The following is a 72,089-nucleotide window of genomic DNA, read 5'->3' on the forward strand; positions in this document are numbered from 1 at the left end:
CGGAGCGCGTACGGCGTCTCTCTCTCCGCAGCGCCCCGGTCGGTCCCGCTGACCGGGAGCGCTGCACTGTCATGGCCGTCGGGGATGCGATTCGCACAGCGGGACGCGCCCGCTCGCGAATCGCATCCCAGGTCACTTACCCGTTCCCGTCCCCTGCTGTCATGTGCTGGCGCGCGCGGCTCCGCTCTCTAGGGCGCGCGCGCGCCAGCTCCCTGAGACTTAAAGGGCCAGTGCACCAATGATTGGTGCCTGGCCCAATTAGCTTAATTGGCTTCCACCTGGTCCCTGACTATATCTGACCTCCTCCCATGCACTCCCTTGCCGGATCTTGTTGCCTTGTGCCAGTGAAAGCGTTTTGTGTGTCCAAAGCCTGTGTACCAGAACTTCTGCTATCCACCCTGACTACGAACCTTGCCGCCTGCCCCCGACCTTCTGCTACGTCCGACCTTGCTTCTGTCTACTCCCTTGTACCGCGCCTATCTTCAGCAGCCAGAGAGGTTGAGCCGTTGCTAGTGGATACGACCTGGTCACTACCGCCGCAGCAAGACCATCCCGCTTTGCGGCGGGCTCTGGTGAAAACCAGTAGTGACTTAGAACCGGTCCACTAGCACGGTCCACGCCAATCCCTCTCTGGCACAGAGGATCCACCTCCTGCCAGCCGGCATCGTGACAGTAGATCCGGCCATGGATCCCGCTGACGTCCCTCTGCCTTATATCTCTGATATCACCACGGTGGTCGCCCAGCAATCCCGACAGATCGCCCATCTAACCCACCAGCTGTCGGAAGTATTCACCATTTTGCAGCAACTTCAGTCGCAACTTCAGCAGCAATCATCTCCTCCGCCAGCTCCTGCACCCCTTCCGCAGCGAGTGGCCACTCCTAGCCTCCGCCTGTCTTTGCCGGACAAATTTAATGGGGACTCTAAGTTTTGCCGTGGCTTTCTTTCGCAATGTTCCCTGCACTTGGAGATGATGTCGGACCAGTTTCCTACTGAAAGGTCTAAGGTGGCTTTCGTAGTCAGCCTTCTGTCTGGAAAAGCCCTGTCATGGGCCACACCGCTCTGGGACCGCAATGACCCCGTCACTGCCTCTGTACACTCCTTCTTCTCGGAAATTCGAAGTGTCTTTGAGGAACCTGCCCGAGCCTCTTCTGCTGAGACTGCCCTGCTGAACCTGGTCCAGGGTAATTCTTCCGTTGGCGAGTACGCCATACAATTCCGTACTCTTGCTTCTGAACTTTCCTGGAATAATGAGGCCCTCTGCGCGACCTTTAAAAAAGGCCTATCCAGCAACATTAAAGATGTTCTGGCCGCACGAGATACTCCTGCTAATCTGCATGAACTCATTCATCTAGCCACTCGCATTGACATGCGTTTTTCTGAGAGGCATCAAGAGCTCCGCCAGGAAAAAGACTTAGATCTCTGGACACCTCTCCCACAGTCTCCATTGCAATCTGCGCCTAGGCCTCCCGCCGAGGAGGCCATGCAAGTGGATCGGTCTCGCCTGACCCTGGAAGAGAGGAATCGCCGTAAGGAAGAGAATCTTTGTCTGTACTGTGCCAGTACCGAACATTTTTTGGTGGATTGCCCTATCCGTCCTCCACGTCTGGGAAACGCACGCTCGCACCCAGCTCTCGTGGGTGTGGCGTCTCTTGATGCTAAGTCGGCTTCTCCACGTCTCACGGTGCCTGTACGGATTTCTTCTTCAGCCAGCTCTTCCCTCTCAGCCGTGGCCTGCCTGGACTCTGGTGCCTCTGGGAATTTTATTCGGGAGTCCTTGGTGAATAAATTCCGCATCCCGGTGACCCGTCTTGTCAAGCCACTCCACATTTCCGCGGTCAACGGAGCCAGGTTGGATTGCACCGTGCGTTTCCGCACGAAGCCCCTCCTAATGTGCATCGGACCTCATCATGAGAAAATTGAGTTTTTGGTCCTCTCCAATTGCACTTCTGAAATTCTCCTTGGACTACCCTGGCTTCAACACCATTCCCCAACCCTGGATTGGTCCTCAGGGGAGATCAAGAGCTGGGGTACCTCTTGCTTCAAGGACTGCCTTAAACCGGTTCCCAGTACTCCCTGCCGTGACCCTGTGGTTCCTCCTGTATCCGGTCTCCCTAAGGTCGTTATGGACTCTGCCCGCCTTAAGAAGTGCCTCTCCCCCCCTCCCAGTCCAGTCAGTCAAGCCTCGGTGCCTCCTCGTGGCCCTCGTCCTGGTGTCACACTGCCCCGTGCCAGGCCTCGCCCTCTGCCCTCCCTCCCCATTCCCACTCCTGCTGTACTGCCTGCCGTTGAGGAATCCCTCCATCCTTTCCCGGTGTCCTCATCCCGGGGGGGGCAGTTACCGGACAAAGAGAAGGGGAGACCTAAGGGGGGGGGTACTGTTACGCCTAGCGCTCCGGGTCCCAGCTCCTCCCCGGAGCGCGTACGGCGTCTCTCTCTCCGCAGCGCCCCGGTCGGTCCCGCTGACCGGGAGCGCTGCACTGTCATGGCCGTCGGGGATGCGATTCGCACAGCGGGACGCGCCCGCTCGCGAATCGCATCCCAGGTCACTTACCCGTTCCCGTCCCCTGCTGTCATGTGCTGGCGCGCGCGGCTCCGCTCTCTAGGGCGCGCGCGCGCCAGCTCCCTGAGACCTGGCCCAATTAGCTTAATTGGCTTCCACCTGGTCCCTGACTATATCTGACCTCCTCCCATGCACTCCCTTGCCGGATCTTGTTGCCTTGTGCCAGTGAAAGCGTTTTGTGTGTCCAAAGCCTGTGTACCAGAACTTCTGCTATCCACCCTGACTACGAACCTTGCCGCCTGCCCCCGACCTTCTGCTACGTCCGACCTTGCTTCTGTCTACTCCCTTGTACCGCGCCTATCTTCAGCAGCCAGAGAGGTTGAGCCGTTGCTAGTGGATACGACCTGGTCACTACCGCCGCAGCAAGACCATCCCGCTTTGCGGCGGGCTCTGGTGAAAACCAGTAGTGACTTAGAACCGGTCCACTAGCACGGTCCACGCCAATCCCTCTCTGGCACAGAGGATCCACCTCCTGCCAGCCGGCATCGTGACAACTATGGTCATTTTTCAACATTATGAAGTTTATTCCTGGTTTTAAATTTGATTTGTGCTCTTTTGTACATTCAGCAGGAGGTGCTGGAACGCTATAACTTTTCAGGATGTTAGCAGATAAAGGACTGACTGCTCTCTATAGCACCATCATGGGTGTTACAGGGTAAAATAATGTCATTCTGTAAGTGTTCAAGTGTTCTCAAACCTGTGGCTCTCCAGCTGTGGTAGAAATACAACTGATGAGGTTCAGGAGTTTTGTAAACTGTAGTTGGTATAAAGTTTTAATTTTTTTTTATAGAGCATTTCATCCACATTAACTGCATTTCATCCACATTTTCCTTACTCGAGAGAAATGGGGTTTAAAATTTTGGGGGACATTTTCACCTATTACCCCTTGAAAAAATGAAACATTTGGGGTAACATCAGCATTTTATAAAAAATAAAAGTCAAGTTTTTCATTTTCACATCCAACTTGAACGCAAAGTCGTCAAACATCTGTGGGGTGTTAAGGCTCACTGTTCCCTTGTTACGTTCCTTGAGGGGTGTAGTTTCCCAAATAGTGTCCCATGTGGGTTGTTTTTTGCTGTTATTGCACCATGTGGGCTTCCTAAATGAGACATGTCCCCCAAAAACCATTTCAGAAATATTCGCTTTCCAAAAGCCCTCTATCACGCCTTCCCTTCTGAGCCCTCTAGTGCACCCGCAGATCACTTTACATCCACATATGAGGTATTTCCTTACTCAAGAGAAATGGGGTTAAAAATTTTAGGGTACATTTTCACATATTACCTCTTGTGAACATGAAAAATTTGGGGTAACATCAGCATTTTAGTGAAAACAATAACATTTTTCATTTTCACGTCCAACTTTTTTGAAAAGTCGTCAAACACCTGTGGGGTGTTAAGGCTAACTATACCCCTTGTTACGTTCCTTCAGGGGTGTAGTTTCCCAAATAGTATGCCATGTGTGGTGTTTTTTGCTGTTCTGGCACCATGGGGGCATCATAAATGCGACATACCCCCCAAAAACCATTTCAGCAAAATTCGCTCTACAAAATCCCATTGTCGTTCCTTCCCTTCTGAGCCCTCTAGTGCACCCGCAGAACACTTGACATCCACATATAAGGTATTTCCTTACTCGAGAGAAATTGGGTTACAAATTTTGGGGGGCTTTTTCTCCTTTTACCCCTTGTACAAGAACATGTTAGTGTAAAAAATGAAGATTTAGAATTTTCACCTCCACTTTGCTGCTGTGAATCACCTAAAGGGTTAACAAACTTTCTGAATGTCATTTTGAATACGTTGAGGGGTGTCGTTTTCATAATGGGGTCCATTATGGGGTATTTCTAACATCAAGATCCTCAAATTCACTTCAAAACTGAACTAATTGAAAATTGCTACTATACTTTGAAGGCCTCTGATGTCTTCAAAAAGTAAAAATATGGGAATGTGGTGGTGCTGGACAGACAGGATTACATTAAGATGTGTGAAACCCTCCTCCTGGATAGGGACACCTATGAAGTCCTACCTCATAACCCGACAGAAGAAAATAAAACAGAACTTCTACATATTCTGATGGAAGCGAAAGAGGATGGTTTGTTGAGTGCGGAGGATTTTGAATTCCTCTTACCCAAAGTACCAATAATATTGAGCTTTTATGCACTGCCAAAAGTGCATAAAGGCACTAAGCCCTTCAAGGGTAGGCCGATTGTCTCTGGTATATGAAACTTCTTTCATCATTTGGGTACATATATCGACAAAGTACTGAGAGACTTTGTAGTATCCCTTCCCACCTATTCCAGAGACACGACTGACCTCCTCTGCAAACTGGAGGGGGTAACGGTAAAACCACATACTATCCTGGGGAGTATAGATGTGGAGGCCCTATGCTCCTCCATACCTCATTAGTTGGGCCTCTTTGCAGTGTGTTACTATCTCTCCTTCCGTGGCCATCACTTTCATAAACATAATGAATTTATCCTCAAATGTCTGGAATACGTTTTTACAAAAAATTACTTTATGTTCAATGGCAGATTCTTCCACCAGCTCAGGGGAACCCAGCACAGCAATGGGGAACCCTTGTGCTCCAACATATGCTAATTTTCTCCTGGGCTAGTGGGAGGCAACCATCACCTTTGTTGGGGAACGTGAACGTTTTGAGGCCCAGATCTTACTCTGGTCACACTATATCGACGACGTGTTAGTCATATGGTCAGGCACCAATGCAGAATTTGCAGAACTCGTCACTCTATTAAACTGCAACACCATTGGCCTACATTTTATGTTCGAAATTAATGATACCACCCTCCCTTTTTTGGATGTCCTCATTACTAAGGACAGCGCGAGCACTCTACAAACAGTGTATAGGAAAAAAACAGCCACCAATAGTTTCTTGAGGTGGGAGAGCTGCCACCTGTACCTCTCAAGAGGGGGATCCCGATATAAAAGGGATTGGCCCCTAGCCAGACACGTGAACACTTCTCACTTTGTGGACACCAGTGGTCTTACTTTTTGTGGACTAGAGAGGGTGATTCTCTCCCCGAGAAGGGGTGATCTAGACAGGACCCTCCTCCAAAAAGGAGTGCCGCTGGATCTTCAACTTGGATGGCTGCGCCCCTAGGGGCCTAAATGAACAATTTAATTTTACTTGTTTTTTGGACTAGACTAATGTCATTAGGACAGAGAGTCTGTCCCAGGGGTGCACCAAGGGTCTGCATGACGGGTGGATAGCCAGTCCAGGGAGGATCATGGGATCCATGGGAGCTAGTCGGTACCCGTCCGATAGGATAAGGCGCGATAGTTGAATGATAGGTTAGGTTCCAGTGTGGGACCGCACTTTTTAGTGCGGTCATCCCACCTAGGTCTAGGGCCTAACGGAAGGCATACTAGGACTCTTAACAGGCCAGACCGACGGCCAGTCTACCCTGTATCCCTCCCTACCTCCCGCATTTGGCAGGTTAGGGAACGGTTCCCCTGAGAGGGGCTGAGTGCACCACTTCTATCAATACTTTGCGATCGCTCATCGCTATCTTCACTGCAGCCTTCTCAGCCACACTTTCCGGCCGCCGCTCCTCCTTCTCGCGCCGCTGCCGCCGATGCCGCCTCCGAAGGTACGGGTAAGCCGGGCCATGCTCCCCCTTCTCCGCCCGTGTTCCCCCGCTCTGTACCGACTTCCGATCGGTGGCCAGAGCGGGGGAAATTAACTCAAACCCCCCCGCCCCCCTCCTGCCATTGGTGGTCAGCCTGACCGACCAATGGCAGGGGATAGATGGGGGTAGCAACACTGCCACCTCGCTCCTAGTCTTTAGGCTGGTCGGAGCTGTCTCAGTGACCCGATTTGCCCGGATCACAGCAAATCGCAGGTCTGAATTGACCTGCGATTTGCTGCGATCGCCGATATGGGAGGGTCTCATGACCCCTCTAGGCATTGCCACGGGATGCCTGCTGATAGATATCAGCAGTCATCCCGGTCCGATCACCGCCCGGCGAGCGCCGTTGTTACGCCGAGCGCTCCGGGTCCCTGCTCCTCCCCGGAGCGCTCACGGCGTCTCTCTTCCTGCAGCGCCCCGGTCAGACCCGCTGACCGGGAGCGCTGCTCTGACATTGCCGGCGGGGATGCGATTCGCATAGCGGGACGCGCCCGCTCGCGAATCGCATCCCAAGTCACTTACTCGTCCCGGTCCCCGGCTGTCATGTGCTGGCGCGCGCAGCTCCGCTCTCTAGGGCGCGCGCGCGCCAGCTCTCTGAGACTTAAAGGGCCAGTGCACCAATGATTGGTGCCTGGCCCAATTAGCCTGATGTGCTTCCACCTGCTCCCTGGCTATATCACCTCACTTCCCCTGCACTTCCTGGCCGGATCTTGTTGCCTTGTGCCAGTGAAAGAGTTTAGTGTTGTCCAAGCCTGTGTTACCTGATCTCCTGCTATCCATATTGACTACGAACCTTGCCGCCTGCCCCGACCTTCTGCTACGTCTGACCTTGCCTCTGCCTAGTCCTTCTTTCCCACGCCTTCTCAGCAGTCAGCGAGGTAGAGCCGTTGCTAGTGGATACGACCTGGTTGCTACCGCCGCAGCAAGACCATCCCGCTTTGCGGCGGGCTCTGGTGAACAGCAGTAGCCACTTAGAACCGGTCCACTGGCACGGTCCACGCCAATCCCTCGCTGACACAGTGGATCCACAACCTGTAAGCCGAATCGTGACAGTAGATCCGGCCATGGATCCCGCTGAGGTGCCGCTGCCAAGTCTCGCTGACCTTACCACGGTGGTCGCTCAGCAATCGCAGCAAATTGCCCAACAAGGACAGCAGCTGTCGCAGTTGACCGCCACGTTACAGCAACTTCTGCCACTGCTACAGCAGCAACCATCTCCTCCGCCAGCTCCTGCACCTCCTCCGCAGCGAGTGCCCGCTCCTAGCCTCCGCTTGTCCCTGCCGGACAAATTTGATAGGGACTCTAGACTCTGCCGTGGATTTTTGTCTCAATGTTCCCTGCATATGGAGATGTTGTCGGACCTATTTCCTACAGAACGGTCTAAGGTGGCGTTCGTAGTGAGCCTTCTTTCTGGAAAGGCCTTGTCTTGGGCCACACCGCTCTGGGACCGCAATGATCCTGCCACAGCCACAGTCCAGTCCTTCTTCGTTGAAGTCCGTAGTGTCTTCGAGGAACCAGCCCGAGCTTCTTCTGCCGAGACTGCCCTGCTGAACCTGGTCCAGGGTAATTCTTCAGTAGGCGAGTACGCCATCCAATTTCGTACTCTCGCTTCCGAATTATCTTGGAATAACGAGGCTCTCTGCGCGACCTTTAAAAAAGGCCTATCCAGTAACATCAAGGATGTGCTGGCCGCACAAGAGATTCCTGCCAACCTGCAAGAACTTATCCATTTGGCCACCCGCATTGACATGCGTTTTTCTGAGAGACACCAGGAGCTCCGCCAGGAAAAAGACCTAGATCTCTCGGCACCTCTCCCACAGTATCCTTTGCAATCTACTCGTGGGCCTCCCGCCGAGGAGGCCATGCAAGTGGATCGGTCTCGCCTGACCCAGGAAGAGAGGAATCGCTGTAGGGAAGAAAATCTTTGTCTGTACTGTGCCAGTACCGAACATTTCTTGGTGGATTGCCCTATTCGTCCTCCACGTCTAGGAAACGCACGCACCCAGCTCACGGGGGTGTGGCGTCTCTTGGTTCGAAGTCTGCTTCTCCACGTCTCACGGTGCCCGTGCGGATTTCTCCTTCTGCCAACTCCTCCCTCTCAGCCGTGGCCTGCTTGGACTCTGGTGCCTCTGGGAATTTTATTCTGGATTCTTTGGTGAATAAGTTCTGCATACCGGTGACCCGTCTCATCAAGCCGCTCTACATTTCCGCGGTCAACGAAGTTAGATTGGATTGCACCGTGCGTTACCGCACAAAACCCCTCTTAATGTGCATTGGACCCCATCACGAAATGATAGAATTTTTCGTCCTTCCCAACTGCACCTCTGAGGTCCTCCTCGGTCTGCCATGGCTCCAGCTTCATTCTCCCACCCTTGACTGGACCACCGGAGAGATTAAGAACTGGGACTCTGCTTGCCACAAGAAATGCCTCTCCCCCCCCTCCCAGTCCCGTCAGGCAAGCCTCAGTGCCTCCTCATGGCCCCCGTCCTGGTGACACCCTGCCCCGTGCCAAGCTTCACCCTCTGCCCTCCCTCCCCATTCCCACTCCTGCTGTACTGCCTGCCTTTGAGGAAACCCTACAATCACTCCCGGTGTCCTCGTCCCATGTGAAGCAGTTGCCGGACAAAGAAAGGGGGAGACCTAAGGGGGGGGTACTGTTACGCCGAGCGCTCCGGGTCCCTGCTCCTCCCCGGAGTGCTCACGGCGTCTCTCTCCCTGCAGCGCCCCGGTCAGACCCGCTGACCGGGAGCGCTGCTCTGACATTGCCGGAGGGGATGCGATTCGCATAGCGGGACGCGCCCGCTCGCGAATCGCATCCCAAGTCACTTACCCGTCCCGGTCCCCGGCTGTCATGTGCTGGCGCGCGCGGCTCCGCTCTCTAGGGCGCGAGCGCGCCAGCTCTCTGAGACTTAATGGGCCAGTGCACCAATGATTGGTGCCTGGCCCAATTAGCCTGATTTGCTTCCACCTGCTCCCTGGCTATATCACCTCACTTCCCCTGCACTTCCTGGGCGGATCTTGTTGCCTTGTGCCAGTTAAAGCGTTTAGTGTTGTCCAAAGCCTGTGTTACCTGATCTCCTGCTATCCATATTGACTACGAACCTTGCCGCCTGCCCCGACCTTCTGCTACGTCTGACCTTGCCTCTGCCTAGTCCTTCTGTCCCACGCCTTCTCAGCAGTCAGCGAGGTAGAGCCGTTGCTAGTGGATACGACCTGGTTGCTACCGCCGCAGCAAGACCATCCCGCTTTGCGGCGGGCTCTGGTGAACACCAGTAGCCACTTAGAACCGGTCCACCGGCACGGTCCACGCCAATCCCTCGCTGACACAGTGGATCCACAACCTGTAAGCCGAATCGTGACAGCCGTGATCGGAAATGCCGAGGGCGTATGGATACGCCCTCCGTCCTTAAGTGACGGGACACGAGGGTGTATGCATATGCCCTTTGTCCCCAAGGAGTTAAGTATTAGCTAGTTTTTTGCTGTGGTAGCACTATGATAAAGTAGAAAAAAACATTCTCAGAATCAGATTCATAAGTAAAAGCATCTCAGAGTTATTAATCCTCTGGTCCTTAGGGTCAAAATGGGCTTGGTCCTTAAAGGGTTACTCTGCTCCCCAGTGTCTGGAACATTGAGTTCCTGGACGCTGTATGCGGGCTTCCATGTTCACGCCCGCCCCCTCGTTACGTCCCGCCCCATCATGTGATGTCACGTCCCACCCCCTCAATGCTAGTCTATGGGAGGGGGTGTGGCGCCCCCTTCCCATGAACTTTCATTGATGGGGCAGGCCGTGACATCACAAGGGGGCGGGCCTGAACACGGAAGCCCGCACACCGTCCAGGAACTCAATGTTCCGGTGTGAGGTGGAATTTTACGGACGCTGGGGAGCGGAGTAACCCTTTAAGGGATAGGAGATACACATTGGGGGACATGTATCAGAGATTTTACCCCTGTTTTGTGTTTAAATTTTTGCGTACATTCTGGTGGAGCATTTCCTCCAGATGTGTATGTTTCGGTGTACCTCGGAGTGACATATTTAGTACACACAAATTTATTACATTTAGCACATTTCATTTACCCGCAGAAATCTTGCGCAATGACCATATTTTTTTACGCAAATATAAGCCATCTTGGACTGCACGTAGCAAGATGCTCTAAATCATCGATTCCATTTTTCAGAGTGGAGGTATGAGGAGATTACTATATTTACCCGCAATTTATGAAACTCATTGCGCTTAAATTTAGCTCTTCTGCGCATAATTTAGAATTCGGCAAAAGGGGTAAACTGCTTCTACCGCACACAAATAATGATACATGTCCCCATTCAGCTTCACTTTTCTTTTTCAACATAATTTATTCGTGCATGCTTTTGCTTGTATAATGGGGGGGGGGAAGGCCAGTGAACCCCCAAACTGTGACAACATGTCTAGTAATAACAAGAAGGAACTATGCCACCGAATATTTCATGGCTCATATCTCCAAATACAATAAAACACAGGGTGTGAACCTAGCCCAAATGTAAGACTTCTAGTATGGCTGCAGAAGGTATACAATCAAGACCACGCAAATTCTTAGCAAGTGGGTCTTCAAAGGGGGTGGTCCTCTCAAAGATAATGGTCACAATGCAAAATGTATGGTGAACTAAAGAATATTATCACACAAAAACTGGCCGGGATAAGAGTTTTCACTGTATCTCCTTCAGCCGCCATAGAAGACGTGCACTCTGTGTCCTGCAGAGGTCGCTGCTGTCACGCCTGATATTCCCGCAATGTCAGGCAGCGCATAGGGAAGCATAGGGCCGGTGTATCTCCTCACACCGCCAGTGTATGGCGGGTAGTGTGCGCGGCACCGTGTTCTTCAGTCATAGACACGGCGGTGGCGGCTCCAGCTCACAACCGTCACCAGTCTCCTCCCCGGTGCTTCCGCTTCCTGCAATCACACATGGCTGAAGGCTCCGGGGACGTGGAGGTGCCGGTCGGCTGTGAGCACTACATAAGAGGCTGCGAGCTGAGGGTGAGGGGCATATGGGGTGAATGGAGGGAAAGGGGCAGGACCCGGACCCTGTGTAGTACACACTGCATGTGTCATGTCACTGTGGTAGCCTTCACTTCTATCTTATCTTGACTCTACATTACAAAGTGGGTCAGTGCTGTTGTTACACATAGGTGAGATCCGGGGTCCACACCCATCATGAGAGAATAGGTGACCCGTCCCCACCCATCATGAGAGAATAGGTGACCCCAAAGGTGCAAGCACTTGTCCAGTGGGCAGCTGTTCCTCAAAGCCTTCATTGGACCTGTATTAGAGATGAGCGAACTTACAGTAAATTCGATTCGTCACGAACTTCTCGGCTCGGCAGTTGATGTCTTATCCTGCATAAATTAGTTCAGCTTTCAGGTGCTCCGGTGGGCTGGAAAAGGTGGATACAGTCCTAGGAAAGAGTCTCCTAGGACTGTATCCACCTTTTCCAGCCCACCGGAGCACCTGAAAGCTGAACTCATTTATTCAGGAGAAGTCATCAACTGCCGAGCCGAGAAGTTCGTGACGAATCGAATTTACTGTAAGTTCGCTCATCTCTAACCTGTATATTAGGATCTGCTGAATACATGGGCTCTGTTCACATCCAAATAATTCATATCTGTTCAGCTCCATCATAGGGACAAAGAACCATATATGATGGCGATACTGGGTCTGTTACATGGCCTACACCAGTGGTCTTCAACCTGCGGACCTCCAGATGTTGCAAAACTACAACTCTCAGCATGCCCGGACAGCCAACGGCTGTCCGGGCATGCTGTGAGTTGTAGTTTTGCATCATCTGGAGGTCCGCAGGTTGAAGACCACTGGCCTACACCATAGGGGCCCAGTAAACCCTATAGACTTTAATGAGGAGCATTTTATCCAGCAATATAAAAGGAGTTGTCTCGTGCTGAATTATTTTTCAGTACCATGTTCTGAATACAAAACAATAAACTGGACTGACCTGCTCCCTTAGTGTCCCAGTATCGTGCTCCATTTCTACGGTGGTGTCCTGCGTTGCCCATGGTCAATGTGTCACACCATGGTTAAGCAAATCGCCAGCTGCAACAATGTCCCTCCTCTGCCGGCGATAGGCTGAGCAGCGGTGTGAGCGACCAGTGCCATGTCAAAAGTTTTTTTTTGTTTTTAGAAATGACAGTGACGCTTGAAAGGACATCTGTCACTTGAATGACACCTGCTTAAAGGGGTACTACCCTGGACAACTTTTTTTTTTTTTTAAATCAACTGGTGGCTGAAAGTTAAACAGATTTGTAAATTACTTCTATTAAAAAATCTTGAAGGGGTACTCCACTGCCCTGCTTTCGGAGCTCTGCTCCCTAGCGTCCGGAAGTTTATTATTTCGAACACTGTGTGCAGGCTTCCGAGTTCAGGGCCGCCCCTCGTGACGTCACGCGCGCCCCCTCAACGAAAGTCTATGGGAAGGGGGTGTGACGTCCCATAGACTTTCATTGAGGGGGCGGGCGTGACGTCACGAGGGGCGGCCCTGAACACGGAAGCCCGCACACAGCGTTCGGAAGAACAAACTTCTGGACGCTGGGGAGCGGAGCTCTGGGAGCAGGGCAGCGGAGTACCCCTTTAATCCCCCCTGTACCTATCAGCTGTTGTATGCCCCACAGGAAGTTATTTTCTTTTTGAGTTTCCATTCTGAATGACCACGGTGCTCTCTGCTGACACCTCTGTCCATTTTAGGAACTGTCTAGAGTAGGAGTAAATTCCCATAGCAAACCTCTCCTGCTCCGGACAGTTCCTAAAATGAACAGAGGTGTCAGCAGAGAGAACTGTGGTCAGGCAGAAAAGATATTCAAAAAGAAAAGAACTTCCTGTGGAGCATACAACAGCTGATAAGTACAGAAAGGATTAAGATTTTTTAATAGAAGTAATTTACAAATCTGTTTATCTTTCTGGCACCAGTTGATTAAAAAAAAAAATGTTTTCCAGGGGAGTACCCCTTTAAGTGCTGACACAGTCTAGCAGGAAATAGCGTCCCCATTCAAGGCATACCTACGTAAGTTGATTTGGTGGCCTTTTTCCACCTAAAACGGAAATGTTTTGTAGATGGTCCCTGACTGTCAGAGGAGTGTGACCATGTGTCCTCACGTTCCAGGGCTGCAATGCCTATTTCCTGTGATGTCACACTACTTCTGGTGATTCAAACACAAATGCTCCCCTGACAGCCCTCTGTAGATTGTCTGGCGCACATACTGTGAGTCTGTGATTCATAACGTGTCAGACTTGCACAATACCTATTGATGGCGCATGGATAGGCAATCTACACAGGGCCACCACTGGGAGGCAAGCAATGCGTGTCAGCCAACAGAAGGAACGGGTGTCACATCATCAGTACATAGCAGATCCCTGGCCACCCCTCAATGACACTCAATGATCACTTACAAGATATTTTATGACCAAGGAAAAAAAATGTTCCCGCTGGACCTATTCATTTCTAAATGTAGTGTCACAATAAACCAGTTTACGCTCACAAATGTGCAGAATGTAATCACTTTTAGACAAATAGAACAAAGGTTAGTAGAATCCAGCTTTTGTCCGAATAGAATCGAAATTGAAACGCGTAACTTCCTGTGTTGTCGTATTGGAATAAATTTGGATTCTATTCGCACAAGAGCTGGATTCTACTAACCTTTGTTCTATTTGTTTGCCGGTGCTCCATCTGTCCAGAGCGGGGTGAGCTGGTTTTTCCCTTTTCTATTTCACTTTTAGACAACGTTCCACAAATAGAAGTGAGTGGGTCCTGTGACGATACACTGTGGTATACGCTGACATCCCAGTCTCCTGGTTTTCCGACATATACCACTGAAATTCTGGTTTGATAGGTTTGAACTTAGCCTTATTTATTGAGGAAAGCAATCATTTCCATACATTTTGCTTGCCTGCACAGAAACATGTAGAGTGGGTGTTACTATATGTCCCCCTATACTCATTATGGAGACATGGATCAGTATCGATACATTTGTATATAGCAGTATAATTTTGAGGATTATTCTATTTGAGGCTGGTGTATGAAGTCATGTTCCTTGACTATACTGTAATTCTTATTGCATTGACTGTTACATTCTATTAAGCATATTTCTTACCCTTTTGTCCTTCAGGCTCCTTGCTGTGGTAAATTTTACAGTTGTCGCCTTTGCCATGACAACAAGGAAACACATAAGATGGATCGCTTCAAGGTCACCCAAGTCCAGTGTGTGAAGTGCAAGTGCATTCAAAAGGTATAAAGTATAACTTTACCTTGAGCTTCAATAGTATGTCTCTTTCTAAGCATACAGGTCAACTTCATATGGCCAGATTTACTTGTGTGTTTCATTGTTCCTTTGACACTCAATGGCCGTGTTCACAGTAGCATCATGGCTTCTATTCACAATGCATGATGGGCCCCATGGACTTATAACAGAGTATGTCATGTTTTTTGTATCACTGATAATATGAATAACCTTAAATAGGCACTGTCAGATACAAAAACTTTTGATATGTTGTTAAGCATGTATAACCAATAGGTTATACAATTGCTTTCATTAGAAAATGTTCAGTATTTCATATTGAAAAAGCCAGTCAAACAACGGCCCCCCCCCCCCCTGCCTGCTTGAACACATACTAGTCTTGCTGTGTCCATGCATCATCACCTATGTCATGGACCCACTTCCTTGATTGACAGCTGTGAGCGCAAGGCTCAGTGCTGGAGGAAAAATCCTCCCACTGTCAGCTTGTGTCCCGCTACTGTCAGTGAGGACAAGCTGGGAGTTGTAGTTTTACTAATACTAGGGGACATGTGAGCAGACAGCATACTGAGGGAGGGGGCGGAGACCTGCACAGTGAGGCCACGCCCCATCCCTTTGAGAGGAGTTCAGACTAGTGATCTACATTTAAAAGTGTAATAAAAAAATAAATAAAGGTGCTAGACACATAAAATTAGATATACATGATCAAGATTAGGTACTGAGTGATATATTTAAAGAATACCTGTCACCATCTCCACTGCTTTATATAATGCTGTTGTTATGTTGCCCTCTTTATTAACAGCCCCCCGCAGTTTTCCTTTTTTATTTTCGCCCAGTATTTCCCTCATAATTATCTTTCAAAGCCTACTCACTGCCTTTCATCTTTCTCTGGCTGAAGTGGGCGCTACCCGGCAGGCGTGACGTCAGATGAAGCCTGCCGAGTAACACTTCCGCCCTTACATGGTGTCATGTTATGATAGGGTAACAACCCCCATCCTCCTCTCAGCACACACAAAGGATCCTGTAGGTTCCCCAAGCTGTCTCAGGTACACTCTCAAGACACCTCAAAATGAAGTAAGGGGCTGCCTGCCACGGGTGCTCCCTTCACACTGCGCCCCAATATCCTGTCAGCGGAGGTAACATGTCTCTCTCCGCTCCTCAGGGGTCTCCTGTGGCCTTTGTGCCTTCACGGTGGGCCACCTGGACCCTGAGCTGCAGTGATGACTGACTGGCTGAGCAGAGCCCACTGCGTGTCCACCCCCTGCTCTTACTTACTGCTGGCGGCGTGTCCATCTCCTGCCCGTTCTCACTGCTGGCGGCGCGAGCTTACAGATGCCTGTCGGCGTGTCCACCCCCGTACCAGTGATCAGCATAGCGGTCCCAGAACTTATCTCCTCTGGTGGGGGAACTCGTTTCCTCTGGCGGGGGAACTCCTCTCCTCTGGCGGGGGAGCGAGCCGTGAGCCTAAGCAGCGCGCAGCGCTAGCTCCCGCTTGTCTGATTGACAGGCATGGAGCAGCGCTGTGCTAGTCACGTGTCTGAGATTTCGGACTCATGCCAGGCCAGCATGAGTCCGAAATCTATAAGACCGGATTATGTAGGGAGACCCCTAGTGGTGGGTATTTCAAACTAAAATTACACTTGGAAATCAAAAAAAATGTTTTAATGACATACATTTAGGAAGTTTTTAGGGATATATTAATGTACAATATATGAAAACTTTTTTTGATGACAGGTACTCTTTAACCCCTTAAGGACCGAGCCCTTTTTCACCTTAAGGACCAGAGCATTTTTTGCAATTCTGACCACTGTCACTTTAAACATTAATAACTCTGCAATGCTTTTAGTTATCATTCTGATTCCGAGATTGTTTTTTCGTGACATATTCTACTTTAACTTAGTGGTAACATTTTATGGTAATTTGCATCCTTTCTTGGTGAAAAATCCCCAAATTTGATGAAAAAAATGAAAATGTTGCATTTTTCTAACTTTGAAGCTCTCTGCTTGTAAGGAAAATGGATATTCAAAATAATTTTTTTTTTGGGGGGGGGGGTTCACATATATAATATGTCTACTTTATGTTTGCATCATAACATTTATGAGTTTTTACTTTTGGAAGACACCAGAGGGCTTCAAAGTTCAGCAGCAATTTGGAAATTTTTCACAAAATTTTCAAACTCGCTATTTTTCATGGACCAGTTCAGGTTTGAAGTGGATTTGAAGGGTCTTCATATTAGAAATACCCCATAAAAGACCCCATTATAAAAACTACACCCCCCAAAGTATTCAAAATGACATTCAGTAAGTGTATTAACCCTTTAGGTGTTTCACAGGAATAGCAGCAAAGTGAAGGAGAAAATTCAAAATCTTCATTTTTTACATTCGCATGTTCTTGTAGACCCAATTTTTGAATTTTTGCACGGGGTAAAAAGGAGAAAATTTTTACCTGTATTTGAAACCCAATTTCTCTCGAGTAAGGACATACCTCATATATCTATGTTAATTGTTCAGTGGGCGCAGTAGAGGGCTCAGAAGGGAAGGAGCGACAAATGGTTTTTGGGGGGCATGTCACCTTTAGGAAGCCCCTATGGTGCCAGGACAGCAAAAAAAAAAACATGGTATACCATTTTGGAAACTAGACCCCTCAGGGAACGTAATAAGGGGTAAAGTGAACCTTAATACCCTACAGGTGTTTCACGACTTTTGCATATGTAAAAAAAATATATATTTTTTTTTACCTAAAATGCTTGGTTTCCCAAAAATTTTACATTTTTAAAAAGGGTAATAGCAGAAAATACCCCCCAAAATTTGAAACCCAATTTCTCCCGATTCAGAAAACACCCCATATGGGGGTGAAAATTGCTCTGCTGGCGCACTACAGGTCTCAGAAGAGAAGGAGTCACATTTGGCTTTTTGAAAGCAAATTTTGCTCTGGGGGCATGCCGCATTTAGGAAGCCCCTATGGTGCCAGAACAGCAAAAAAAAAAAACACATGGCATACCATTTTGGAAACTAGACCCCTCGGGGAACGTAACAAGGGGTAATGTGAACCTTAATATACTACAGGTGTTTCACGACTTTTGCATATGTGAAAAAAATTTTTTTTTTTACCTAAAATGCTTGGTTTCCCAAAATTTTTACATTTTTAAAAAGGGTAATAGCAGAAAACACCCCCCAAAATTTGAAGCCCAATTTCTCCCGATTCAAAAAACACCCCATATGGGGGTGAAAAGTGCTCTGCTGGCGCACTACAGGTCTCAGAAGAGAAGGAGTCACATTTGCTGTCACTCACCTCCTGCTGCTGCTCAGGGAACAGGTCAGTCCCGCCGCCGCCGTCGCTCCTGGGGCCCCAATCCCAACAGGGACGCCGGGGATCGGGGTCCCCAGCACCCGGGGTCTTCTGCCCCCTCACGTCCTCCGGAAGAGGGGCGGAGCGGGTTGCGGGAGTGACACCCGCAGCAGGCGCCCTGATTGGTCGGCCGGGAATCCGGCCGACGAATCAGGGCGATCGTGAGGTGGCACCAGTGCCACCTCACCCCTGCTGGCTCTGGCTGTTCGGGGCCGTCTCTGACGGCCCCGATCAGCCAGTAATTCCGGGTCATCGGGTCACTGGAGACCCGATTGACCCGGAATCCGCTGCAGATCGCTGGACTGAATTGTCCAGCGATCTGCGGCAATCGCCGACATGGGGGGACATAATGACCCCCCTGGGCGATATAACGGGATGCCTGCTGAACGATTTCAGCAGGCATCCGGCTCCGGCTAGCGGCGGGGGCCGGAAATGCTCAGGGCGTATCCATACACCCTTGGTCCTTAAGGACTTGGAAACGGGGGCGTATGGATACGCCCTATGTCCTTAAGGGGTTAAAGGGTAGCTACCACCATCATGTATTTTTTTTTTTTCCTGTCCCTGCCTATTGCCCTTCTATCCCTAACACCCTCCCTGCCTTTATTTATTTTTTTACTATTTTAAAAATGGCATTTAGTCTGCCTGGTAGTGTGCTCACTACCAGGCAGACTTCCCCAGCAGGCACCACGTCACCGATGCCTGCTGGGGGGGGGGGGTTGGGGGCAACTTCTGCCCTTAGTTCTCCTAACAGGGTGCCTCCAGCTGTTTAACCACTACTTGGCTGTCAGGGCATGCTGGGAGTTGTAGTGGTAAAACAACTGGAGGCACCCTGGACAGGAGCTTCATGGGGGAAGGAATGAGCCGGGAGCCGATGCGGGAGGGACGGGTGCGGGGGAGCCTGTTCCTGCCACTCGGTGAGTAACACCCAAACGCCCCCCCCCCCGTACCTTGCAGCAGCACCCCCCCCCCACGTACCTTGCAGCAGCAGTTTTATCTGTATTTGCTGCCATGCATGTTGGGGGAAGGATGTCTATACTGGTTAAGGCGGGCTGTGTAAAATAACTGTAGACATCCCTACTGAGAACTCTGGTAGATTTCATTAGTATATTAGTATTTACATGGGCTTTTAAATTACTTGCTTCTTTAGAGATGAAGATTAATATTCTCTGTAATACTGAAGTGACATTTACTTAAGTAAAGCCTTCTGTCAATAATGCATAAACCAACATTTCCTCATGTAATGTGAACCCAGCAATTGCACAGGTAATACTTACAGATTATTTTATCTTCACTGCTAGATGACACTCATCTGACAATTGTCTCTGCTTTAAGCAATACCGAAAGTGCTCCATTTGGTCTAAAACTGATTGTATAAATCTGAGAGTAGGGTGTCAAGGTGCAGAAGTAGGGTGGCCGTGACGCAGTTGAAAATTGTGCAATGGGGAGTTTTCTTGGCTAGTGACTGGCTGAGTGAGCAGTTTATCTGGGGTTAATCTGTCACAGGAAGAAGGGGTGAGCGCCGGGGACTGTGAATGGCAGCTGTGGGGAATTGAGGTAGGTGAGTATTAGAATTGACGGAACTTACAGTAAATTGGTTTGCAACGAACCTCACGGCTCAGCCATTGATGCCTTTAGTTTTCATAAATTACTTAAGCTTTTCGAGTGCTCTGGTTGTCTGGAAAAGTCCGGGATGACAGTCTTAGGACTCCTAGGACTGTTTCCACCTTTTCCAGGCACCCGTTTTTTATTTTTTTTAAATAATAACATATTTACATACTTGGTACAGTTTGTATAAGAAACATGTAATGCAGTCAAGAAGCAAGAAAAGCTTATCTAGAAATCTTAAAGGGATATTCTGCTGCTCAGCATTTGGAACAAACTGTTCCGAACGCTGGAGCCGGCGCCAAGAGCTCATGACGTCATATCCCCTCCCAATGAGACGTCACGCCCCGCCCCTTGATGCAAGTCTATGGGAGGGGGCAGGACAGCTATTGTGTCTCTATGAGAAGTCCTAATTCAGGAAGTGAGGGCAGGACAAGCAGGTCTCTGTGCAGGCTCCTGCTTGTCAATTACCCTGCTATGTGAGCCGGGACCATGTCACAAAGCCTCACTACACAGAGCCCTGCTTGTCCACCCTCATTTCCTGTATTTGGACTCCTTATAGTGACACACAGGCAATATCTGCAGGGACAAAAATATACATATTTTTTTTTAACCAATGTATATTACAAATATACATATAATGGTCTTATCTACATTATATAAAAAGTTTTTGTTGACAAAAGGTACACTTTAACCCCTTAAGGACTGAGGGCGTACATGTGCACCCTGAATCCGCTCCCTTTCTATAATGTGGGGTCATGTAACGTCACGCCCCGTTACGCCCCCTCCCATAGACATGAATGGAGGGGGCGTGACATTACCTCACGTCTCCAGTCTTGGAAATCCGGAAGTTTCCAACACTGGAGAAGCAGCCCCGCATACAATGCGGGTGCTGCAGGGAGATTGCGGGAAGTACCAGTGGCGGGCCCCCCACGATCAGACATTATATCCTCTGGATAGGAGACAAAAGCTTAGATCCCGGAATACCCCTTTAAATGCCCAAAAATAATGCCCCTTTTCTGTTTGGCATATCATTCCAACATTACTAATAACAAGGATCCCTGCGGCTTAGTGACATCATGACCATTATAGCCAATCCCCGGCTACAGCAATGTTGTCATGAGGCCCAATGCGTGACCAGTACAGCCAACTTTTCAGGCTAGGATACCTTTATTGTGTTCAATGTAGCTGTATAATGTGTGCATGTTGTAATATGCTTGATAGCTTTAGCCAGCAGTGACCTATTCATTTGGGGCAATGTAGGTTAAATACCATATTTTTATTCAACAATTATTGATACTTTTTTTTCTCTTTTGTTTTAAGGCTCAGCAGAGTTGTGAACACTGTAACAACATTTTTGGGGATTATTACTGCGGTATATGTCATCTCTATGACAAGGACAAGAAGCAGTATCATTGTGATGGCTGTGGTATATGCAGGTATGATTAACCCCTTAAGGACTCAGGGTTTTTTCCTCCTCGCCTTCTAAACGTCATAACACTTAAAATTTTCCACCTACAGACTTCTGCTTTAATGCAGTGCACTTTTCGGTAAAAATGGCACCTCTTTATTCGGTAGGTCCATACAATAACAACGATATCCAAATGATTTACTTTTTGTACAAAAATTTTTATGTTTAAAAATGACCCCTATAACTTTTTAATTTTTTCCTTTACTGGGATGTGTGAGAGCTAATTTTTTGCGCCATGATCTGTTGTTTTTATAAGTACCATTTTTGTTATAATGCGTCTTTTTGATACATTTTTTTTAGGGTATACAAAGTGACAAAAATACACAATTATGTATCTTTTTAGGTATACGCCATTGACTGTGCGGTTTAATTAACATAATATTTTAATGTTTATTTTTTATTTTGTTGTTTTTTTTATAGCTGGACACTTACGCACGCGGCAATACCACCGAATTAAATTTTTTGATGGGAAAAGTATGAATGAGTAGAAACACTAGCCCTCCTGTACTCACCGCAGCATCCAAGTCAGTCGGCTCCTCTAACGGGACCTCCGTCAGACAGGTAGATACATCCAGCGTGGGGGGGTTTAGAGGCAACTGGCGGCGGTTTCACGCACACAGGTAATGTGCTTTTTCGGGAACCGCCGACAGTCACCTCTAAGCGCCCCACGCTGGATGTATCTAGCTGTCTGACGGAGGTCCCGTGAGAGGAGCCGACTGACTCGTACCGCTGCGGTGAGTGCAGGAGTGCTATTGTTTCTACTTCTTCATACCGTTAATTCACATTTATTAACTTTTTTTTTTCTTTTACACTATTTTATAGTCCCCATAGGGGACTATTACATTCAATCCTTAGATTGCACACACTGTTAAATTATGTGCTATGGCGTAACATGGAACAGTGTTATCAGCGCTCCATTGCTCCAGTCTGCCATGGCTGCCTGGTGTATTGGAGTGCTAATTGGGCGGCAAGGAGGCAGGTAAGGGCCCTCCCATCATCCTCTCAGCTGACCGGGACACTAAACTGAGCAGCCAGGATTAGTTTTTTTTTTTACATTTTAGTGGTGCAATCAACTTTGATTGCGCCGTCTAAAGGGTTAATGCCAGGCATCACCACGATTGGTGATTGTCAGCATTAGCCTCTGGTCCCGGCGGCTGATAGACGCTGGGACTATCGCGTTATGATGCACACTAAGCTCCTATGGGTGCATCATAGAAGGGGAGCGGGCATAGGCCGTACATTTCCCCCCCTCTGCCCTTAAAGGGGTACTCCGGTGGAAAACTATTTTTTTTTTTTATCAACTGGTACCAGAAAATTGAACAGATTTTTAAATTACTTCTATTTAAAAATCTTAATCCTTCCAGTACTTATCAGCTGCTGTATGCTACAGAGGAAGTTCTTTTCTTTTTGAATTTCTTTTCTGTCTGACCACAGTGCTCTCTGCTGACACCTCTGTCTATGTCAGGAACTGTCCAGAGCAGGAGCAAATCCCCATAGAAAACGTAACCTTCTCTGGACAGTTCCTGACATGGACAGAGGTGTCAGCAGAGAGCACTGTGGACAGACTCGAAACAACTTCACAACTTCCTCTGTAGTATACAGAAGTTGATAAGTACTGGAAGCATTAAGATTTTTAAATAGAAGTTACAAATCTATTTAACTTTCTGGCACCAGTTGATCTAAAAAAATTACCTCTTTAAGGGGTTAATAAAGTATAATGTACCTAATCAAAAATTTGCAGCTGTATAACCCCTTTAGGGATTTTTCCACTATTTATGAAAAGTGCTTAACTCCAGGCCGAACTTTATAGAACAGGTGGGAGAGCAACTCTGGAGGTACACTTTAAAGCAACATCTGGCGGCAGTGTTTTTGACCTACAAAACAAAAATTGAAGAATTATGCAAATCGCTCTGTGAAGCCAGCCTTAGAGGTGGTTTCTTTGCTGACATTTCCACAAGTATAGGGTTTGCATCTTGAGCACAACCTAACTGACTACCTTTATATGGCACTTTGGTGGTCATTGAATATAGAGTGGACTCAGGAGCTGAGGACACTTTATGTGCATCTGGTTATACTCAACACTTGCCTGCAACTGCCAGAATTGAACTTGCGGCAGACTGTACTAGGAGAGTGCCGCTCTAACTGATCAGTACATTTATCAGGATAAGGCTACTTTCACACTGTCATTGTGCACGCCCCTAAACGGCAGTTAGGCTCTTTTTTCTTTTTTTTTTTTCTTTCAGCCTTTATCGGCAGTTTTTTGGACGGGACACAACTGGCAATAACGGGTCCCGATGGATCCCATTTACTATAATGGGGTCCATCGGGCACCGTTATTTTGTAGCAGGAAGAGCGGGAGAAAAAGACAGCACATGCAGTAATTTTTCTCCCGCTACTCTCCCAGGCTACTCTGACGGCCGTCACATTGCCGCGTCCTAACGGAAGTGTGAAAGAAGCCTAAGCAATCTAATAAGTTCCTAAGAGTCTTTAAAAAAAAAAAAAAAAGTTTTTAAAATATTAAAAAGCTCCTTCAGTAATAAAAATTAGAATCATCGTCCCCCTTTTGACATTTTTCACAAATAAGTTATCTAAAAGATATTTTTTAAAGTTATTATTCCCTCACGTCGATTGACATAAAAACAAAACAAGCCATTACATAGCTCCATCAACAAATAAAAAAGTTATACGGGTCAGAATGTAGATTATTATTTTTTATATTTTTAAGTTTAAAGGGGTACTCCGCCGCTAAACATTTTATCCCCTATCCAAAGGATAGGGGATAACATGTCTGATCACGGGCGGCTGGCGGCTGGGGACCCGTGACCTTTGCTGCGTCAGCCAAGTCACCCGATGCACAGAGCGAACTCCGCTCCGTGACGAATGACTGGTGATCACAGCCGCCACACCCCCTCCATTCATGTTTATGGGAGGAGGCGTAGCAGCTATGTACTAGCCATCACGCTGCCTCACATAGACATGAATGGAGGGGGCGTCTGTGACCGTAATGCCACAGTGCCGGCACGGACATCGCAGGGGGGGGGGATTGGTGGCGTCGGTCCCAGCAGCTGGGCCAACTAAGATCAGACATGTTATCCCCTATCCTTTGGATAGGGGATAACATGTCTAGGGGCATAGTAAAGAGGACCCGGTTCTTGTCCTCCTGTTGCGGAGATGTGGGTTAATAATTTGTTTGACAATTCAGGGAAATTAGTTAGATGGGCGTGAACTTAATTATAATCACTGGAGTGAATATCAGGTGATGGGCAGAATTATACAGTCAGGGGGTGTGAACGTTGTGTATGTTGTATGCTTTATACACACCCCTGACTGTATAATCCCACCCATCACCTGATAATTGCTTCCATTATTAAAATTAGGTTCATGCCCATCTGACTGATTCCCTAGATTGTCAGACAAACTATAACCAACCTACTAACCAATGTATCTCGGGAAAGGAAGAGCAAGAAAAGGTAAAAAGGTGTTTGATCAGGGCACCCTAAACTATATAATGACAGTAAAGTCTCAGGCCAGCATTTATCATTGTAGGTGTAAGTGAAGCATTTTTCTACACTTTTTTTGTGTGCTGATACATTTTTTGTGTGCTGGTAATTAGGGCGGGGCGGTATACCGGTTCATATCGGATACCGTTTTTTTTTTCCTCGCACGATATCAATTTTTGCCCATACCGGTCGCACCCCTCCCCCCACCCCCAAATGAATTACTTCTGACGCAGCCGCGGGATGTGCAGGAGCGGGAGCCGCTGAGCTCACGTGCGGTGCACATCCCCGCTCCCCCTGCAGCTGGCTCTCAGTGATCAGAGCCAGGGGAAAGCGCAGAAACTTCATCCCCTGGCTCTGATGTTTCCCTCAGCCCCGAGCCTGCTCCCTGTTCAGCCCCCCTCTCCCCTTCCTGCAGGCTGTTTCAGTTTATCATGCCCGTCCCCAGGTGCGGGCTCTGCAGGGCCTCCTTCCCCTGCAAGCGCTAAATGTGACTGGCAGGCACAGGGCATCTGATCTTCATCCCCGCTCTGTTCTCTGATCCCCGAGCGGTAAACGGGATCAGAAGCTCTGCAACACCCGTACATTCAGCGCTTGCAGGGGGAGAAGGCTCTGCTGATTCTCACATTCCCGTCCCTGCTCGGGGATCAGAGAATGAAGCGGGGACGAAGATCAGAAGCGCTGCGTCTGCACATTCAGCGCTTGCAGGGGGAGACAGCTCTGCAGCGGCCGCAGCTGGGGACCTGGATTATAAACTGTGCAGCGGCGAAAATGTAAGTGAATAGCCGTCAGTGCACCCATGGAGGAAATCATGATAGCGCTGCGGCTGACAGTTAACCCCTTCCCTGCCATGGGGGCCATGCGCACGGTCCCCATGACGGGGAAGGGGTTAACTATCAGCCGCTGCACTTATACACTGTTTCCCCCATGGTAATACTGTGATACCGCCATAACTTGAAAAAATACTGTGATATACATATTAGGTCATACCTCCCAGCACTACTGGTAATGTATAGGAGCACCAAATTTATTAAATGTTCACAGAGCATTTGATAAATTTTGTGTAGGTCACATTTTCAGAAATTTCTCTCTTCACATACACCAAAAAGCTAAGTCTGGTGTGGTGTAGTTTTAGAGACTTTTCAGTGGCTTTGCGCCTTTTTTGCGCCTTTTCACAAAAAGGCGCAGTTCATAAAACCCTTCCATATCATGTGTATTGCCAAAATCAGTGGATTGCAACTCAAAATCAGCAGAAATATGTAAACAAAAAGGTGAAAATAAACCCTGCTTGGGCCTTTTTTGCGCCTTTTGTGGACACAAAAAACAGTCTAAAGACAATGATACATGTTGGCCTCAGTTTTTTGGCAGATGGCCCACAGGTTCTCTTTAACAAAAATTATATATATTATATGTTGCTCTGTAGGTGGTAAAATAAGAGTTATGGCTCTTCGAAGGCGAGGAGGTAAAATAGGCCAAAACCTGCTGTTGGGGTTTAAAGGGGTACTCCGCTACTCAGCGTTTGGAACAAATTATTCCGAACGCTGGAGCCGGCAGCTCGTGATGTATTAGCCCCGCCCCCTCATGATGTCACACCCCACCCCCTCAATGCAAGTCTATACCATCACGCCCCCTCCCATAGACTTGCATTGAGGAGGCGGGGGCGTGATGTCATGAGGGGTGGGGCTATGACTTCACAAGCTGCCAGCTCCAGCATTCGAAAGCAGCGGAGTACCCCTTTAAACCCCAACAGCAGGTTTTGGCCTATTTTAGTGAGACATTACCACTTATCAGAAAGCGAACAGTAAATATATGCCTGAATTTGTATTTTCTTTTAAATTGTTATAATATTTATATCACTTTCTTTTATAAAATGACAGCAAAAAACCTGCATTTATTTTTGCAGCAGATATAGATAAGAACAGCTCATTTAGTTATCTATTACTGATAGTTTTATGTGTTTTATATATATACTAGCTGAGTACCCGGCGTTGCCCGGTTTTTCCTTCCTAATCCTGGTTGGGGAGGAAAATAAACAAAGGAGGAAGCTTTTGACTTCATATCCTGTCCTCATATATTGTTGTCATATCCCGACCTCCTATCCAGTGATCATATGCCGACCTCCTATCCTGTCCTCCTATCCCGTCCTCCTATCCCGTCATCCTATCCCGTCCTCCTATCCCGTCCTCATATCTCAACCTCCTTTCCTGTCCTCCTTTCCCGTCCTCCTATCTCGACCTCCTTTCCTGTCCTCCTTTCCCGTCCTCCTTTCCCGTCCTCCTATCCAGTCCATCTATCCCATCCTCCTATCCCGTCCCCCTATCCCGACCTCCTATCCCGTCCTCCTATCCCGTCCTCCTATCCCGTCCTCCTATCCCGTCCTCCTATCCCGTCCTCCTATCCCGTCCTCCTTTTCCGTCCTCCTATCCCGTCCTCCTTTTCCGTCCTCCTATCCCGTCCTCCTATCCCGTCCTCCTATCCCGTCCTCCTTTTCCGTCCTCCTATCCCGTCCTCCTATCCCGTCCTCCTATCCCGTCCTCCTTTTCCGTCCTCCTATCCCGTCCTCCTTTTCCATCCTCCTATCCCGTCCTCATATCCCGACCTGTAATATGTGTACCAGTTATTGAAATATCTCCAGCGGTACGGAAGTTATGTGGGAACATACATTTCCCAATGATTTGCATGGGACTTTAAACAAAAACTCTGACCCTCACAAATGGGGGTAGTTAAGGGTTAAATTAACTATCCTATATTTTAAGTGGACATATAAGTAACATGTGACCAAGTATTATGGAAATATCTCCAGCCGTTTGGAAGTTATGCAGTAACATATATTTCCCGTAGACTTGTATGGGACTTTAAACTTAAGCCCCGCCCCTGGCAAATGGGAGTGAGTAAGGGTTAAATCACGTATCCTATGTTTGTTGTTGACATATAAGTAACATGTGTGCCAAGTTTCATGTTAATATCTTTAACCGTTTGGACGTGATGCTGGAACACACACACATACATACATACATACACACACACACGTTGAGTTTTATATATATAGATAGATTTTCCTTGACCTTTTAGTTCTGGATACATTTAGGCCCCTAAAAGGGTTTTGGCACCATGGAGAGCACTGTACATTGAGTGGAGCAGTGGTTGAGTGTGCATTCAGATGGGAACTTTAAGAGTACCGTTCTCAAGATTGTTTCCTGAGGTCAGACATCTCCATCCTGTGGATATAGAATTGTTGTCTATGGTGACAAAACCCTTTTAAAGAGAACCTGTCAGCAGATTAAGGTTGTATAAAGTACCGACAGCCTCCTTCATTACTGTGAACTACATTTTCCTCTGAAATGCCATGCTGTCTCACACAAAACATAGTCTTATAGGGGGGGTGAACATAAGTGTCCCCTGGTCAGCTCCTCTCTAGTTTCTCCCCATCCAGCTCAGATTATTTAAAAATGTGCTACAAAAAGAAAAATAATAATATGTCTTTGTGGAAACTGCCAGACTATGGATCGAAATCTGTAGCAGAACTCACAGTATACAGAGTAAAAATGAATTAAAAACACTATTGAGTGCTATTCAACACGTTGCAAAGTCAAGACGATTTGATCCTTAGGAGTGCAATAAGGTAGTTTTAATTGTTAATGGTGGATTTTACATCTTAAAGGGGTACTCGGCTAAAAACTTCTTATCCCCTATAAAAATCGCGGGGGTCCCGCTGCTGACATTTAAAAAAAAAAGAAACCTGGATTTACTTCCCACCACTCTCTGGCCACCCATCTGTGTCTCAGCTGCGATCCTCTTCCTGCTTCTGGGGCCCGACATACAACATTGCAACTCAGCTAATCGCTGGCCACGGAGGTGTCCTACCTTCGCCAGTGATTGGCTGAGTGGCAAAGTGGCATATTGGTCCCAAGCACCAGGAGGAAGTCTGAGGCCCAGGCCCACTGGGCTCAGCGAGAGGTAAGTCCTGGTTTATTTTTTTATTGCCAGCATTCCGGGCTTTATAAAGAATAAAAAATTTACGCCGGAGTACCACTTTAGGTGGATCTGTCAGCTAAAGGTATGGGCCGCATACAGCATGGACAAGTCTGATTTCTTATTTAACACAATTGCTCACATTATATTATGTTGTTTGGGAAAGAAGAGCAATTAAATAATACAGAAGACTCATAAATTCTTGAACAGCTTAAATGTCACATGCAATATGGAATATAAAGCAAACATATATACATTTTGGTATACATGTGGTCAGCATTTGCAGCACCAGAGTATGTTTACGTGGGTTTTTCCTGGGTAGTCTGGTTACCTTCTCCAAAAAAATACTGAGGCTAGATTATGAGCCCAGCGGAGATGGGGACCAATGTAATAATCTCTGTACGGTGTTGTAGAATATTTCAGTGCTAGATAGAATAAATAAAAGGGATATGTCATTTTAGTTACTGACAGGGAATTGTTCACATTTCTGTAAAAATATTAACATTTTCAGTTAAAATGCTCTTAGACTATCTTGTAAAGTTGTCTTTACTAATATCATCTTTCTGTAGTGAAAGTATTCTGTTTTGCTAACTTCATATATTTTTATATACTATTTTTTTTGTGTTTATTTTTTGTTATATATCATTTTTATTTTTTTTTTTAAAGGATCGGCCCAAAGGAGCAGTTTGAACACTGTGCAAAGTGTAATTTATGTCTGCCGCTAAGCTTCAGTGGAAACCATAAGGCAAGAGATCAATATCTGTCTGTTTTTGATTTATTTAAAAAAGAAATAAGCTTATAAGGGTAAACTTGTAATGGTTGTTTTTTTTTTAAGCTGTTGTAGTTCAAAAAGTCTCTTTCTTGATAATCTTTCTTTGTTGTAATCTTTTAATCTAGTATATACTAAATATAAGTATAACTGAGAATTGTCTTTATATGTAGCTGAACTTTGGAATGAAGCTATCTAGTTATTCCTGACTATGTAATTAAATAAATAGAAAATTCTAGGAGCATGATTTGTAGTACTTTATCGCTCTACCACATCCAAATACATATGGCTAGGAGCATATTAAGTTAGCCTGTGGTTACCTAATAGGGTTTGACTGTTGAAATAGTAAGGTCTATGTGAGAACTATGAAAGGAAGCAGCCAAAAAGCTGAACTTCAGGTTAAATTAGTTTTGATGTAATACACTAGTGATGTCCAGTGGCAGGAGCACTTCTGTATATTAAATGGAATCTGTCATCAGTGTCACCCGCACTTACCTGTTGGTACAGGCGTGTAGCGCAGGTGACACTGATAGCAATGATACTTACTTATCCTCTATCCGTGGTCCCGTTTGTCTGTCTATGCACTAAGTCTGTCCCCCCTATTAAGTAGCATAATGGACGAATGACACCACAGATCGGGGATAGATAAATATTAATTTAATCAGTGTGACCCGCACTACCAGCCTGTACCAACAGATTAGTGCGGGTAACACTGATGACAGATTCCATTTAAGTGCTCTGTCCAGTACCTATATGTGTTAGCATACATGGTTGCATAAAAAAGTATATATTCTAATATTTTGATATTTTATCTTTTTTAGTGCATAGAAAATGTGTCTAGGCAAGACTGCCCTATATGTTTAGAGGTAAGTACTGGTAACGTCAGCAAAATATGACTTTATTGCAATTTTCAGACAATTTAAGGGTTTCTCTTCAATGAGGTTTAGTTGTCTCAGGACCTGTGGTACAGATGTTTGTATTATAGAGTAGAACTGAGGGGGTAGGAATTCTCCTTCAGGGGTGTGGAAATAAAAAATAAAATAAAAAACTACTTGTCCAAGGGACTAAAGCGGAACACAATCTACTTGTCCTTCAAGAAAATCCACTTGTCCTGGTAGATAAAATAATTTCAACCAAAATAGTATGTAAATAAGGTCTTTATTAGTTTCTGCACTTTTCGTTTTTTCCTCCTCGTCCTATAAGAGCCATAACTCTTATTTTTCCATCTACAGACCCATATGATGCTTGTTTTTTGTGGGGCCCAGTATACTTTGTAATGACATCTTTCATTTTTCCATACCTTATGCTCTGAAACAAAAAAAAAAATTATTTGTGAGCTGAAATTGAAAAAAATGCAATTTTTTTTCTTTTCGCCATTCACCTTGTGGTAAAACTTACATATTATTTTAATACTTTAGGTCAGCTTGATTACACCAATACCAAATTTGTTTAGTTTCCGTCATGTTTCAATAATACATTTAATATTTTTATACTGGGCTGTATGAGGGCTCATTTTTTGGGACATAATATGCTGTTTGTATCGGTACCATTTTGGTATTGATTGGACTTTTTGAAAACTTTTTTCCTTATTTTTTTCTGGGATATAATGTTATAAACATAAACGCAATTCTGTGATTTGGTATTTTTTTTACGTTAACACCATTTACTGTACGGGATATAAAATGTTATTTTTAATAGTTTGGTCAATTATGCAATTATGTCTATTATGTTTACATATTTTTATATGGAAAAGGGGGTAATAGGAACTTTTAATATGGAAGGGGTTAATGGGTGTTTTTAAACTTTTATTAAGCTTTTTTTTTCTTTTAAAATACACTTTTTTAGGAGGAATCATTAAGATTCCTCATACAGATCAATGCAGTTCTATTGAACTCCATTGATCTGTGTTCATTTAGTTGAGCCTGCTCAGGGCAGGCTCAATCAAATGTAGATCTATGGGGGCAGCCATAAATGCAGAGGTAAGCCCTCCGGTTACCTCCTCAGGGGATCCCCCACCGCGATTGCGCTGCGGGGGGGGGGGGGGGGGGGGCGATCCACCCCGCTAGACCACCATGGGTGGTTAATAGATCCCTGACAGCGGTGATCTAAAAGGTTAATAGCCGGCCGCGGCAATCGCCGGGCTCTTAGCGGCGGCTACTGGGGGCCGCCAAGTATGGAGCGGGCTTGAGTCAGGAGCCAGCTCTATACACCCCATGCGCCGGTGTGAGGTGCAGACTTGCGTCCCATGCAAGTCTGCATCTGCTCCTGCACTTCACACCGCATTAAACAATTAAAAAAAAAGGGGGGGGGGCGGTCTGGCCCTGCTTGCCCAATACAGGGCTAAATCTATGAAAAATTCACCTGCCCGGCGCCCGAAACTACATGTTCCGGGCATCGGGCGATAGGATTTCCACATCCCTGTCCTTGAAGAAAGTGCTAAAAGGCATGTTAAGACATCTAGGCCATTCATGCTCAACTGAGAAAAGGAGCTCTCTCCCAAAAACAACTGTCTGTAAATGGGTAATTTCCCTTTTAGTAGAGTTTCTGGATTTGCTATTAAAGGGGTACTCCGTTGGAAAACATTATTATTATTATTATTATTATTTTTAATAAATCATCTGGTGTCAGAAAGTTAAATTACTTCTATTAAAATTTTTTGATCCTTCCAGTACTTATCAGCTGCTGTATAATACAGAGGAAGTTCATTTATTTTTGAATTTCTTTTCTGTCTGACCACAGTGCTCTCTTCTGACACCTCTGCCCATGTCAGGAACTGTCCGGAGCTGGAACAATTCCCCATAGCAAACCTCTCCTGCTCTGGCCAGTTCCTGACATGAACAGAGATGTCAGCAGAGAGCACTGTGGTAAGATAGAATGGAAATTCAAAAAGAAAATAACTTCCTGTGTAGCTGTGTAGCTGATAAGTACTGGAAGGATTAAGATTTTTTAAATTTTTAACTTTCTGGCACCAGTTGATTTAAAAAAAAAGTTTTCCACCGGAGAACCCCTTTAACCTGTTAAGGACTCAGGGCGTACAGGTATGCCCTTGCGTCCTGGTACTTAAAGACCAAGGGTACACCCTGAGTCCTTAGGCGGCTTTGAAGCGAGGGCAGGAGTTGTGTTCCCTTCAGAACAGTGAGTGTCAGCTACTATCAGATCCCGCCACTCCCTGTCACTATCCATTTAGATGCCGTGATCAGTGCCGATCATTGCATCTAAAGTGAAACTAAGAATCTCCGGTAACTCAGAGAGGCTCACGGATCCCTGTGACATGATCACGGTGGTATCGTGAGCTAAAACAGCAGAGGACGGTCCCATTATCTGCTTCCTGCTTCCAATCAGATTCACTGATGTAGCCTGGACTTAGCTAGGCTATATCAATGGATCACCTAATTTAAAAAAATTAAATCCCCCTTATTTTCCCATTTAATAAAACAAAAACGTTTTTACATATTTGGTATTGTCGTGCGCGTCCAAACTATAAAAATATAGGCCCAGATTTATCAAAGTTTGTAGAGCTTATTTTCCATATATTTTTGCGCAACTTTGGCGCAACTCCACTTATTTGCTACTTTTTTTTTTTGTTTACATCCCACCGCTCATCTTGACATCTTGCTCACATAGACATTTTTTCAGTTTTCACTTTCCAGTGCACCCTGTTTTATCAACTGTGACTGTCGCAGATCTAGGCGCATCTGATTAGAAAAAGCCCAAGGAATCTACACCAGCTTGAACCTTGCTTATGTTTCTGCTTTTCTGATCACAGATCACACTGATTTACATCCCCCCCTTGTCACCTACCCGCCCCGTTGCACATCTCCCATCTGTCTGCTACCTGTTGCAAGACCACAACTCCCAGCATGCCCTCATAGTGAGGGCATGCTGGGAGTTGTAGTCTTGTAGCAGGTAGTGGGTGGCAGATGTGCCGCGCGGGCGGGTAGGAGACAAGGGGGGATGTAAATCAGTGGCCCCGTCATTAAGTGAGGACAGCGGGGATAGAATAAGATGGAGCATGGGCGGCTGCAGAGTGATCCCAGCCCGGGCTCCTTTAGCATACCTCGGTGCCGTCAAGTCTTTGGAGTCCCTAATGTAATTTCACATTCCCCGCTGGGTCCCATGATTGTCCGGGACTGAGCAGCCAATCACGGGACCCGGCGGGAAATTTGATCTTACAGTAGGGACTAAAACTCTGCGGCTCCGTTATATGTTAAAAGGAAGCCCGGGCTGGCATCACTCTGCAGCTGCCTGGGACTCCTACAGATGGGCTGGGAGATGTGCAGGAGCCCCGCCTGCCATCCCTCAGCACTGCGGTACATGCTGAGGGATGCCAGGGACGGCTCCTGCACATCTCCCGGCCCGGGTGGCTGCAGTGTTATGTCAGCCTGGGCTCCCTTTGCTTCAGCGCAGCAGAGTTTACTGTCATTTCAAATTTCTCGCCGGGTCCCGTGTCATGGGACCCTGCGGGAAATATGAAATGACAGTGATTTTCTGATCACCACTTCCCTGGCTTGCACAACTACAACTCCCAGTGTGTCTTTACAGTAAGGACTTGCTGGGAGTTGTAGTTGTTTGGTAGGGGCAGGTGACAAGCTTGTCCCCTGCCGCACTATTTCAACTCCCAACATGCCCTTACTGTAAGGGCATGCTGGAAGTTGTAGTCGTGCAGCACGGGAGATGCGCGGGCGGGTGACAATAAATGTATTAACCTATATTTCTTTTTTTTTTTTCTCATTTCAGATCCGTGTATCCTGTGAACTACTTCGGATTCGGTGGACTGCAACGATGATCAGCGTTTTTGTTTTTGTTTCTGTTTAATGTTAATAAAATTGTTAGCGAGGGCTTGTGGGGGAGTGTTTTTTTGGAATACATTTTTTTAAACGTGTTGTGTTTTTTTAATTTACTTGACAGGCTTAGTAGTGGAAGTTGTCTTATAGAAGGAGTCCATTACTAAACCGGGGCTTAGCGTTAACCACAAAAACAGCTAGCGCTAACCCCCAATTATTACCCAGCTACCCACCGCCACAGGGGTGCTGGTGCCAACAGGCCCGGAGCATCAAAAATGGCGCTCCTGGGCCCAGGCGGTAACAGGCTGGCATTATTTAGGATGGGGAGGTCCAGTAACAATGGTCCTCGCCCACACTGGTAACGTCAGGCTGTTTGTGCTTGGTTGGTATTTGGCTGAAAATAAAAATAGGAGGAACCCTATGCATTTTTTTTATATTTAATTATTTATGCAAATAAAAGCATAAGGTTCCCCCTATTTTTATTCTCAGCCAAATACCAACCAAGCAGCAACAGCCTGACGTTACCAGGGTGGGCGGGGACCATTGTTACTGGCCCTCTCCAGCCTAAATAACGCCAGCCTGTTACCACCTAGGCTTAGGAGTGCCATTTTTGAGGCTCTGGGCCTGTTGGTACCGGCTCTTCCAGGAACTCCTGTGGTGGTGGGTACCGGGGTAATAATTGGAGGTTAGCGCTAGCTGTTTTGGGGCTAACACTAAGCCTGTAAAGTAAATTAAATAAAAAAAACATAACACGTTTAAAAAAAAATGTATTACAAAAAAACACTCCCCTACAAGCCCTTGTTAACCATTTTATTAACATTTAACACTAGTCACCGTAGTCTTCCAAATCTAAAGTAATCCACAGGATACACGGATCTGAAATGAGAAGTAAAAAAAAAAAAGGAGTTAGTACATTTAGGGGAAAAAAGTGGTAAATATTTTTATAAACGTATATATATATATATCACACATTTTTTTTTCAAAGCTGCAAATTGGTGTTCTGAAGTCATTTATTGGTTTTTGCTTATGTCTGCTAAAAAAAATGGTATTCAAAAGTGATTTATTGGTGTTTGCTCATGTAAGCCAAATTTATCAACCCCCTGTGATAGTATGATAAAAGTGCCATACATAAGCAAAAAAATAGCAAGAAAAAAATGCCTATAGAACTTGCTTACGAAAGCAACGATGATAAATGGCCCCCATAATGTTTATAATCCCGCACAGTTAATGGCCTAAATGAAAAGAAATATAAATCATGAAAAATACAGATTTTTTTACATATTATATATCAGAAAAAAAATTATAAAAAGTGATCAGAAAGTCCCATCAAAGCAAAAATGGTACGGATGAAAACTACAGATCATAGCGCAAAAAATTTGCTCTCATACATCCCTGTATATGGAAAAATAAAAAGTTATAGGGGTCGGAGAAGGACAATTTTATGCATATTAATTTTGTTAAAACAAAGTTAGCATTTTTTTTTAAAGTAGTACAATAATAGATAAACTATATAAATAGGTATCATTTTAATCGCATTGACCTACACAATAAAGATAATGGCCCTCATTTACTATTGCAATCCCGACATGTTTTGTCGGGTTGTGCGCCAGATTCTGTCGCATTGTGCCAGAAATTCTGTCTGCGCCAGATTTTGTGCCAGAATTTGCGGCAGAATTGAAAAAACCCCCGACTAACTCTCCATTTTGAAGAAAACCCGAAAAAGGGGCGTGGCTGACTGGGAAAAGGGGCATAGTCCCCCGAAAAGGGGCGTGTTCCCGACATTTTCACAAAAACCCAACATATTTACTAAGGTTTCAACAGAAAATGTGGTGGATTTGAGCTGAGGGAAACCAGACTGATCAGAACATGTGTAAAAAAAGCAAAATGTAGGGAAAGTGGAAAATGTAGGGAAACCTTAGTAAATACCGTGGAAAATAAATTGTAGGGAATTAAAACCCACAAAGAATCCTACACTCCACTCTTAGTAAATAAGGGACAATGTATCAGTTTTACCATAAAACGCACTGCATAAAATCCATAAAAGTTGCAAAATTGCAGTTTTCTTTAAATTTCTGCCCGCAAATATTAATTTCTTGGTTTTGTGGTAAATCTTATGGTAAAATAAAATAGGTAATTACAAAGTACAATTGGTCTTACAATTGGTCTGTGGTTGAAAAAAATAAGAGTTATGGATTTTAAAAGTAGAGGAGGAAAAACAAAAATGCAAAAATGAAAATTGGCCCAGTCCTTAAGGTCAAAATGGGCTTCGTCCTTAAGGGGTTAAAGATATTTTATGGGCATAAGAAGCATTTTAGTACAAAGATGTGGGTGCTTTGGGGGAAAAAAAAGGCATACTCACCTGCCCAAAAGAGCTGCATCTCTCTGCTGCTCCCTGCTTCCGAAGATGTTTTGTTCATGCAGGACATGCAAACTAAATGAATCACAGACAAAACTGCATCAAAACCAATAAGCAATGGGGCCTGGGAGACACAGATGTTGGGGATCAGGGCAAGTGAGTATGCCTTTTAATTATTTAAAAACACCCTCACTCTATACTAAAAGAATTCTCGTGCCCAAAAAAACCCTATAAATCCCTATTTCTAAGGCTTTTAAAGGATCCAAACATTTTGATTTGCAGGGTTGTGACCTCCAATAGGTGGCGCTAGAGTGCAAGTTCTTTTCCTTTTGGAAAGTGCTATTGTACATGTGTTAGAGTGAAAAGTCAGCAATCTCTATATACATTCTCTATGTAAACCAGAGCAGCTCCACACAAAATAATGATATGGGGGAATATTTATCAAACTCTATGTAGAGGAAGAGTAGTGCAGTTGCAACCAGGGGCTTAGCTAGAAGCTCATGGGCCCGGTGCAAAACATCAGCTTGGGCCCCCTACCTACACAGATATTTTTTGGATACAAATAACTTACAGATTAACATTTATTAAAGGGCACTCCGCCACTCCCTGCAGCACCCAGCGTTCTGAATTCTCATTTGTAAACCGCAGGTGTGGGCATTCATGTCTATTGGGAGGGGTGCCGTGGGGGGGGGGGGGGGGGCTGGGGGGGTATGTAGACCACTGCCGCCAGAACCCAGCATTCGTTCAAAATGCTGCATGCTGCGCGGAGATCACAGGGGTCCCAGCAGCGGCACCCACGCGATCAGACATCTTATTCCCTATCCTTTAGATAGAGAATAAGATGTCTAGCAGTGGAGTGCTCCTTTAACTCTTTCTAGGGAGAAGGGAAAAACATACTGCCATTCTGCTATAGATTTTTGTGTTTTAGCTCAAAATCGCAGAATGCATCCTTTTACTGTTCAGACATGCTGGGGGGAGTTGTAGTTTTACAACAACTGTAGGCACCCTGGCTGTAAAACACTGAGATTGATTGATAGATAGATAGGACATAGATCAGTATTTCCCAGTGCCTTCAGTTGCTGCAAAACTACAACTCCCAGCATGCCCGGACAGCCAAAGGGCATTCTGTGAGTTGTAGTTTTGCAACAGCTGGAGGCACCCTAGTTGGGAAACACTGATATAGATAGTATGACCACCAGAAAAAAGGAGAATGATGAATTGGCACTGGATATGAAGCTGCTGTTGTACTATGATTGAGTGGAAATGGAGCGTGTATAAACTAGCTAGGATAACGGGAGGTGCTTCACGAGAAAAGAAAGAAGATTGCAATTAGAGATGAGCGAAGTTACAGTGATTCGATTCGTCACGAACTTCTCAGCTTGGCGGTTGCTGACTTTAGCCTGCATAAATTACATAAATTAGGATACAGTCCTAGGAGAGAGTCTCCAGCCCACCGGATTACCTGAAAGCTGAACTAATTTATGCAGGCTAAAGTCAGCAACTGCCGAGCTGATAAGTTCGTGATGAATCGAATCACTGTAACTTCACTCATCTCTAATTCCAATGCATAAGATCCCAAGAAGAATGAAGGACGGAGCACTCACCCGGCACGTATCCTAAAGAGGTGGTTGATCACTGAACGGGGTCTTCAGCAGGGAGGCGGTAGATGGAACAGGGGGAGCTCAGACTCCGGCCACAGTTCGTATCACGCCAATCGGCCCGAGATACTTACCGTGGCCAGCGTCTGAGCTCCCCCCGTTCCATCTACCGCCTCCCTGCTGAAGACCATTCGGTGATCAACCACCTCCTTAGGATATGTGCCGGGTGAGTGCTCCGTTCTTCATTATTCTTGGTATCTTATGCACTGATATAGATAGACCAGTGTCTTCCAACCAGGGGGCCTCCAGCTGTTGCAAAACTACAACTCCCAGCATGCCAGGACAGTCTTTGGCTGTCCGGGCATGCTGGGAGTTGTAGTTTTGCAACAGCAGGAGGCACCTTGGTTGGGAAACACTGCAACTCCCCCCTTTTCCTTCCCTCCCCCTCTATCTCCATAGAGTTTCCTACTCATCATCGATGAGCAGTGGAAGTCTTCACCATCCCGGCGGCACAGGCAGGTGTCATGGCATGTGGTGGAGCAGAAATAAAAGCACTTACAGTGCGTGCCTGCTCCACCAATAGGACAGCAGGCAGGGGAGAAGAAGCGTCCCTCTCTGCTCCCCTGCAGAAGAGTCGGCACTGCTGTGGCCCGCCTTGTGCTAAATTTAAAGGGCCAGCAGGCTTAATTATGGTCAGTCCGTCCCAGTTAAAGAGCAGAAACATACAGTGTAGTGGCCTTTGCGACCTCTATAGCTACGCCACTGGTTGCAATCAGATTCTTTTAGTTTACAGAAGCCTTTTTTTATTTTTATAAAGAAAGCCGCAATCTGGTTGCTGTGGGGCAACTGCACCATTATTCATCTACACAGATATTGATAAATCTTCCCCATGGACTACATGACGGCATTAGAGGATGAAGATGAATTTGCTTGATGTAGTTCTATAAAAGCCCTATTTATTTATAACATATAAACTCTCTAATCTCAAACAAATAGCATAGAATTGATTTTTCTCCATTTTGGTGTTCCTTTCAATAGTTTTTCATTTAGTGTTCGCCATTCCTCGATATGGAAAGCCAATAAAGTCAGTTTTTCACCACTATATCTATCAGTCACTTATTTGCCAAACACATTTCTTGAATTGGCCTGGCACATAGCTATAATCTTTTCCAACATTTCTATGCAGAGCTGAGGAACAAAAATGCCAGGGTATCACAAGTCCTCTAGAGAGACATCGGCATTATGGATAATTTTATCCTATAAGCATTAGTCTCTGGAGTTTACAGTAAGGACTTCTGCATAAAACATTACTAATACCCTTCCTGTTCTAGTGTCATGTATGTTATTAAGACAAGTGAAAAAGCTATAGCTAGACACACAGGTAATATCTTGTTTTATGCTGGTGCTTTATCACTAAATTTCAGAAAGGGTGCTGTCATCTTATTGTGTCATCATAAAATGTAGATTTCATACCCCATGGACATTTATAGGTCAGTGACTGTAAGTCTTCTGAGCCTGGTTTAATATATGGCTATAATATACTAGAAATGATGTATGTACTTATCTGTGAAGCCTAACAGCATTACTCCCAATCTGTTCATTACTAGTAACACATTTCCACAGGGTACTGTAATGTTTTCATTTGAAATTTTTCTGTATTGTTTGACCATTTTTAATCCTGACCATTAACATGTATATTGAGCTCATCTTAAAGTATATGTTATTTCTATAGCTCTAAGAAAGAAACAAGTGTCAGACACCTCTGGTTTTATTCATCTACAGGACAAATAGAAGAATTAGGGTATATTTACACATGAATAGAAACAATAGGCAATGGTCACATATGTGCAATCCTAACATATATTGGGTTATGTAACCTTTACAGCCTAATGTGTACTCCAATACACAAAATGTTATCAAAGAAAAGCGAAGACACTTGATATCATATAAATAAATATATATATATATATATATATATATATATATATATATATATATATTATTGATATACATTAAAACATGCAATAAATACAATAAAAAAAAGTAAGGAGAGAGAATCTCCACTGGAAGGAGAAAAATAGGCGCCAGTCTAGACAAACCCACATATCAATCATGAACATAGACCAAAGTTAAAGGGGTACTCCGCCGCTCAGTGTTTGGTACAAAATGTTCCGAAAGCTTAGTGCCGGCTTCGGGCATCATGCCCCGTCCTTCATGGCATCAGCCCCGCCCCCTCAATGCAAGTCTATGGGAGGGGGCGTGACAGCTGCCACGCTCCCTCCCATAGACTTGCATTGAGGGGGCGGGGCGTGACATCATGTGGTAGCGGGGCTATGACATCACGAGCTCCCGAAGCCAGCTCTTTAAGCGTTCGGAACATTTTGTTCCAAACGCTGAGCGGCGGAGTACCCCTTTAAGTGTTCTCATATTCTACAAGTATCAGTTAGTGGATAATGTTCCACTTAGTACATGGCACAGAAAGCAGAGAGCACATACATACCAAGTAAAATTAAACAGTAAATTGTGGTAAGACAGAGTGGCGCCACCACCCCAACCTGTGTTTCGGGATGTTCTTCATCCTGGGGGTCAAGGACATCCCGAAACGTGCGTTGGGGTGGCGGCACTCCAGCTTACCACAATGTACTGTTTAATTGTTTTAATTTTTGTTTTTGTTTGTTTGTTTTTGTATTTTTTTTTCTTATTTTACAGATTTAACATAGTGAAACATATTAACCAGAAAACAAAAGTATATGTTTTAAATGTATACAGTACCACAAACAAAGCCGTATGCAACATTGAGCAAAATGGATCTTGTTTTGGTAGATTTGTTTGTGGTATACCGCAAATGAATGTGTGTTGTATACATGTGAACCTGTGTTGTTTACATTTGAAGCAATAATCCCTGCTAGACACTACATCTTAGGAAATATTGAGATGATGAAATGGTATTTCCGTCATCTCAATATTTCCTAAGATGTAGTGTCTAGCAGGGATTATTAGTAAATATCAAAGACGACTGAACTGTTCACTGTCCAAAATGTAATATATATGGATATATGGACAGTTGTATTCTGTTTAAACTTATTCTCATTGTATCCAACCTCTTCTTTATCATGTAATGCAGCCTTCAGGATATGATATATATTTCCTATATAGGATTCTGTATTGGCACATACTGTTCAATTAAAATGTTCACATAAGTTAAATCTATGCCATTTCCTCTCACAAGTGATTCTTCTTAAGCTCTCTCTGCAAACTCCCAGTCTATATTATCTTGAAAGTCTGAATATTGCTAGCAGATTCCCTGAAGTCATTATTCAAATGCCAAATGATAATCTTGCTGGTATTCTGAAAGGATAAAGAAGCGACATGATAGGACCTGATCCCCATGGATAGTTTATGTTATAAGTTGTGACTGGAGCCTCTCCAAGGTTAAAGCCGATCTGTCCGCTGAATTCACGGCCTTATGTAAGAAAAGAGAATTACAGGTCTGTCCTAGTAGAAAAGATATATTAAAGCATGTATCAGGCTTCTAGTTATAAGTCCACTGTATTTCTACATGTATGGATAGCAGTCTGTAAGTCACAAGGACTGTAGTCTTCAGGAATACACTTGTATTGTCATTAATAACAGTACAATATTTTTTACAGTGTGCAGCCTAGTGACTGGACTGGTACTTGCACGTATTGTCGTACTGTTACTGCTAGTGACAACTGTTTTGCACTTTTTGAATTCTAAGCACATAAAATGTTACACTCTCAATGGTGACCTCATCTTTTTTTTATATATATATTTTATTTTTATACAGGATATACATACTGCCAGAATTAGCGCTCGTGTTCTCCCTTGCGGACATCTCTTGCATAGGTGAGAATGTTCCTGTTTGAGACTGGGTTTACACTTCAGAACCAACATTATGCCATAGACAAGAGTTTCTGGAAAAGAGCACACACAAGAGAACATCTGATTTGTACTGTTAGGTGTAATGGATTCCATTGTGGGTTCCATTGTTGAGCTTCGGAATTTTTTAAAATTATAAAAAGTTTTCTTCATTACCTTTTGCTTGTCAGCTAACGACAGTTGGTGAAAATAATGGATCAACAATTAAAAAAGTACTACAATAGCCACTCTTACTTTCCTTACTCCCGTGCTGCCACCAGAATCGCACAACTCCAATTCCTGCTGACCAGTACTTCTCAGCTTATTGACGTCACATGGCCGCTTATTCAGTCAGTGGCGGGACGTTGCTGCTGCCGCTGATTGGATAAGCAGTCAGTGAGAGCCGGAGTTCCGTGATTCCTGTGGGGTTGAGGAAGGTAAGGGAAAGTTTTTTTTTTTTTTTTTTTTTTTTTTACTTACTCCCTCCCTGAATGGATTGTAAGTAGAAAAGAAGTGCCAGAGTACCCCTTTAAAGACACAATTTGGGTACATTTCTGTATATTCAAAACTGTCTCCGACTTCTCAGCCCTGCCTGCAGCCCTTTCTGAAAATGGACTTTACGTTTGTCATGCGCCATTCCATTAACACTACTAGAGAACTTAATATTATGAACAGGGGTACAGAAATAACAAAGTGTTATCTATCGGGTTTAAGAAAAAGCCTTGTTCACCTTTACTTGGCTGGGTTTACATGTTGGCAAACTGTCAAAATGGAATGTCCGTGCATACGTGCATGGTTGAGCACAGGTCCCACTAACTTTACTGGCCTGAACATAGTCAACTAAAGTCTCTAATGTCTATGCTTGAGCTTGACCTTATAAACCCTGTCCCCAATTATGCTTTGTTACTTATTATGGGGTTTCATATATACACTTGAGCCATACACAAAAAGGATAGTATCATTTATGTGTGTCCTGTTTCAGAATTGGATGTATTGTTATTCTGTGCATTTAGGAGTTCATGATTTTGTACTATGTAATCTAATTTTTTGTTCTTTTCTTGTGTTCCTCCAGTACATGTTATGAGGATATGCTAAAACAGTAAGTTTATTACAGTACTCATTGCCCTAAATGTCATTTGTGCATCCTGGCAGAAAGTTGAAAACTGAATCATAGCATTGTACGCTGAACAGCAACCAAACAAATCTGCCCTGCTATTTACGTCTGTATTTTAAATCTGGCCTTTTCTGCATACCAAAGCGATGAAACGGTTTTTCTAATCTGATTTAAGATACTAATTTCTGTTGACCTCACTTTTGATATGGGGCTGACCTTCATTTGGCTTGCCTGGTCTGCAGAATTACATTTCTTTAGAACAGAACACATCAGGATGCTGCATTAGTATTACGGTTTGAGATTATTTATGTAGCTTATGCAAAGTAATGTTCACTCTTTCTTTTAGTTTCTTTTCTTTTTTTTTTTTATAATAAATTTCGTTTTCGTTCAAGTGTTTTTATATAATCATACAGGATTAGAAACAATTAAGATTAACAAGTAAGAAATGTGATAAAAGAATGCTAATGCAAGAACCAAGGCAAATTTAAACAGGGACAAAGAAAGGTTTAGCACAGAAGCAACCAACAAAAAAAAGTCTATGACAAGACATGACTACAAGACAGGACGACACTGGACACAGAAGGGGGGATAGTTTGGTTGGAGTAGTGCTCTAGGTTGATGAAGCAGGGCGAGTCAACTGGGCGAAGAAGCACTGCCAGGGGGACCAGACCGCTTTGAAGGTTCTCTGACTCTTAAGGTTTACCTCCAGAGAGAGCTGCAAGTTTTTTATTGGCCATATAATAATCTAGTACTTTCTTTTCAGTATTACAACGAAAATGAAAGTAATCAGTTTGTTTCATTTTCAAGGGCCGCTGTAAATAGATACATCCAGTAAGACTTCCCAAGGGTTGTGGGTCAATGAGAAACCTGAGACTGAATGGACTGAAGTATAGATTCAGGACAGTCCCACCAAATATGGCTGACATCACTAGAAGCTGTGCAGCCTTTCAAGCAGTCTAGGGAATAATCGGGGACTGCATGAGCAATCCCTACAGGCACCACTGTAACCAAATTTGATATGATGTTTAGAGCATGAGCGTGTTAAGGGCACTTCTAGTGGTCATCCTCCCATTATTCTCCCATTTTGTAGAGCTTTGCCCTTGGGCATTGACAAAAATAAGGATAGATAATAAGGGCACGGGGATCTGAATCTGTGCTCAAAGGGAGAGAGATAGGAAAGGCGTGGTGTTTCACAAGAGGGAAGAAAAACCCAGGAGATAGGTCAAAGGAGGCCTGAAGGGTAAACCAGGTCACATCGTTAAATGACAAAAACAACAGAGCGCTTCTGTGTGGAATCTTCCAGACCAGGTCGGATTATTAAAGGGGTACTCCGGTGCTTAGACATCTTATCCCCTATCCAAAGGATAGGGGATAAGATGCCTAAAGGCAGGAGTCATGCAGCTGGGGACGCCCATGATCATGCATGCGGCACGCCGTTAGTAATCAGTCCCCGGAGCGTGTTCGCTCCGGGTCTGATTATGCTCGACCGCAGGGCCGTCGGCGTGTGACGTCACGACTCCGCCCCCGTGTGACGTCATGCCCCACCCCTCAATGCAAGCCGACGGCCCTGCGGTCGAGCATAATCGGACCCGGAGCGAACACGCTCCGAGGACTGATTACTAACGGGGTGCCGCGTGCATGATCACGGGCGTCCCCAGCTGTGGGACTCCCGCGATCAGGCATCTTATCCCCTATCCTTTGGATAGGGGATAAGATGTCTAAGCACCGGAGTACCCCTTTAAGGTGAGTGAGGAATGCACTCACCTGGTGAGGTTGTGCATATTCCAGGCACAACGCTGATGTACGCTTGGTATAGCAACTGCTGCAGCTTCCCACGCTGGATCCAAGAGACATGAAGGGAAGGAGAAGATCGGAAGCTAGGATCGCGCTGTTGCAGACAAGTTCCAGGATACTAGTAGGCGTCTTTAAATTATTTTATTCACACAACACGTTTCTGGATATTAATAATCCTTTCGTACCTCCTGCATTCTGTGTCTTGTATGACGCCTGAAGAAAGGATTATTAATATCCAGAAACGCGTTGTGTGAATAAAATAATTTAAAGACGCCTACTAGTATCCTGGAACTTGTCTGCAACAGCGCGATCCTAGCTTCCGATCTTCTCCTTCCCTTTACATCGTTAAATGGGCACTGTCATTAAAATAATTTTTTTGCATATAATACAGCAGGTAAAATAAGTAAGATTTGTAATTTACTCCCTGTTAAAAAAAATAATAATAATAAAATAATACTCTTTTTTATGTCACTTTCATGGCCTTATAAATCTGGCTACTAGGCGTCAGGGAGAGCGTGTGCTATTCGCTGTCTGGCCAGACCACACTTCTTGAGTTAGGTCTCCAGCCAAGAGGCCAAAGTCTGTGCTTTTGAGCAGACTGAATGCAGTCTGGACCAGAAGGGAGACCCCTTAGTGTCCAGATTTATAAGGCCATGAAAATGTCCTAAAAAGACACTTTCTCTATCAGCTCCATTGGGGGACACAGACTATGGGTATATGCTGCTGTCTCTAGGATGTTCGACACTATGGCAACAAGAAAAGTCGGCTCCTCCCAGCAGGGTATACCCGCCCACAGGCGCCTGAGGTAATCAGTTTTTGCTTAGTGTCTAAGGAGGTAGACATGGTCTTTCAGCCTCTGGAGACCCCCAGTTTTGGCCCACTCTTTATACATGTTGACTGGGGGCCTGGCAGAAGTGACTTGTTTTCCCTCCATTTTATTGCAATGGGGTCTCTTTATTTATTAGAACTTGGGGGACTCTGCAGTGGTGTGGGTCTGAGGTACAATACTGTCTGTGCGGCTTACTTCTTTTCAGCCGCAGCTGCGACTTTTACTATTATGAATGGGAGCAGCTTCGGTTCGGCCGCGTATCGCGCCCGTCTTTTTCCCTGTCGGCAACGGAGGCTGCCAGCGGTGTGTGCGCCTGCTCCCTTCCCCTGTCATTCGCATATGCGGTCGGGGCGGGGAGCGGGCGCCATTTTCGGCCACATGTAGTTTCACCGCGGGCCCTGTACGAACTTAGCTCCGCCCACCTGTGGCCGGCTGGGATTCTTCAGAGCGCGCGAATTGTCATAGCTCAGTGCCGTGCGTGCGCAGGGGGATTTTCAGGGCCAATCAGTGGCGCCCTTGCTTTATCTCGGCGCATTTCTTCCACTAGTCGGACAATTGTCAGCCCCTCCCCCCTGTCTCTCTCTTTCTCTCTCTCTCTCTTTCTCTCTCTCTCTCTCTCTCTCTCTCTCTCTCCCTCCATCAGCTGCACTCGGGTTCTCCTCACTGCAGCTGCCCTGTTGGGGACACTGACTTGGGGGGATCTGTTGCTTTTTTCTATGTCTGAGCCCAGTCCTGTTCTTCCCTCTACACAGTTAGATGGGAGGTTGCTTATTACACCTATAAGGGCTATCATGCTAAAATATCTGGTTCTACTGAACCCACTTGTTCTGCCTACACCACTGTCCCCCCAGACCCCCGTAGGTTCGGCCATCCCTCCAGTCCGGGTATCCTCAGGTCTCCCGTTCTGTGGTGACTGCCTTGGAGAGGTCCTCCCTACACCGGCCCTCCAGAGGGACCCATTCCTTACACTACCCGCTCTCGCTAACGTAATAGAGGTGTTTAATCTGACTCATCCCCCGAGTCTTCTGGCAGGCACGGGCGCTCCCCTCGCGGGCATCGCTCCGTGACTCCAGCTGGTAGCAAGCGTCGCTCCCCTAGAGGACGCTCCCATGGTCGCCACTCTGGCTATCCAGAACCGCGTACCAGGACAGTCTCTTATTCTCCCAGGACTGCCTCCAACCATTCCCATTCACCTGGAGAACTGGTAGATGAAGTTTCCGATTCGGCATCTGACTCAGAGGACCGCACGGATATGTCGGACATGGTGTACTCATTGGTTTCGGCCATAAGAGACACCTTCCATCTAGAGGACCCAGGAACTTCGGACGTGGCTCCAGAAGTCTCCTTTCATCGTGCCCGACCGGCACCCAAGATTTTCAGCTCTCATGCTGAATTTGAAGCCTTGCTGCAGTCCGCCTGGAGGCATCCTGACAAGAAGTTTCAGGAAACAAAGAAGGTTCAAGTGCAATATCCTTTCGCCAAGGACCTCTTTGCTCGGTGGACCTCCTCTCCAACTGTGAATCCACCGGTCTCCCACCTTTCTGAGGCGACTACCCTGCCATTGGCTGATGCGGTTTCTTTCAATGATCCAGCGGACAAGAAGGTGGAGACTTTGGCAAAATTTGCCTTTGAGACAGCAGGTTCTTTCTTTCTTCCTGCTTTTGCTTCTGCCTGGGTGTCAAAAGCCCTTTCAGTAGGGTCTTCCCAACTCCGCCAGGGTATTCTTTCAGGATCCCCTCCTGAGGATTTATCTGACCTAGCTCTCCAATGCTCCAAAGCTGGAGATTTTCTATATTCTGCTTCCATGCAGTCGGGCCGCTTTGCTGCCTTGCCACAGGCAACCTGGTAGCCCTCCATCGCTCCATGTGGCTTAAAGCCTGGGATGCGGATGCCGCGTCCAAGAAGTCTCTGACTGAACTTCCTTTTACTGGTTCTCGGCCTTTTGGTAAGCACCTAGTTGAGATAATCTCAGAGGCGACGGGCGGAAAGAGTTCCTTATTACCTCAGAATAAGGCTCGCAGCACTACTTCCCAACTGAAGTCCTCCTCCTTCTGGTCCTTTCGGACTTTTGGTACTAAGGCAGTTCGGGGTGCACTCCTGTCCCTTTTCATCCAGGGAGTAATTGTCCCGGTTCCTTCCGGGGAACATTTTCGAGGTTTTTACTCCAACCTCTTCGTGGTCCCCAAGAAAGGCGTTTCTGTTCACCCAACCTTGAATCTTGAGCATCTCAACCAGCATCTTCTACTCCTCCATTTCCGAATGGAGTCTCTCTGTTCGGTGGTGGTGTCCATGGATCAAGGGGAGTTTCTTTCCTCGGTGGACATCAGGGATGCCTACCTCCACATTCCAATATTTCACGGTCATCAGCGGTACCTCCGCTTGCAGTTCCAGAAGGCCATTTTCAATTTGTGGCTCTCCCCTTTGGTCTGGCCACTGCTCCGCAGGGCCTTACCAAGGTCCTGGCGCCTGTGATAGCCCTTTTACGGACAAAAGGTGTCTCAGTGATTCCTTACTTGGATGACCTCCTGATCAGAGCTCCAATCAGAGCTCAGAATCTGGAGAGTCTTGGTCTCAACCTCCAGGCCTTGTCTCGCTTCGGTTGGATGGTCAATCAAGACAAGTCCAACCTCTCTCCTACCCAGTCTCTAGATTTCCTGGGGCTCCAGTTCGACATGGCCTCTGCCGCTTTCGACTCCCGCCGGACAATCGGCTGACTCTCTTGTCAGGAGTCCGATTACTTCGGTACCCTGCACCAATTTCCATTCGCTTTTGCATGGAAGTCCTGGGTCGGATGGTGGAGGCCATGCCATTCGCCCAGTTTCATTATCGACCTCTTCAACTGTCGATTCTCTCCCAGTGGAACCTCCTAGAGACAGCAGCATATACCCATAGTCTGTGTCCCCCAATGGATCCTTCGAGAAAGAAATTTTACGGTAAGCATAAAAATCTCCTTTTTTTTACAGGGAGTAAATTACAAATCTTATTTGTTTTACCTGCTGTATCATATGCCAAAAAATGTTTTTAATGACAGTGCCCATTTAATAGAAAGAGAGATACTAAAATGGGGCCTTAAACCTCTTAAGGACGTAGGGCATACCTGTACGCCCTGCACCCGCTCCACTGCTATGACGTGGGCTGACCCTGCGTCATAGCCGGGTGGTCCCGGCAGCTGTCAGCCGCCAGGACCCGTGTTTAATGCCGGACATCACCGATCGCGGTGATGCCTGGCATTGACCCTTTAGTTAACCCTTTAAGTTGATTGCCGCCTCTAAAGTGAAAGTGAAAACTGTTCCCGGTAGCTCAGTCGGGCTGTTCGGGACTGCCACGGTGAAATCCCAAACAGCTGAGATGATGGGGGGAGGGTCCCTACCTGCCTCCTCGCCGTCCGATTGGTGTTCTACTACTCCATGCCTGGAGCAGCAGACCGCCAATAACACTGATCAATGCTATGCTATGATGTAAAAAAAAAAAAAAAAAAAGTTAATAAATGTAATTTAACCCTTCCCTAATAAAAGTTTGAATCACCCCCCCCCCTTTTCCCATAATAAAAAATTTTTATAAAAAATATGTAAACAAAAATACACATAAACCTGTGGTAAATGTGTGTAAATGTTCGAACTATAAAAATATTATGTTAATCAAACCGCACGGTCAGTGACGTATGCGTAAAAAGTCCAAAATTATGTATTTTTGGTCATTTTGTATACCCTAAAAAATGTATAAAAAAACGGTCAAAAAGTCCCATCAACAAAAATGGAACCGATAAAAACTACAGACCACAGCGCAAAAATGAGACCTCATACATCCCCATATGCAGAAAAATAAAAAAAGTTATAGGGGTCAGAATATTTTAAACATACTAATTTTGGTGAAGAAAGTTATAATTTTTTTAAGTGATATAATAAAATAAAACCTACATAAATTGTAACTGTATGGACCTACAGAATAAACATAAGGTGTGATTTTTACCGAAAAGTGCACTGCGTAGAAACGGGATCCGCTATAAATGACAAAATGGCGTTTTTTTTTTTGTTTTTCAATTTTGTCCCACAAATAATTTTTTATTTTTTTTTGGTTACGCCATAGATTTTGTGATGAAATGATTGATGTCATTACAAAGTAAAATTGGTAGTGCATAAAACAAGCTCTCATGTGGATCTGTTGTTGGAAAACTGAAAGCGTTATGATTTTTAGAAGATGAGGAGGAAAAAAACTAGTCCTGAAAGGGTTAAGGTGCCAGGAGGCTAAGGCAGTGAGGGAGTCCTGTGCTAGTTGAAATAAGGGAGAATGAAATAGGTGGAGGTGAAAGTGAGATAATAGCAGGCCGGCGGAGTGATTCATGATGGGATTGGAAATGGGGAGTCTGGGGGAGACGGGTTGTCATAGCAATGCTTGTAGGGTAAGGGGTGGCATTCAGGTGTTTCTTGGGTAATTTACATTTGAGTGAAATGGGGATTGGTAAATGTGTGGTATTTTACAAGATTGGCCAGTAAAATACCACTGGCACATATTAGACACCCCTTGGGTTTTGGACAGAACAGTACAGATTGCAAGATCCGGGGTCGTGTTCTTGTCCATAAAAAGCACGAGATCACACAGTCAACAGGAAAGAGCACTGGGCTGGGACTGGAGGTACTTGAAAAAAGAATAAAACTTTGAAAGAAAGAACATTTTAAATGCATGTATGCAGACAAACTATTAAATATGGTATCCGTCTCCTTCTTCCTAAAGTTTCCACAGATGGATTAGATGAGGAGGATAAATAGCAGAATAAAGTGTTTTCCGTAAGGGGGTAAGCTTAACCCCCAGAGAAGTAATAAGGGCAGTGGACCAGGAAAAATGAAATGAGGGTTTCAGGGCAGGGCCTTTGGCTGTCTGGGCATGCTGGGAGTTGTAGTTTTGCAACATCTGGAGGCACCCCGTACGGGGTCCAAAGGTGCAGGCACCATCAGTTAGGGCATAATGTGATCTAAGAGAAGGTCCTTTTCCTCATTTTGATGCAGATGTTATTATGACAATTGTAACTACTTGTTTTTTTCTTAGCAACAAACCTGAGCTTGATTAATTATTGTCGATGAATCCCATTATCGATCTTTATCAATAATATAATTCAATCTCTGCAGCTCTAGATGAGATAACAGGTAAAATTCAACAGAACATAAGGCCCATACCGGACTGATCAGAATAGATGTGTACAGTAGTTACCACCACTAGTACTGTACAGCACTTCTAGGTGAAGAGAGGTTATAAGTGAAAATGCTGGCAGCCAAAAGTTTGCAATGTAACAAGCACAGTATTGACATAAATGAAAACAACAAATTAAATAAAAGTAGTGGAGTGGCCCTGGATGCCTTTTATCAAATGTCAAGTTCACATGCAACAGACACAAGATTCAGAACACTTAGCATCAAGTGAGCAAATGGGCGGTCACAGTGCATTCATGGAAGAAGTGATGGTGATAGATGTAGTAGGCTCCATGGGGAACCCCAGCTGTTCAAAGCATTTCCATACTCCATCATAGTATATTGTGCCCTTTGTCTTGGAATGACAGTTTGAAGGGAAAGCATAAAGGCTTCAGGGCTCACCTTTTGGCGAGTCTAGATGGAGTGAGATCCTGAAGGGGTGATAGGAGTGTCCCTGGAAAAATAGTCTTTTGCTCTAGATGCCCGGACAGGTTGTTTCTAGGCTTGAAAGAAGTGGAGCTTGGAAATGATGTCTCGAGGATGCACCTCATCGGGGGCTAGAGCTCAAAGCCCTATCCATTTCTAGGCACTCAATCAGGCTGTTGGGCAATTCATTCTTGGAATAGTGTGTTGAAAGTACCCTGTTAGTCAGTAATTTGTTCACACAAGCCCAGGATGCAGACTTTATCATGCTGGGCTATGTTCTCAAAGGAGTACCCCTGTGGAAAACAAATGTTTTCAAATCAACTGGTGCCAGAAAGTTATATAGATTTGTAAATTACTTCTGTTTAATAATCTTAATCCTTCCAGTACTTATCAGATGCTGTATACTTTGGAGGAAGCTGTGAAGTTCTTTCCAGCCTGACAACAGTGCTCTCTGCTGACATCTCTGTCTGTGTCAGGAACTGTCCAGAGCAAGATAGGTTTGCTATGGGGATTTGCTTGTACTCTTGACAGCTCCTGATATACACAGAGGTGTCAGCAGAGAGCACTGTGGACAGACTGAAAAGAACTACACAACTTCCTCTGTAGTATACAGCAACTAAGTACTGAAAGGATTAACATTTATTAATAGAGGTAATTTACAAAAATGTATCCCTTTCCGGCACCAATTGACTTGAAAAATGTTTTGTCCAGTGGACCCCTTTTATGTCTTCCATTTTACTAGGAGGTTTTCTTCTTTTGCAATGTCAATTTCCTGCTGAAAAGTAGATTGCTGCAAGGCCAAGTCACTTACCCTCTGTTCAAGGTCCTTAATATGGTTTCCAATGTCCCTGATTTCTTTAGTGAGGTCGCTGGTGATTTTGTAGAACTGACACATTTCTAATCTGCATATGACATTGGCTATATTTATTCTAAATGTTATTGTTACACACTACAGAATATAATTCAGTTTATATATAGCACTGATGAGTACTGAAGGTGGCCATACATATTAAATTGTGTACAGATGTGCCTAACTAAACATGCAAAGGAAAGCAGCTATTAGGCAACTGCAGTGCAGGAAAAAGGGCAACATGACTCGTCTCCTTATGGTCTGCCGGCAGCCATGGACATTTCATTGTTTGCAGATGCAGAAATCAACAGCATCTGCCAAGACAGATCTGCTGTTTATGTGCAGTTTTTGGTGTACTTTTTATCGGCTGATTTTACATTTTAGGTTGGTGATCTTTAGGTTTAGTGCGGTAATCCCGATCAGTTAATATGGTGGCTGGAGGGTTTTACTTAGCTCTTTGCCACCTGATTGCTGATTGCCTAGGCAGCCTGTACACAAAGATTGCCCATAGTACTCAGTGCTATGCCATTGCATAACCCTGAATAGTACCAGCAATTGAATGATTGCTATTAAAAGTTCCCTATGGGGACTTAACAATGTGGCATGGCATAAATAATAAAAATATCTATTTAGAAATATTAGTAAGCCCCTCCCCAAGTAAAAATTTTAATGACCACCCCCCCCCCCCCCGATTCTCATGTTATAAATAAAAACATGTATCGCCACATGCGAAAGTGTCTGAACTATTAAAATGTAATATTTATAATCCCGCTAAGAGAATGACATAAAGGTAAAAAAAATTAAACACCAGAATTGCTGATATTTGTTCACTTCATATAACCAAAAAAATGAATAAAAAGCTTCCAAAAAGTCTCATCAAACCATGGTGCAAAAAAATTACCCTCAAACATCTAGGTGTACGGAAAAATAAAACTGGGTATTGTTGTAATCATATGGACCTAAAGAATGAAGATAACATGCCATTTTAACAACAACAAAAAAATGCCTCCCCCCCCCCAAAAAAAAAATTTAAATTGCGTTGTTGTTTTTGGGGGTGTTTTTAGTCGTTTAGTTTGTGGTAAATTATGTGATTACAAAGTACAACCCGTCATGCATAAAACAAGCCTGTAGATGGAAAAATAAAAGATTTATGGCTGATAAAATCCGAAGAGGAAAAAACAAAAATGAAAATTTGCCAGGTCATTAAGGGGTTAAAATTCATATGTTCAGATATAGATATATGTCATATTTGGTGACATTTTATTCAGAAGATTTTAATTATAAAGCTTTACTCTTTTCTTAACAGGGGATATAGGTGTCCACTGTGCATGCGCTCTGCTCTCGATATGTCCAGATACTGGAATCAGCTAGATGAAGAAGTTGCCCAGACACCAATGCCACCTGAATACCAAAATATGAATGTTGATGTAAGTGGATCAATAGACTGATTGTCTAAATACATAAGATAAGGTTTTTTTTTCGGGACTAAACATTGATAACCTGTCTTTTGGGAAACATTCGGTAAGTGTTTGTTTATCCAGGCTCATTGCTCAGACATTTTATATTCACTAACCTCTTTTTGTCTTTAATTTGGACAAAAAATTTATGTATTGGTGGAAATGTATTTTATTTAATTGGCATAGTGAAAGCTGTAAGTCACAAAAACAATCCTTATGCCAGAATTACCATTTTATTGGTCACCTTGTAACCCAGAAACCTAGATTTGCAAAACTACAACCCAACCCCAAAAAACTGAGCCTTCACACAGCTTCATAGATGGAAAAACATTTAACTGACCTGCACCTAAGGGGGGAAAAAACCCTCCCAATAGTTTAATTTCAACTCACAACATTTTTTATTTCTTTTGGTCGGTGGGTGGGGGGCACCCTTTATTGTAAAATAAAGGGTGCCAGTTGGTTCTTAAAAAAATTAAAGGGGTTTTCCAGTATAAATTTTTTTTTTATATCAACTGGCTCCAGAAAGTTAAACAGATTAGTAAATTACTTCTATTAAAAAATCTTAATCCTTCCAGTACTTCAGCTGCTGAAGTTGAGTTATTTTCTGTCTGAACACAGTGTTCTCTGCTGACACCTCTGTCTGTCTCAGGAACTGTCCAGAGCAGGAGAGGTTTGCTATGGGGATTTGCTCCTACTCTGGACAGTTCCTGAGACAGACAGACAGGTGTCAGCAGAGAGCACTGTGGTCAGACAGAAAAGAACAACTTAACTTCAGCAGCTGATAAGTACTGGAAGGATCAAGATTTTTTTAATAGAAGTAATTTACAAATCTGTTTAACTTTCTGGAGCCAGTTAATCTGAAAAAAATAGTTTTTCACTGGAATACCACTTTAATGGGGTACTCCGGCGCTAAAACATCTTATCCCCTATCCAAAGGACAGGGGATAAGATGCCTGATCGCGGGGGTCCCGCCGCTGCCACGCCCCCTCCCATAGGCTTGCATTGAGGGGGCGGAGCGTGACGTCACACGGGGGCGGAGCCGTGACGTTAACACTGCTCCGTCCCCGTGATCGCCAGTATTCAGACCTAGAGCGAACACGCTCCGGGGACTGATCTAACGGGGTGCTGCGTGCAAGATCACGGGGGTCCCCAGCAGGGGGACCCCTGCGATCAGGCAATTTTATCCCCTATCCTTTGGATAGGGGATAAGATGTCTTGGCGCTGGAGTACCCCTTCAAGCCATCATACAGCAGTTTGTACCCTTAATTTCTGTTTAATTAAATTTTCTCTTTTTTTTTTATTCAGATTCTCTGCAATGACTGCAATGCAAGATCAACTGTATTATTCCACATCTTGGGAATGAAATGCGATAGTTGTAAATCTTACAATACCGCTCAAGAAGGCAAACCTCTATCACAGACACAAACTAATAGTCCGCAGTAGGCCTGCATATTTGTGTTCAATGAACAAGTTAGAACGTCGATTCTCTTAAAACAGTGAGAACTTTTCATGAATTAAAGTATAAAAGAAACTAGGATAGAATAAAGAATGATACATGTATTGATGACTGCTACATCTTGATACTGATACATCATAATATTGATACGTGTTCTAAGGATTCCAAAATGTGCTACCAGATAGTCATCAGTTTTTTATGCCTATTTAGCTAGTTACAGTTATAGATATAGAATAATATGAATTCTTGTTTAACAAAATGTCATCTATAGTATGCACAGTATTAATAAATAATGAATATTTTGGGGTTGCCATGATTATCCAAAATATCCCATAGAGACACTATAACCAATAATTTGTAGATCTTTTTCAATACACCGTGCACACTTTCAAGGTTCGGCTTACAGCTATAATTCGACTGACAGCTATATCTCCCAGTTCCCCTTTAAATACCCAAATGTTTGTGGGGGGGGGGGGGGGGGGGGGGCGGGGGCGGTTAACCACTTCCTTCCAGACAGCTCTGGCAATGGCTTATCTCACTGAGAACAAAAGACCTAGGAAGTTGAAATTTAACATGCCCAATCCTTGTGCACACAGGGCTTTCTGGGATTATGTTTCCCCAAACCCAGAAGAACATCCTAAAGTAAGAAGAGTAATAAATAAAAAATTCATTTAGATCCAGTCCTGATTTTTGGGTATAAATAAATTGTATAAAAAGCTATATCAAAAGTGCCTTGTGTGAGTAAGGTGTACAGGCAACCCCAGATTTATTTCAGGGGTAGAATTCAGATGCAATGACCTATATAGGAGAATTAAATAACACATTATTTGTATCTAATGTTCCTTTATGGGGTTTCAGATAAATTTATTCGATAAAGGTTCATGTATAATAAGTATTTATTCAGGAAGCATAACTGCTGCTCCTGACTTACAGCTGTTACTACTGCTGTCTCTTTCCTTGTCAATTTTTTTTTTTTGTAAATAAACATTAAAAAAATAAAAACACTACCAGGACAAACCCCAATTTCCTCCTCTTTCATTTGATTGTGTTTTTCATTGCAAAGAGTACAAATAAAAAACATAGTTTTCTATCCATAGTCTTCTGCATGTTTCTGGAGGTCTACTTTCAAGTCAATGGGACTGTGCTTGAGCAGGTGGCCAGGTGTGCTGTGCAAAGATACACTGTGAAGGCGCCGTAGCTATTTGCTGCTTGTTCCTTTATTGTGAGAATCAGTAGGGGTTCTTGCAGCTATTAGGATGGTGGAAAACTACATTTCACTGCACCTTGCCTAAATTCTTGCACCACCACCAAAGATTTGTGGGAGACTGTGGTGTATGGGACTTCCACCAAAGCCATAGATTGAACGCTGTAGATTCTCTCAAAGCTCAGGCAGGGGTGGCAATAGGAAAAATGAAACCTATATCCTGCCGCCCAAGCCGTCACTGGAGTTGCACTTTAATATCTTTATTTCCTATTCTTATCTTACCCTTTCTCCATGCTTTATACTGCAGTTGAGCTTGTTTATATTGCTTAGGGATAAGTGAAGGTGTGCTGGAAAAGCTGCTTTTCATGACATCATTTACTAGCAACTTAAAGGGGTATTCCAGGATTTTTTTTTATTTGACTATGCTACAGGGACTGTAAAGTTAGTGCAGTTCATACTATAGTGTCTGTACCTGTGTGTGTGACGGTTTTCTCACAATTCTTATGTGATTTTCACCCCAATATTTATTTTTACCAGCATACAAAATTACTGTTGTCTCAGAATTTTCCCAGCTTGCAATGCGACCGAGACCTGACTCACTAGTCAGCTGATGACAGGGAGCCTGTCTGCTTCAATGGGTGGAGCGATCAATCTGCAACTAATGCAACAGCTGTAGGCACCCTGATTGAAAACCACAGGTCTTTTCAATGGATGCAGCTAATTTATGTTTCAATGGGTGGGGTGGCTGATGTGTGGGAGGGAGGGAAATGGAATTCTGGGATTTGTAGTAAAAAAAGAAAGGAAACTCAAACAGGAAATACCAGTTCACAAAAAGCTAGCCACAGTGTTATGGTAATCTCACAACATAGCCATTTAGCCCCAAGACAAGTGCAGATCCTTCCTAAGCATGTCCATTACTGCCTGCCAGGGACGTAGTAAAATCACCTTATGGTGGAGAACCCCTTTAACCAAGCATATGAAAATAGGTTTATTAAACAACTGGTCCACAAATAGGCATATGAAGTTGGAGATCTGCTTGCAATATTGTGTTTCTGTACACACTAAGGCCTCATTAACCATGGCTTTTGACATTTGCTTGTCATCTACTGTGGAGCAAGCAGCATTCCAGAACAAGACAAAACAATCTTTATCTTCACCCACATTTAAATCTGAATAAACATGGGATGGACTCTCTGACATTTAATCCATGCTTGATGGCTATTATAAATGCGCAGCACATTAGCAGATCAACTTCTGAGATGTCCAATCTAATCTCCAATATCACAGAAACCATTTTATAATGGCTTCATTATGTATAGCTTGGAAGAAAGAAGAGACAGAGGGGACATGATAGAGACTTTTAAATACATAAAGGGAATCAACACGGTAAAGGAGGAGAGCATATTTTAAAGAAGAAAAACTACCACAAGAGGACGTAGCTTTAAATTAGAGGGGCAAAGGTTTCTGCAGTAATATCAGGAAGTATTACTTTACTGAGAGAGTAGTGGATGCATGGAATAGCCTTCCTGCAGAAGTGGTCGCTGCAAATACAGTGAAGGAGTTTAAACATGCATGGGATAGGCATAAGGCTATCCTTCATATGAGATAGGGCCAGGGACTATTGATAGGATTCAGATTATTGGGCAGACTAGATGGGCCAAATGGTTCTGATCTGCCGACACATTCTATGTTTCTAGTATTTCCTGTTATTAATATTTCGTCAGTTTCCTTTGATGAAAAAAATGTATAGGACTGACAGGCTACATCTGCACTCTGAAGATTGAGAGTCTAATCACACGTACAGTATTCTGCGCAAACTTGATGTTCAGGACTGTGTTCAGTCATTCAGTTTACATTGAAATCTGCAGCAGAAAATCCTGCACATCAAATCTGCACTGAATACTGTACATGTGAATAGACCATGAAGCAACATTCCACCTTTAAGGAAACCTGTCAGCCAGTTCACCCACACTAAACCCAATACACTGGGTTATAGTTCTGGTCAACGAGGGATCACTCACTTAAATATGTCCAGTAGGTCCTGAGATGAGGCTCAATTTACATATCCATTGTCTGTGACTCCACTTCACTAGGATGTTGAGTCACAGACAATGAATATGTAAATTGAGCCAGCAAAGCCCCGCCCCCTGCACACGATTCACAGAATTCAGCAGAGGATCTTCTGGGGGACATATCTCAGGTCCTACTGGACATATTTAAGGTGCGTTCGCACGTGCATATTTTCTGCTGCAGATTTGAGTCAGCAGATTTTGCTTCCCATTCAAGCAGCAAAATTATACACTGGGCACGTTCACACGTACAGTATCTGCTGCATATTTTGTGCAGCTGATTTTGCTACCCATTAACTTCAATGGGTAGAAACAACAGCTGAAGAAAATATTCAGCAGATCCTGTATGTGTGAACATACCATAACAGAATATTAAGAGGGGCAGTGTGACACTTCAGGCCCAGGAGTCATGATTTGTGAGAGGTAGAGGAGCACAGCCAGGGACAGGAGTGGGACTCTGAAGGCACCACTGGATCGCTTAAAGTAAGAAAAGGTTTGGCTTCCATACACTGTTAAATGGGCAAATTTGTGAAAAATCCCCCTCTATCTGGATAACCCCATTAAGCATTGAGGTGCATTACTTAAGGGACATGGTCACAAGTCACATAATGCTACAAAAAAAAAAAGTTTTGAAAAATCTTTAAAGGAGTACTCCAGAGCTAACCTTTTATGGGGGAATTGGAGCATGAGGCAAAGTTATATAACATTCTAATATACTCACGTTTTCCATATGGTCTTCTTCCCGGTCTTCTCCTCGCTTTTCTCTCCGGCCAGAAGCTGGGTCTTTTGATGACGCTCGACCTGTATTTCTTCTTGATCCGCCGCCATCTTTGCCCGGTGACTCATCGCTCCCATGAGTCACTGCGGGCTGTGCCGGCCTCCCCGCCCGGAGTCGGCTACTCCCCCAAAGTTAATTTATTCTGCGCATGCGCAGTACTACGCAAATAGCATAGGGCTAACGCTAGGCTCCTATCGCTGCCTACGTTAGCCCTACGCTATTTGCGTAGTGCTGCAGCATTCTTGTGACACCGCTAGTGCAGTGTTTCCCAACCATGGTGCCTCCAGCTGTTGCGAAACTACAACTCCCAGCATGCCCGGACAGCCGATGGCTGTCCGGGCATGCTGGGAGTTGTAGTTTTGCAACAGCTGGAGGCAACCTGGTTGGGAAACACTGCGCTAGTGGGCACATGGATCAGTGGGCTAGTGGGCACATGGATGGGTGGATCAGTGGGCTAGTGGGCACATGGATGGGTGGATCAGTGGGCTAGTGGGCACATGGATGGGTGGATCAGTGGGCTAGTGGGCACATGGAGAGTTCTGATGAGCTGGGAGGAGATAACCACAAGGGAAGGAGCTGTGGGCGTCACTTTATTATAATTTATTATAATTTCCTGGGGAGGAGGGGGAGAGAGCAGCAGCTAACAGGAAGCTGGTGCAGGGAGTCATGGGAAATGTAGTCTTTATGACATGGCTGCTTACTGCTACAGGTGGCAATTACAAGAGAATGGCTGGGCCAAATTTGACAAATGAGGTACCATTGGAAAGGTCTTTTTTTAAGTACCAGCGCTCCGGAGTACTCCTTTAAGGGGTGTATTTACTAAGGTATGTTGGCCATAGACTTCAATGTTAAAAATAACATACCTTAATTTACCCGTTTCTTGTGACGTGCGAAAAATTTGTGCATGTCACATTATTTCTCCCGTCACAACTAACGTACGTTAGTCATGATGGGCTATAACGCGTGACAAAGGATAAACGAAAAAAAAAACATTGACTTGAATGGGGTTGTTTAACGTGAGTTAATAATTATGTTTCAAACGTACGTGTATTTACGGGAGAACCTCATAGTGTGAAAGCAGCCTTAGGTAAAAAATAATAATAATAATAATAATAAAAAAACGAAATAAACATACACAAAGTTGCATTACTGGTAAGTCCACAACTGTACCGACCCTTTGCAATAAATTTAAGGTGTTATTTGGTCCCATGGGTTAATATCATTAAAAAAAATATATATATTTTTTTTTTGCTTAACCCCTTCCCTAAAAGGAGGGATTAAACATAAGAATTCCTCTATGCACCAATATAGTACCAATGACAACTTGTCCTGCAAAAAACAAGTCCTCATAAAGCTCTGTCATCAGCAATAGTTCCCCTCCATTCATTTAAGATGTCCTAATAGGGTATATGAAAATGTGTTTTTAAAATAGGACGACCCTTATAAAGAGTTAAGTTGCTTGCTTCATAATGCAATTTCCTGTATTGTAAATTAGGTGCTAGAGTCTCAGTTGCAGGTGGGCTTGCTGTACTCTTGTAGAACTGCCCGTATTCCAGCTTTAACCCTTTAACATTTTTACAGAAAGTGACATGAGCAGCGGTTACATAAAACTCGCCCCACATGCCATAGATTGGCGCCGGAAGAAGTCTGCCTGTCAGGAGTTTTGGAGTCCACATCATGCACAGGGTTTCTGACAGTCAAACAATTGTCCAGGAATTATTTCACTATTGTCACTTTAAAAACTCAAGTTAAATCATAAAGCTGCAGTTTTAGAGACCTGTATCTTACTGGCCCACTAGAGGGCAGTGAAGAGACTTTGATTTGAAGGCTGATGGTGCTAGAATCATGGAAGTCTTTATAATCTGTGTTGGTGAATTATTTAGTGGAGTTATGAGCTTTTCTAAAAATAACAATGTTGGTTCTGGATAAAATGCAAAATAGGCTAACACAGCAATGCCTGATGTACTGCTCTTTCTTATACCCCTTCATGACCCAGCTAGTTTTGGCCTTCATGAACCAGTCCATTTTTTTCATAAAGCCATTTTTGTGAAAAACTCGAAAAATTTTCACAATATTAGAATTTTTCTATGTTTGAAACTCTCTACTTGTAAGAGATATAGTCATGCCAAATAAATTTAGTTTTTAATTCACATCCACAACATGTCTACTTTATGCTGCCATCATTTGTTAAACATTCTTTTAACTTTTTTACGACATTAGAAAAGTTATGAGCATTTTTTAAAATTTTCTACAAAAGTTCAAATTCACATTTTTTTGGGGGGGGGACAATAAAATGTTGAATATATATGTGTGTGTGTGTGTATATATATATATATATATATTTATTTATCTTTTTACAGTGGTCCCTCAACATACGATGGTAATTTGTTCCAAACGAGCCATCGTTTGTCGAATCCATCGTATGTTGAGGGATTTGTGCAATGTAAAGTATAGGAAGCTGTACTCACCTGTCCCCGCCGCTCCAGATGGTGACCCCAGGCCTCCGCTGGGCTCTCCGCTGTCTTCTCCGGTCCTCCGCTGTCTTCTCCGGTCCTCTTCTGTCTTCTCCGGTCCTCTTCTTTCTTCCGCAAGGCCTTACTGGGCCTGCGTAGTGACGTCATTACGCCACTGCGTACGCCATTCCTATTGGATGGCATGCGCAGCAGCGTATTGACGTCATCGGAGAGGGCCGAGAAGACACCAGAAGATGAGCGCTGGACCCGGAGGGCACCCCAGAGCATCGTGGAGGGGTAAGTAATACTTACCGCACCACACGGGGAACATTAAGCTGCTATCCGGCAGCAGCTTAAGCATTTGGCGCTGCCGGATAGCACTTATTGCGATGGCCTCGACATAAAAAAGCATTGTATGTCGATGCTGACATCGACATGCGATGGCCATATTTCATCATATGTCGAGGCCATCGTAGGTCGGGGGGTCACTGTACTTCTGTACAACATCTCCCCCAGATGTCTAGTGCACAAAAGATGCAGTAACAGGTGTAGGACACTAGGGGGAGCTGTTGTACAACTAAACAGCTGCGTCGGCATCTCGGGACGGGTAAGGGACACCGGGGGAAGGGGGACAGGTAAGGGACACAGGGGACTCCTAGCAGAAAATTGTGTGTGTCCCCGTGATCGGGACACACACCGTGCTGCTCAGGATTTTTATGTGTGAAAGCTGCCATCAGCTAGTCAGATTTGACTAGCTGATAGGAGTGATCTCTGTGGAGGGGGGGGGGGCGAAACCCCCCCAGGTCCCGAGGCAAGATGGCTGGCTATTAGTGATAGCCACCATCTTACTGGGCACGGCAGGATGCTGCAAGTAGCTGCTGGTATCTGCATGAAGTACATGTACGTCATAGGTCGGGAAAACCTTCCCGGTCATGACATGTATGTCATGGGTCAGGAAGGGGTTAAAGGAGTAAAAACTTTTTTTTTTTTTTTAATCAACTGGTGCCAGAAAGTTAAACAGATTTGTAAATTCTTAATCCTTCCAGTACTTATAAGCAGCTGTATACTACAGAGGAAATTCTTTTCTTTTTGGATTTCTTTTCTGTCACGACCATAGTGCTCTCTGCTGACACCTCTGTCCATAAATAGATAGAATTTTTTTTTTATTTAGTTACACAGAATTGTAAAAGTCACAGCCCTAGAAAAAGCATGGGACAATGATTTACTAGCTCCAGCCTTTGTTGTTAAACAGTATTGTTTAGCCATTTTATAGCGCTGTCCACTCATTTATTTCTTTATGCATCTTTTATTTGATCACTGTCTTGGTATTGAGTACTGTGTGCTGGTGTTCACATCATGTGGCACTACTACATAGCCACTGCACAATATGGGGAGCAGGGTTCAACAGATGGTTCCACACAGGGGATTATCCGGTGTAAGAATTCTCCTGTAAAATGCACTATTATACAGTAAAGCCGCACAGAGTTGCATTGGAAAATGACCTGCTAACAATACGCTCTGTATATTTTCTGCATTTCTACTCTCCTGACAGGTCCTAGAAACCATACACCTTCTAGGACTAGCAGCCAAGTTCCCCACTTGTACCCCATCATTTAAGTATAAGGCTCATATTACATTGACCCAAGGTGATAGTCCAAGCTTCACAAAGCTGGCTGCCCCACTAAACCCCCCCCCACAATCACCACCACTAAAGTAATCAGGGGAGAAGGGTGACCAATGAACCCAATGCTCTGAGCGCTGACTGAGTACCACAGATCCTGTGTGCAGATGGGAGAAACATCCAGAAGGTCAACCATTACTGCAGCACTCCACTGGACTTTATGGCAGGGATTAGGAAAAGCTGAATGGAGCATAATAAATCCTGGTCTTGAGTGGTCTAGACCTTGGAATGAGCTGAAGGTTCATCTTCCAGCAAAGCAATGACCATAAGCACACAGCCAAGACAACACAGAGTGGCTTAGAGGAAACTTTGTGAATGTCCTTGAGTGTCCCAGCCAGAGCCCTGACCGGAACCCAAAGGAACATCTCTGGAGAGATCTAAATGATCTAAATCTCCACTGACTGTCATCGCCTCCAGAACTTGAAGACTGGAGGCTGGAAAACTTTTTTATTTTATTTTAGCCCAATGACCCAATTTTTTAAAAAGAAATAAGACAGTTATGTTAGATATATTACAATAATAGTAAAAAAAATATATATATACTGTAATCATGTACAACTTTTAATTATAGTAATTTGGTTAAATTCTTCTGATCCAGCACTATCATTCTCTAAAAAACTTACCTCTTTATTTTTAAATAAAGTTAAAATCCTGTGTACATCACACCAACAGATCTGATTCGTTTTGACAGGAATGTCTTAATCATAGATCATAAAACTATTAAAGGGGTACCCCTAGACATCTTATCCCTTATCCAAAGATAGGGAATAAGATGTATCATTGTGGGGGTCCCGCAACTGGGACCCCTGCGGTTTCTGTCCAGCACCCTGCGTTCGTTTAGAACGCTGGGTGCAGGCAGTGGGGGTGATGACATCATGACCACGCTCCTTGTGATGTCATGTTAAACTCCCTCAATACAAGTCTATGAGAGGGGGCGTGGCTGCCGCCATGCCCCTACCCATAGACTTGCATTGAGGGGATGGGACGTGACATCATGAGCGGTGTAGCCGTGACTTCACAACCCCGCCGTTTGCTCCAAGCCCTCGGAACAAAATGTTCCGAACCCTGGGGCAGCGGAGTACCCTTTTAACTGTCCAACCTCATTTTAAAACACATTGCTGGTCACATGGTATAGGTGTAAACCTGCAAACCATGTTAATTGAAATCACATGTTGTTCACAAACAGACAGAATCTTACACATCAAATCCTAAAAATATATATATATTAAGGTTTTACTATATAGTTCAATACACATTAATTCATCTAGTTGTTATCAATAGTGTGGCAGTACCCCACAGATTACATCCCCTGTCTGTTATACAGCCAAGTGGCCACAAATACATCCATTAGAATGAGGTCTTGTTGTTTATTCATGCCTTGTGTTGTGTTGAGTAAAGAAACGTAGGGGCAAAATTCTACCTAAAGAGGGTGCTTTCTTGGGAACAACCTGAAATCCTGATTTTACTTCTGAATGGGGAGATTACGCTGTTTAAACTGGTTTGAAAAAACTAAGACAGAAATTGGCCTACTGTCACAATTAGCTCTCAGAGTCCGCATCCTCGTGACTGTGCTGCTTTTTTCTTTTAACCTCTTCGTTTAGGACATTTTGCTGCTTTGCTTCTTGTACTAGTGCTCTTTCAATTTTTAGCTTTGCTATTTAATCCTTCTCTTATATGTTATTTTTTCCACCATGTCTGTTTAAGATTATGTCATCTGTCAGAGATGGTTTGGATATGGGGTCCACTGCCAGGAGTCGAGGTCTGCCAACAGGAGAATGGTCTCTTCATCTAAAACATTTTTCGCAGATAGGGTTTGCTGGAGGTGGATCTCATGGCAACTAGATTCAATGGCAAGATGGAGAGGCTTTGCTTCCTTGTAGGTTTAGGCTGGCCCATTTTCCCTAATTCATGAAAATCATGGATTAAGCTTTGGTACTAACCATAATTCCATTCTGGCCAAAGAGATCTTGTTTAACCCGCTCATTCAGTTGAGTAGAGGGCAATTTTGGAAACTACCCCTTCAGCACACACTGGTGTAGTGAGACACTCAGATCTGCACAGGTTTAACCTGATTGCCTGGAGGTGGATCGGTCCCTTCCTGTGTATCTGAGTTGTTTTTGAGAACTCTGTCGCATTCTAGAGTAGAATCAACCAAAAAGGCAAACCCATGAAGATCTTCACTACCTGTAGTTTCCTTATTGAGGTAGAATCTGCAGATCAGAAGATTTCTTTATGATGGTCTGGAGAAGAGGTTATCCACTAGCCATCTCAGCCTGTCTTCACAAACCCATTTCTCCAGAACATCTCATCAAGGGATTCCTAAAAGCAGCAGAGACGGAAATCTACAATTTTAAAGTCCATTCTGCAATAGGATTTATCAGTGGTTCTCAAGGGGTTACCATCTGCCTCCCCCCCTTTAAGATTTCAGGAAGGATGAGAATCCCCTCACCCTGATTATGGAATCCCCTCAGGCCTGATTATGGAATCATACATGTGTATTATAATTGTATTTGTGTATAATGTATAATCTGAGGCATGGGTGAGGGTTCATTCAGAGTGTGTATTTGTTTTTCGTATATTCCAGTTTTATTGGGGGGTCTGTCTGCCTGTGTTATACTTCTTTTAAAGTCAACAGTCTTCGTAGCAGCAGAATATGAGGTGTCACTGGTCCCATCATGAGATAAGGGACCCGGAAGAGAAATGCCCCCCACCCGGTGGGATCAGAGGGGAGCAGGGGGGGAGGGGGGATGGTGTTTATTCCCTCCTAAAGAGCCACTATAAAAATGAAATGCTGGACAAAACCTTTGTTCAAGCCTGTGGCCAAAAGCTGGCTTGAACAAAGGACTGCTATACCTTTATGCTGTAAGGACTTTTCTTTTTGATTTCTGAACTTGTCTTGCTGAACTCTTTTATATATTTTGGTACCTGTATGTCATTTGTTTATTTTATATGTAGCACTGTGATACCTTTTATTGGATAAAATGTTTAATTAATCAGCTCCTTTTTCGCTGAAAGAAGTTTGACCTCAGTACAGCCTCCAGGAGCTTAAGGCCAAAATAGGCCGTGTCCTTTAGAGGTTAAAAAAAAGTATTTGAAGAGGGTTGGTTTTGATGAACATACTGGTAACACCAATTTTTCATTACACTTCTAAAGTGACTAAGAATGTTTCCTGCCCCTAATGAGACCAATAGCGTCAGGTATCGGCCTATTGGGGAAGGGGTTGGTAGTCCATTACCATCTTCAACAAATATCTAAGGTTACCCTCTCCTATAGCTGCAAAACAAAATGTGATAAATATGCTAGAGCACATATAATGGACTGGCTACTACAAGTGGGCAACTAGTGATGTTGTCAGTTTATATTTCCTGATACCTCAAAATCTAGGTGTACAGTGTGTTGCATTATATCTGGATCACTTTAGGACCTATAGCTACCAGGTGAAAAAGATTCTTATTCGGGCTAAAATACACTGCTCAAAAAATGGGAACACTAAGATAACATATCCTAGATCTGAATGTACGAACTAATCATATGAAATACTTTCATCTTTACAAAGTTGAATGTGCTGACAAGAAAATCACACAAAAATGATCAATGGAAATCAAATTTATCAACTGATGGAGGTCTGGATATGGAGTCACACTCAAAATCAAAATGGAAACCCACACTACAGGCTGATTCAACTTTGATGTAATGTCCTTAAAACAAGTCAAAATGAGGCTCAGTAGTGTGTGTGGCCTCCACGTGCCTGTATGACCTCCTTACAATACCTGGGCATGCTCCTGATGAGGTGACAAATGGTCTTTTGAGGGATGTCCTCCCAGACCTGGACTAAAGCACCTAAAAAGCCAACTCCTGGACAGTCTGTGGTGCAACGTGGCGCTGGTGGATGGAGCGAAACATGATGTCCCAGATGTACTCAATCGGATTCAGGTCTGGAGAACGGGCGGGCCAGTCCATGGAATCAATGCCTTCCTCTTGCAGAAACATTGACACACTCCAGCCACGTGAGGTCTAGCATTAGGAGGAACCCAGGGCCAACCGCACCAGCATATGGTCTCACAAGGGGTCTGAGGATCTCTTCTCATGGCAAGCACATGGAGGGCTGTGCGGCCCCCCCCCAAATAAATACCACCCCACACCCTTACTGACTCACCGCCAAACTGGTCATGTTGGAGAATGTTACAGGCAGCAGAAAGTTCTCCACGGCATCTCCAGACTCTGTCACATGTGCTCAGTGTAATCCTGCTTTCATCTGTGAAGAGCACAGGGCGCCAGAGGCGAATTTGCCAATCTTGGTGTTCTCTGGCAAATGGCAAACATCCTGCATGGTGTTGGGCTATAAGCACAACCCACACATGTGGATGTTGGGCCCTCATACCACCCTCATGGAGTCTGTTTCTGACCGTTTAGGTGGACACATGCACATTTGTGGCCTGCTGGAGGTCATTTTGCAGGGCTCTGGCAGTACTCCTCCTGCTCCTTCTTGCACAAAGGCGGAGGTAGAGATCCTGCTGCTGGGTTATTGCCCTCCTTCGGCCTCCTCCACGTCTCCTGATGTACTGGCCAGTCTCCTGGTAGCGCCTCCATGCTCTGGACACTACGCTGACAGAATTATACACATTCAAATGAGTGGGCTCAGCTACCGTAAACCGACAGGGGGTGCTACTATGCGTATCAAAATATGAACACTGCACCAAAGAGAAAGAAATACACAACATAGCGCACATCCATACTATATGTAGCAAAAAAGTTTTTATTACACATACAAATAGTATACAAAAGCAGACAATACAATTAAAAACATTTAAAAAGGCCCAAATGGCCACCTGCACAAACAGGGTGGGTCCCCCAATGCCCCACCCAGGGCACCCGCTTACAGTGCCTTGCCATTCTTTCCATCTGCCGTCTGTAGTTTGCATCCTCATTGCTGCATTTAAGTATTCAAGTGCAGGTTGTATGTTTGTTACTTGCTCTGGGGAAGAGTATTACATTGATTATGTGCATTAACTACTGTGACGGGTGCAGAATATACTGAGATAAGCAGGTGCCCTGAGTGGGATCTTGGGGGCCCCCCCTGTTTGTGCAGGTGGCCATTTGGGCCTTTTAAAATGTTTTTAATTGCATTGTCTGCTTTTGTATACTATTTGTATGTGTAATAAAAACCTTTTTTGGTACATATATTATGGGTGTGCGCTATATTGTGTATGTCTTTCTCTTTGGTGCACTATGCTGACAGATACAACAAACCTTCTTGCCACAGCTCAGATTGATGTGCCATCCTGGATGAGCTGCACTACCTGAGCCACTTGTGTGGGTTGTAGACTCCGTCTCATGCTACCACTAGAGTGAAAGCACCGCCAGCATTCAAAAGGGACCAAAACATAAGCCAGGAAGCATAGGAACTGAGAAGTGGTCTGTGGTCACCACCTGCAGAACCACTCCTTTATTGGGGGTGTCTTGCTAATTGCCTATAATTTCCACCTGTTGTCTGTTCCATTTGCACAACAGCATGTGAAATTGGTTGTCAATCAGTGTTGCTTCCTGAGTGGACAGTGTGATTTCACAGAAGTGTGATTGACTTGGAGTTAATATTGTGTTGTTTAAGTGTTCCCTTTATTTGTTTGAGCAATGTATATATAGTTTTTTTTAGAACTTTCAAACATTTTTTTTACCTCCAAACAAAATGAGCCAGTATAGAGGAAAAAATTTCACCTGCATTTGCTAACATTTTTATGTCATTCTGGAAGCAACTTCCTTTTTTTCATTCCATACAGTGGTTCATAGAATATGCTAACAAGAACAGCTGACATTTTCAATTTACAGGCAACTACGGTAGTGATTCAGTCCAGTTCCTGAATGCCATATTTAGCCATCAAGAGAATACTTTATATCTCGTGATTAGTGATGAGCGAGCCGAATCAGGTTAACCAGGATTCGACCTGAACTTTTTCAAACACATTAGGCTTATAAAGCGACTGTATTTTTTAAAATGTTGATTTTATTAAACATGCCTTATACGTACGTACCTTGTAAGATAAACACAGTTCAAAGCAGTGAAACTTAAAGTTGACAAGTAGATTGCTGAAAAATCACCCAAAAAGGATAAAACAATTCTTTAAAAAAATATGTCTGTAAAGGAATTGTCCATACTAGAGGGTCTGTTTCCTCATCTCTGTCTTTGTTTCCCCCTCTTCTGCTACGCAGAAGGATAGCACTAGCGACGAGGAGGGGTTGGGTCACCGTCAGCCTTTGGATCGTGTTGTTGAGGTGGGAGAAGGGGCTTGAGAGCCCCACTACCTACTGTTCGTGGGATACTACTTGGAACTCCAATCCATCATCACCCTACTTCCAGCCAGGCCTACACATACACTACCCATCATCCCCAGAAAAGGGATAATTTTTTCGGCTTTTCATACAAGAGCTATTTCTTCATCAGTCTTCACTATTTATAACACCAATTCTGCTACTACTCCCAAAAAAGGGATAATTTGTTGGCATGCTAGAATAAAGCCGCAGCGTCTTCTCATGCCTTTTGTGTGCCTATGAACACTGGCAGGTATCTACTGACAACCAGGGATACTTTATGCGGCTTTATTTTGGTGTAAATAAGCCTAAAAAATTGGTGAGCTGGAATAGTTACCATGGGTTATGTAATGCTGCTGTTTGGCAACCACCAGCATACTATACCAGCGTTGTGCGACATTCTGGGTACCATGTTCCTGCTGCATTTCCTGGTCTGTTGTGTGTTTTGCTGCTCTGTCCACTAGAGGTCACGCATGAGCACCAGCTATGTTTTATAGGGCTGGTGTGTACTCCCTAGTGGTAAATAAACACTATTGCTGTGTTTGGCGCTATTTCTAGTGTCTGGTTTGCCCCATTCTGTCTGCCTGGCCGGCTGCCATTTTGGCACAGTGGGTCCACACCCATGGGGCGTTACAGGTTACTGCATGTCGCCATAACTGATCCTTAAAAACACTTTAAAACTACTTGAATACACTCTTAACAGTGTTAGACAGAGGCTTAGAGCTGTTAGGCATTGTTATAAATGTGTTTAGTGGCTTATTTCATTGCCGGTTCGAGCTGAACCAAACTCACGATTTTTTAAAAGTACGGCGAGTCCGGCAAACCGACCGAACTTTTCAAAAGTTTGCTCAACTCTACTTGTGTTTAAAACTTTGTACATGTCCCTGTGATGTGTCAAATGTTATACAATGATAGTAACACTTTAAAGCTTGGTTTGCATCTCCTTTGTTGCAGGCAATATACCAGCCACCAATATAAATTAATTCAGGTATGATGAGAATAATTTGGGCACCACTATTCTTCCAATGAAAACAGTCGCCACAGTACAACCTGATGATCCCCATTATATATAAATAGGGTCCATCGACCACTGGGGGTATACGTCCTATGACAGATCCGGCACTGTGTTGTGTTTTTTCTTATAAAAGCAAACCATGATGTAGATGTGAGCAGAATCTATTGAAACCAAAATCAAATACATGAGACATTCGTTATAAAATCTATACAAATATTAAACTAAACTGTTTCTGACATGAAATGATCTATAAAATATGATGAAATGTCCGACAGAGAAACCTCCAACGCCAATGTAAACAGAGCGTGACTAGATGTGACTTCTCGTCCCATGAACTAGATAGCCTTTGTGAGAATTAATCTTTTTCTTTTTGTGTATCCTGTAAATGAAGATGACTCAGTTATTATGGAAAATAACACAAAAGTGATATCTGTAAACATTACAATGCTTATACATCGACTGTTCTTTGGAAACTCCAGAGATGACATAAGTTACAGTATATAAGTAATAACAAAGTGACTTTGCCATAGTTATTTTCTAAATTTATGCAAATAGTTTGTACATCAATTTTCATTTAGGAAACTTTTTTAGTTTCTATCACTATAACAGAGAAAGCAACCTTCTAAAGATAGAGAAAGCCAACCAACATTGGTCCAAAGGGTGACTAATACTCAAATAGTCAAAGGTTATCACGATAGGACTGTTAGTGTTTTTATTAGAAAAAACTAATAGGTATTTATATTCTCCCTAAAAGGAATCTAAAACCAGGGTCACCCCCCACTGAATTGTAAATAGTGTGGGTGACCCTGTTTCTAATACTGCTTACCATGTACAAATTCTGTGCATTCCGGAGATAATGTAAACCTTGTTGCAGGCCGCTGCAGTATATGTAGTGCTTTCTCCTGCCCACCCTGGCCAATGTCACCGCTCCTGCCATGCAGTGAGATTGAAGCAGGGATAAATAAATTTATGACGAGGGTGGTGACCCCAGCCGGAGCAGATGGGAGAAATCATTGCACATACGCGGCCCGCTTCCCTTGCACATTGTGTAAGCATAACATTTGAGCAGCAAGACCAAAATCTCCAGAACGGCACTAAATAGGAAAAACATTTTAGACCTGACAAGGAACTGGATTTAGGAATTTTTGTTGACAATAAACAAACCTTTAGTAACTAGTGTCAGGCAGCTGTTGCCAAGGCCAATAAGATCATGGGGGGAGATTTATCTAAACCTGTCAAGAGGAAAAGTTGCTGAGTTGCCCATAGCAACCAATCAGATCGCTTCTTACATTTTTCAGAGGCCTTTTCAAAAATGAAAGAAGCTATCTGATTGGTCGCTATGGGACACTCAGCAATTTTTTCCCTGGACAAGTTATAATAACTCTCCCCCATGGAGTGGGTGCACATAAACATCGAACAACAGGGAAATTTATGAAACAGTCTGGAAGAAAAACTCTGTGTTGCCCATAGCAACCAATCACAGGATAGATTTTCTATTTCTCTTAAAATTTTTAAATTAGACAGTGATTGGTTGCTAGGAGTAACAAAGACAGTCTTTTTTTTTTTTTTTTTTTATATAGCTTCTTTATTCTGACCCATCTGCCTGTTAATATACAAAGCACTAGTCAGACAACACATGGAGTAATAGGTGGGGATATTGAAAATCTATCCAACAGCAAAACCGTTTTTTTGCCCATAGCAACCAGTCACAGCTCAGCTTTCATTT

General features: G+C 44.4%; 1 protein-coding gene across 1 annotated transcript; it reads left to right on the top strand.

Annotated features, from left to right (window-relative positions):
- Positions 1–10,547: 10,547 nt before the first annotated feature.
- Positions 10,548–54,920, top strand: RCHY1 (ring finger and CHY zinc finger domain containing 1). The gene is made up of 9 exons (XM_056568144.1): positions 10,548–11,212; positions 14,347–14,466; positions 20,746–20,861; positions 29,029–29,107; positions 29,953–29,997; positions 41,678–41,736; positions 42,821–42,847; positions 53,251–53,371; positions 54,707–54,920. Exons 1-9 carry the CDS (start codon positions 11,141–11,143, stop codon positions 54,842–54,844), a joined length of 777 nt encoding a protein of 258 aa, XP_056424119.1. The 5' UTR covers positions 10,548–11,140; the 3' UTR covers positions 54,845–54,920.
- Positions 54,921–72,089: the final 17,169 nt, after the last annotated feature.

This window comes from Hyla sarda, chromosome 1 (genome assembly GCF_029499605.1).
Source record: "Hyla sarda isolate aHylSar1 chromosome 1, aHylSar1.hap1, whole genome shotgun sequence".
In the NCBI taxonomy this organism is placed as follows: domain Eukaryota; kingdom Metazoa; phylum Chordata; class Amphibia; order Anura; family Hylidae; genus Hyla; species Hyla sarda.

What these genes read in the sequence shown, in the direction of transcription:
- RCHY1 (XM_056568144.1), top strand. Translation starts at nt 11,141, where the DNA reads ATGGCTGAAGGCTCCGGGGACGTGGAGGTGCCGGTCGGCTGTGAGCAC. An exon ending in TGCGGACATCTCTTGCATAG is followed by an intron (nt 41,737 to 42,820) that starts GTGAGAATGTTC and finishes GTGTTCCTCCAG; the next exon opens with TACATGTTATGAGGATATGC. An exon ending in ACCAAAATATGAATGTTGAT is followed by an intron (nt 53,372 to 54,706) that starts GTAAGTGGATCA and finishes TTTTTTATTCAG; the next exon opens with ATTCTCTGCAATGACTGCAA.